Consider the following 72,089-nt stretch of genomic DNA (forward strand, 5'->3'; position numbering starts at 1 on the left):
GAGACTGATCACCTTCCATTAGCCAGGGATACCCAGGGGGGAGGTGTCCAACCTGTTTGAATCTGAAGAGTGCCTGACTGTTGTGAATGTGTCTGTGGCTCCACCGCTTTGACTATGGAGTCTGAGTGGGCTGCACCCTGAGTCTTGCGGGGCGTCATATGGCATAATGGTCATCTACTCCATGGAGTAGCCTGGTCCGGGGTTTCTACGGACAGACCTTAGCTAAGACGCTCCTAAGTTCCCGTGAGGGACAGGAGCAGGACAGCATCTGAAAGATCCCCCTCCCTTTGTCTGCAACATCTTTCATGATGGGAGGGAAACCTAATAAACCCACTATCTTAAGACTGCATGCTTAAAAATAAAAAGACACTGATATAAAAAAGCTGGTTTTCTCTCTGTTTAAAAGGGCAAAGTTTTCTTAGGTTAACTGATCTGTTATGGTTTTCTCTTTGCCTGCCCAGAAAATTCAGTTTCTATGTTTTGTTTTATCAGGTATTTAACATCCCTAATTATGTTTAGGCATGTGTTTTAAAACTTTCTAAGGTTTTAGCAATTGTTAGTAAGATTTAAATTGTAAATGAGATCTCTTTAACTCAGGCCTTTCCTTGATATACTAAGTTACTCAGTACTGCTAAACCAATAATAAACCTTGAGTTGTATTTAGGTAAGTGCTGTAAATACTCTAAGGGTTCTATACATTTCCTAAAGTTTAATGTTTTGATAAGGTCATCACCTGGTAATTTAACCATATCTATTCTGAGTTTTTGTCATTTGTAATTGTTTTAATTATTTTGTAAGATGAAGATTATACAGGAGAAATTACAATTATGGCTACCTTGAAGGAAGGAGTGCTCTCCTTGCAACCTCGAGTCCCCATTGCTCTATTAATTATTATGCCATGAATGGAAATTAATAATCCAGCCATAAAAGGCAAGAGAGGTACTGGAGGTTTTGGCTCCACTGATGTATGTTGGGCCCAACTGATTTCTACAGATAAACCCTATCTAACATTACAGGTTCAGGGCCGAGCTTTCTCAGGGTTAATTGACACTGGAGCAGATGTCTCAGTAATCGCTTCTCAGCATTGGCCTAAAAATTGGCCCCTTATAGACTCTGATACTGCTATTAGGGCATAGGACAAGCCTCTGCTCCTAAACTGAGTGCTAATTTTTTAAACTGGTCAACTACTGAGGGCCACCAGGGAGTATTTCAGCCCTTTGTGTTACCTGTTGATCTCAATCTATGGGGACGGGATGTTTTAACAGATATGGGTGTTTCTTTGATGACTGCCCCCATTCCTAGAGCCAAACAGCCTTCGGTTGCAATGGCCCTTATGGAAAAAATGGGATATGTCCCAGGCAAAGGTTTGGGAAAAGCTTTACAGGGAGAGCCTAGTCCACTCCAGATACAATCACTCCAAGGCTGGTCTGGGTTTTCCTCAGGGCCACTGAAATCTCCAAATGCGCTGCCTATTGAATGGAAATCTAATGACACTGTATGGGTGGATCAGTGGCCCTTGCCTGCAGAGAAATTGGCAGCAGCAGCGACTTTAACGGAAGAACAGCTTCTTTTGGGTCATTTAAAGGAATCTTTTAGCCCTTGGAATACTCCTATGTTTGTAATTAAAAAGAAATCAGGAAAGTGGAGACTTTTACAAGATCTGAGAGCAGTAAATGCCACAATGAAACCTATGGAGGCCCTTCAACCTGGATCACCTACACCATCAGCCATTCCTCTTCAGTACAAACTAATTATATTGGATTTAAAGGATTTTTTTTTACCATTCCGTTAGCCTCCCAAGATTGTGAGGGATTTGCCTTTACCTTCCCCAGTACTAATCATAAGGAACCTGCTAAACGTTATCAATGGCAGGTTCTGCCTCAGGGCATGGCCAATAGTCCTACTCTATGCCAGGAATTTGTTTCTCATGCAATTTCCCCATTTTGGACACAATTTGAGCCGATGGTTTACTGTATACACTATCTGGATGACATTCTTTTAGCGGCTGAAACGGAGGAAATTTCACAAAGGGCCTTTGCCTTTTTAGTTACTCAGTTACAACGATATAATTTAGTAGTTGCCCCTGAGAAAGTGCAGAAAATGGAGCCTTTTGAATATTTGGGATATATTATTGAAAATAAAAGAATTCATCCTCAAAAAATTTCTTTGCGAACACAGTCTTTACATACCTTAAAGGATTTTCAAAAATTATTAGGAGATATTAATTGGATTAGACCCTTTTTACATCTAACGGCTGATGACATGAAGCCCTTATTTGATATCCTAAAAGGGGATAGTTCCCCGTCCTCTCCTCAAACTTTGAATGAGAGCGCTAAAGCAGCGTTACAACTAGTTAATGATAAACTATCACAAGCACAGCTCTGTCAGTATGATCCTGCCATGCCAATATATCTAATCTTATTAATGCCATCCAGGTTACCTTTAGCAGTTATGTGGCAAGTTCATGGGCCTTTGGAGTGGATTCACTTAGCTTTACGCCAACTACATGTCATCACTGGGCAGGTAGAGTTATTAACACAACAGATTACCCGGCATCATCAGAGGATTATTCATATTACAGGTAAGGAGCCTGAATTCTTGGTCCTACCAATGCTAACTACTCAGCGTGTGCAAACGTTATTTAGCTTTAATCTTGACTGGCAAATAGCTCTTTCTTTTTTTTTTTTTTATTTATTTGACAGAGAGAGATCACAAGTAGACAGAGAGGCAGGCAGAGAGAGAGAGAGAGAGGGAAGCAGGCTCCCCGCTGAGCAGAGAACCTGATGCGGGACTCGATCCCAGGACCCTGAGATCATGACCCGAGCCGAAGGCAGCGGCTCAACCCACTGAGCCACCCAGGTGCCCCCAAATAGCTCTTTCTAATTATCTAGGGCAGCTTAAGTATCACTTGCCAGCAGATAAATTATTACAATTTCTTTCCACTACTTCTACTATGGCGAATAATCCTGTTCAGACATGTCCCCTCACTTCTGCTATTAATGTCTTCATGGATGCAGATAAAAGGGGACATATTGGCATTCATAAATCTTCCCGCTCTGGTCATGAGTCCTTTCAAGCATTCTATGCTACTAAGTCCGTTCAGAGGGCTGAGTTAAAAAGGAGTACTGCTGGCCTTGGAAATTTTTTCTGAATCGTGTAATTTATATAGTGACAGTCATTACGTATCACACACTGTCCCAATGTTGCCTACTGCTTATATCCTTACTAATGATGAAGAGCCCCTTTACCTCTTCACAAATATTCAACAATTATTAAATAAGAGAACTAATCCCATAAACATTTCACACATCAGGGCACATACTAAACTGCCCAGGCCTTTAGCTGAAGGCAATGCTATTGCAGATGCTTTAACCCATATACAATTTGCAGTGATCACTAAACTTGATCAGGCTACTCAAAGTCATGCCCGATTTCATCAAAATGCAGCTGCCCTGAGCAAGCAATTCCGGTTGACCAGGGAAGAAGCTCGGCAAATAGTTAAAAATTGTTCTACTTGCCTTATTCATCATCCTCAGCCAACTTACGCTGTAAATCCTCGAGGCCTAATGCCTAATCATTTATGGCAAATGGATGTAACTATCTTTCCCCCGTTTGGAAAACTTAAATACCTCCATGTTTCTTTTGATACCTTTTCTGGATTTGTGCATGCTACAGCACATTCTGGAGAATCTTTCACTGATGTTCAAAATCATTTACTTTCAGCATTTGCCATCCTAGGCATGCCAAAGGCCATCAAAACAGATAATGGGTCTGCTTATACGTCCCAAGCTTTTCAAACTTTCTGTGCTATTTTTCAAATAGCACATTCCACAGGGATTCCATATAATTCTCGTGGAGAATTAATAAGCCATCGTGGAGCGTGCAAACAGCACCCTTAAATCCTACCTTAAAAAATTAAAAGAGGGGGAGATACTACAGGGAAAATTGAAATACTCCCCACATATGCATTGAAATTTAACTTTATATGTTTTACCTTTTTTGAATGTTGATGATATAGGCTGGACAGCTGCCGAGTGATTTTGGCATCCTGACTTTTCTCCACTTCCATACGCCCGGTGGAAGGATCCCCTGACCGGAGTATGGAAAGGCCCAGATCCAGTGCTCCATAAAGGGCTAGGGTTTGTTTGTATTTTTCCACAGGATGAGGACACCCCACACTGGCTCTCAGAAAGATGGTGCTGACTCCTCGCCCCTGTGACAATGAATTGTGATGCTGGCCTTGAGTTGGAGAAATCAGCGGAGACGGAGGAGACGCCTGCCCCCCTTTCATCAAGAACAGATGAGAAATATCATTCGACAGGCCCTTGAGATTGCTGTGCAAACCCCATCTAATAGTGCCTTGATATCTGTTCTTTATGCTTTACTTGCTTTAATTTCCACACCAGGGGTGCAGGCCTCTCATTATTGGGCTTATTTGCCTGACCCCCCAATGGTGCATCCTGTTACCTGGGATGATCCTACTCCCCGGGTTCATACTAATATTCCAGATCGATTTGGAGGCATTGGCTCTGAGGGAATAGAACATGCTGAGCATTATATGAATTGGTCTGGGACCTTGGCACAGGTCCCCATCTGTTTTCAGACCCCTTCTCATGAGCAGATCTTGATGAATGGCTGTATGATGGTCAAACAGGTCCCTCATATAGTCTCTTACCTTAGAGAGATACCTCAGACTGGAGCTATTACCAAGAGAATGGAGGAATGGGATCTCTTTGAGATTATCGGTGATGAGGCACCCACCTTTTCTGGCTTAGGAATGATTCCCCCAGGTCATTCCCCTTGTCCTAGAGAACTTAATTTTCCTATTCCAGGTCCTATATGGAGTGAATGTATACAAGAGGTGCCATGGCTTATAATGCCCCCCGGAATCCCTGGGTTCACTATCACTGACTGGTCAAAGAAGCCTAAGTATTCATTCCGAAGACGCAGCCTTTGTCCAGGAGGACCTCATACACCTTGTCTACAGTTTCACAATGTGACTATCCCAGGAGGACTTTTCACCACAAAAGGCATGGTCCATTCTGAACTATGGAAGTTAGTGACATCTTTGGGCCCGAATTCTGTTAAGACAGGGGATCATAATCTTGACCAAGCTACTCGGGTGGACTTTTCTATAAAAGCCTGTGTTCCTCATCCTTTCCTCCTGATTGTGGGCCCCGGCATTGTTTCACCACAGGTATTTAAGGGGCCCAAAGGGCGGTATCTCACCTATTGTATTGTATGTAATGGATGTGTGTTAACTAATTGTTTACCTATTTCTTCTTCACTTCATGGAAATTTCCCTACTATGATTTTTCTGGTATGCAACCCCCTTATGTGCTCCTTCCAGTGGAAGTGGAAGATCCTTGGTATGCCAATTACGGATATCAATTGGCCTTGGAGCTACAGGCAAGTCAGTAGGGTTAACCCTACAAGTCAGTAGGGTTAAACACTTTTTAAGGTTGTTTTTTTGCTGGAATAGCTGTATTGGTTTCCTTGATTGCTACCGTTTCTGCTGTGGCTCTTTCGCAATCTGTGCAGACTGCCACACATGTTAATTCTTTGGCAAGAAATATCTCTCATGCTTTAGCTACCCAAGAGCATATAGATCAGAAGATTTTAAGCCACTTGGAGGGGTTAGAAGAAGCAGTTGAGTATTTAGGAAGGCAATTATCTATATTAAGGACACAGATGTCTCTAGTATGCCATGGAGGGTTTCAACATATCTGTGTCACCCCTTTAAAGGCCTTAAATTATTCCTGGGATGCCGTAAAGCATCATTTACAGGGAGTGTCGTTTCATAATAATGTAAGCCTGGATCTTGCAGAGTTGCAAAGGGAAATTCCTAGTATAGGGCATGCGCAGTTAGATGTAGAAAATCCTGCTACTGTAGTATCTCAAATCTTGAATGACCTTCGTGGGTTCAATCCTGGCAATATGATGAAGTATTCCTTTTGGATTTTTATTGTAATTTTTATAATATTAACTATACTACTTGTTGGCTAGAGTGTTTCCTTGTTTCATGCGGGACAAAAATGACTACTTGCCCAAGCACAAATACATTTGCTTGACTTATTTAAAAAGGAAGGGGGAGATGTGGGAAGCCGCGATAAGGCTTGAGACGAGGACCAAACCAGGCCCTGACTTGTGTCTCCTTTAAAGTCCCAATGGCCTAACAAAAGGCTTAGGATGGAAAAGTTGAGTAGCACTGAGAAAGGGTCTGTGCTCTGTGTTGTGCGCTCGCCAACGTGACTTCCCACATGTTTACTAGTTAGATGAGAGCAATTTGGTTGGGGTCATAAACTCTTCACTGGTCCTTGCTGTTCCAGCACGGCTCATAGATCACTCTCAGGTTTGTTGTTACTTTTTGTATCAATACGGGACAATTGTACTAACATCAGCCATTGCCTGCAGGTGCACCTTGTTCGTTTCTCACTAGTTCTCACAGGAAACCAGAGGGCCTGCAATTAGACCTTGAGAAGTAGGTAATGGGGAAGTCCAGAGGTTTTTTGTGCATGTAGCAAATTCTTTTGTAACCAGTTGAAAATAGTTACTTTGGCTATATAATGCCTCACTGCCCTGAATAAAGTCGGCTCTGTTGGACATCCTCCTCAGTGCTCCTCCTGCCTCCATCTCTTTGTCTCTCAAGTCTTTTTCTTTCACCATCCTCTTACCCTCAGGTTCCTGGTCAATTTGCTGCGCTGACCGTGACAATCCCATGAACCTGGACCAGAGAAAAAGGGTGGACCCAGAGCTACTGGGGGGATTAGCCTCAAGTCATAGGGTTGAGGAAAGAAGGAAGCCAGTCCAGAGAGTGTCAAGGAAAAGCCAGGAAGGAGAAGTGCTGAGCAGAGAATTTACCATAGTTTAATTGCCAAAGAGCCACAATAGCACTGACCCAGATATTTCCCTGTACCCAAACCATGTTAACACCCAGAATATTCTCAGTAGAATGTTTCCCCAACTTATGCGCAGATATTCTTCCAGAAACTCTTGGCATCATCCATTCCATTTTCAAAGTTCCACCTCACTGTCCATCTTCTTGCTCTCACGTGTATGTCCCAGCTGCATCTTGGGGTCTTCCCTGCAATGGTGCCGAGCTTGAAAGAGCAGCACCCCAAGAACCATCAGGATCAGGGCAGAGATCCCCAACCGGATGAGATTCTCCACTGTGTAATCTTGGCTGTTTGACGCTAGAGACCATGGACAAAAGGATTGTGGTGGTCAGAGCGTGTTGAAATGACCCTGTCATCCTACATGTTCACCTTCCTGCATTTATTGACAGGATGTGTCCCTGTGAGCCCATCAAATAACTCAGAATTTCTCCTTGTTCATCCATTCTGGAGGCTGACTTGTTTTGTGGTTCTCTGAGGGCACCAGCTACACCTGAGAGGCAAAATATAGAGCCTGTGATTGGGGAGACATAGAAATACTTAAGTAATCTCTTTTCTCCTCTCCAGGGAGTCCCTGGAACTTGCTAATACCATCTCGATCCCTTAAGTGAGCATCTCTAGCGTCTCACCTTCCATCTAATTAGGAGGCAATAATAAACATGGGGAGCTTCATTTTTATCCTGAGGACCAGGAACATGGAGGAGTGAAAAGCAGGGTCCACCTTTTCATTCCTGTACCTCTGCCAGATCTTTCTGGTCCCTGAGTTGGGATTATATATTTCTACATCACTTTCCATCTTTATCTATACATGTGTTCTTTTTTGAAAATAACATGTGATCTGACAAACACTGGCTGTTATCCACAACAAATAAATCATTGAACAATACACCAAACACTAATAATGTTCTTATATGTTGGCTAACTGAACTCAATAAAAATAAATGTTAGATTACATAGCACACATCAGGCATTTTTCTATGAGCAAGGATTTCCATAATTCACATCACTGCTAATCATTCACTCAATGTGTTGTCTAGATATGAAGGCGGATGAGAAACAGGCAAAAAAAAAAAAAAAGAAAATAAAAAACAATATACCTAATCAAAGATAAAAGAAGATGGACACTGAGATGGGCACATGGACGGACATGCAGAGACCTGTCTTGGAATATCAAGTAATACCAGGTAACTCTAGGATTGTGGAGGGAACACTAGACTTGGATTCTAATGGAAGATGTTTTGGAGTTTGTCCTGATCTGGCTGATACCTTGGTGCTCATGGAAATTGGGCAGAAATCCAGCCTTTCTCTCTTTCCTTGCACATCGTGCCAAGAGTTACTGATGGAGAAAGGGCATGTTTAGAGTACAGAAGTTCCAAGAAAGAGGAATTCCTGAAACATCTTCCAGAGAACTTACTAATTTTCGAATCTGGTTTAGTCTTTTGAAATTGAGGATAGATTCAACCTTTGGTAACAGGGAGAACAGTCTCAGATATGAATGGAATTTTGTCAGTGTCTCAGTCAAGAGTGGTCGATCCAGCTCAGCTCGAGATATGACTTCCAGGGACTCCCCGGCCTCCCGACCTGAAGATGAGGGTCACCCTTTACTGTACTCTACCTACGGTGGGCCTGGTTCCACAGGTGCCCTGATAGTCTGACTTTCTTCATATCAGCACCAAGGACAGAAACAGCCAAGTCGTCTCTGCACCTGAACTGGGCTTCCTCATGCTTTTCCTCTCCCACTACCACCCAGTGCGCCCCCATAATCTCAATATTTTTTTGTGTGTGTGAATTTTTTTAAATTTTATTTATTTTTTTTAATTTGTTTATTTACAGCATAACAGTGTTCATTGTTTTGGCATCACACCCAGTGCTCCATGCAGTACGTGCCCTCCCTGTTACCCACCACCTGGTTCCTCAACCTCCCACCCCCCCCGCCCCTTCAAAACCCTCTGGTTGTTTTTCAGAGTCCATAGTCTCTCATGGTTCATCTCCCCTTCCAGTTTCCCTTAACTCCCTCTCCTCTCCATCTCCTCATGTCCTCCATGTTATTTGTTATGCTCCACAAATAAGTGAGACCATATGATACTTGACTCTCTCTGCTTGACTTATTTCGCTCAGCATAATCTCTTCCAGTCCAATATTTTTGGAGACACAGGGCTACTCTCCTCAAATTCCCCCAACGCCATCTCCTGGTCCGTGGGAACAACCCCTCTGTAAATACTTGAAGTGTGGAGGATCAACTTAGTTCATCCCTAGACTGGAGAGGCTGTGTATGCTTTAGGCTAAGAGGACACTGTTCCCATGAATCAAAGACATGAAGATTGTCTTTGGGGTGAGGGCGTGTAGACTCCAAATGCTGCTTGGAAGAAGGGAGTGCTGAGGGGCTGTGCTGGGTCTTCTGTCCTACTCAGCCCTACTGCTCCTTGCCACTGCTTGTCTTTTATACTCTTTTGTCTCATCCCTGCACTCACCTAGTCCTGCCTCTGTCCCTCTGGTCAGGGTAAGACATGGAGAGGGCATGGCACTCTCTGTCTTTTCATCCTCCATAGAGAGGGGTAACCCAGTGCCTGAGCTCCTTGTTTCCTCCTTCCCCTCCCAGCCCAGAGCTCTCCAGGCACAGGACTGTGACTCAAGCATGACAGCCCTCAATGGACATGGATGTGGGCTCCTCACCTGAGACCAGGAGCTCCAGTGGGTCACTGGGCTGTGACAACAGGTAGGGGGAGTTGCTGCGTGAGCCATAGCACCGGTAGGTCCCCTCCTGGTCTGAAGTCATGGGATTCAGTGTAAAGTTGACCTGATAAGGTATTGCTGCTCCCTGCAGACGAAGGACTTGGGGAGGAGTGAGGGACCCCTCCTTGGACAGGTGGAAGGTATCAAACCAGATCTCTGAGTAACACTGCAGGGTCACGTTCTCTCCCCAGGACACTGAAGCCCCCATCTGGGCCGAGAGGGATGGTTTCGTATATATTCCTGGGGGAGAGGAAGGTCGTGACATGTAGAGAGCCACCCCACATGCCCTTAACCCTAGGCTGGGGGGGCCACCATCCTCTCTTCAGGGACTCTGTGTGGGACCCCCTCTCAGCACCTCCTGTCTCTGAGTGGGTCCTTTATATCCATGGCCCTCACTGTCCCTTTTCTCAATTCCTGTATCTAGACCACATCCCCACCTCAGCCTGTGATCCTGGCTCTTTCCCTGGACCCCATCACCCAGGGACAACCATGGTCCCCGGCCCTGAGCAGACAGTTAGGACATGGGTCAGGGGCTCCTCACCTGTGATCAGGACACCCAGAGAGGCACTGGGGGCCGACCAGGTGGAGGAGTTCTTGTGTCCACAGTAGCATTGGTACCGGCCCCCATGGGTGTGGCTCACAGGGCCCAGGGGGAAGTTGGGGCTGGGTTGCCCTTCTAGACTCTGGGGAGCTCTGAGCTCCTCATCCTTGGTCAGAGTGAACCTGTCAAAGCCAGTCTCTGAGCAACATTGGAGGGTCAGGTTGTCTCCAGACTGCACCAGGGAGCCAGCTGGGCTGAGAGGGAGGGCTCCCTGTAGACACCTAGACAGCAGGGGACAGTGGTACTGGGGACGCACTCCCCACATTGGTCCAGGGCCTGCAGTGAGGATCTCATGGGCCCCTCCCAAGTTCTCCCACCTGTGGTTTTGGCCCCGGGACGACAGTGTCACTCACCCCCCATCAACCCTAGGGTTCCACTGTGCATACGGCTTAGGTCAGTCATCTGGGCCCAGGAGGTGGATGGGGTGAGGCAGGGACCCTCACCTGTTACCTGAAGGTACAGAGGGTCACTGGGCTGTGACCACAAATACGGGTACGACTCAGGAGAAACGTAGCATCTGTAGGTCCCTGCATGAGAGGTGTTTGCGGGGCCCATGTGGAAGAGCTCCTGCCCCCTCTCAGGACGGGACGTCCACTCCAGGTGTTGGGGCGCATCAGCCCCCCACTCCTTCAGCAGATGGAATGACCCCCGTGGCCACGATGAGCTACAGGAGAGGGATATGTTCCCTCCCAAGGCCACCACAGGGCCTGGGTTGGCTGAGAGGGAGGGTGCGTCATACTGTCCTGAGGGAGAAGGAGGGAACTGGTTACAGGGACGATCACCCCACGGACCCCAGGGACCCCATGTAATGTGGGCTGTGAACAGGGGTCCCCTGAAGCCATGGTCCATTCCCTGCTGCCTGGAGGAGGGGCCCAGGGGGAGGAGACAAGCTCCTGCCCTTACCTGTCATCACCAGGGTTAGGTCATCACTCAGCTGTGACCAGCTCTCCCTGCTCTGATAGGCACACCGGTATCGCCCTACATTGTGTGAGCTCATGGATTTAATGGAGAAACCGGCCTTGTTGCTGGAATCCCATGAGGTCTCCAAGGGCTCCAAGGACTCAGAGACTTTCTCTTTATACAGATAGTAGCCGTCAGCCTGCAGAGATGCCTGGCACCAGATGGTCACATGGCTCCCCTTGGTGACCATGTGGCTGGGATCAGCCCAGATGGAGGGTTTGGGGAGGGTCCCTGGAGGGGAATCAGATGGGGAGTTGCAAGGGGGCCCTTCTCCTCTCAGCTTCCCACCTGTCACCCCAAGGCTCCTCCCACACAAGTCACTATCAGCCATGACCCTCTGTGCCCCCCGGCTGCTTAGGGGGTGGTTGGTGGATAAAGGAGATCTGGGGAAGACTTACCTGTCTGCTCCTGGTCCCACAGGCCCCAACACAGCCCTGGAAGAGAGTTCTTGTGAGTGCCTCCCACACCCACACCCACACGTAGCTGTTCCAGTTCTGGTCAGGGCCCCTGGGTGCTGGGGTCACATCTGGGGCTGAGCACACTCCTCCCCGCAAGAACTTCTGCCCCTACTGATCCTTCCCAGTCCTGAGGTCTCCCAAGGACCAGGACCTGCGGCAAGAAGGAGGGCAACCCCATCCCTCCTCTTTTCCAGAAAGCTCACTGAGGCAGAGAAGAGCAGTGAGGGTCAGGGTCCGGGTGCTTCCTCCCATGGTCCCCAGCGGTGCAGACAGCTTGTAAAGTCCTCAGCGTGTGCTGGATGGACAGATGCACAGGGTGTGGGACAACCCAGGCCCCGTGTTCCTCATCACGGGTCCTAGAGGGATGGCCTCACAGGAAGGGGAAGAGCCCTTGCTAGGGCCTCTCTCTGCTTTCCCTGAAGGGTGACCCAAGAGCAGCAGGTGCTGGGACCTTTTAGACCAGACTGAGTCTCCCCGGACCCCACTCTCTCTGCTTCCTCTCCAGCAAGCCCAAGTCTAGAGAGCAACACTGGTTTCAGGACTCAAGCTGGGGGAGGTAGGACAGGGCCAGGGAATCAGCCCAATTTCATTTCCACTTCTGCCCCGCCTCACACAGAGCCTTGAATCCTGGGCTGAGACAGTTCCCTTTCCTGAGTTTCTGTCAATGCAAATTTTTGTCCTTCCTCCCACCATGCTGGCAATCAGCCCCTGTTTAGTGAGCAGAGGCCACATCTGGTCATGGTGCCAGACACTGGGGACTCATTGGTGAGGGACAGTTTCATTCCTTCCCTGGATGCATGGGGCTGTGACAGTGACTGCAGACAATACAAACCCTTGACAAAGGGAAATCAGCCCATAGTTTTGGTAAACCATAGAGGAGGAGAGAAACCGAGGACAGAGAGGCTCAGAGCCAGGTGACATCTCGCAAGCTTAGTCACAGATGATGGAGACCCTCTGGGATAGAGAGTCCAAGATGGGGAGAGTGCAAGTGTGCTGAGTGGTGTCATCCTTGCCCAAGATGCTGAACTCTCCTGGAACTGTGTCCTCAGGGAGTGGGGGACACGCTTCCACACAGGCTCTTTCTGCCCAACATGTGTTCCTGGATTTTACCTTCAGGAGCAGGAAAATCTTCAGCAAGCTAATGTGGTAACAGATTGCTGTTTGAGGAGATCACTACTAAGGAGGCCATGTTCTGCGGAGGAGAGTGTGGTACCCAGCAGCAATGACACCCTCATCTTCATCCACTGGATGCCTGATGAGCTGACTGGCATTCTAAGTGGTGTTTGTGGTTTCTTGTGAGCTGCTTACAGAATCCCAGGAACATAAATACACACACAGATGGTAAGAAGAGTCAGCGATGGTTCTTTTTTTGTTTTCATGGCCTAGGAGGTTTGGAAGGAGTCTGCTCAGTTGAGATCATCTCCGCCATCACATCCCAGGAAGACACGCACGTGGTTATGACTGTGTGTGTGTGTGTGTGTGTGTGTGTGTAGAGGGGAGGTAGTGAACTGGGATGAGCTTGCTTGTGGGGAATAGCATGCCCTGCTGGGGCTGGAGAGGGTAGCTCAGCCTGGTTGTCAGCCCGTGGAGGGTCAGGTGTAGAGACTGGGTGTCACTGGAGTAAGGTAGAGACAGGTGGGCAGGTTTTGTGCAGGGAGGGGCAGTGATGAATAGGTATGGAGCCATGAGAGTAAGACAGTTGTAAGACAGTTCCTCAGGGAGTGAGGGCCTGAAGGAGAAGCAAGAGGAAGGCTGATGGGGTGGCTCCAACAGGACGTCTCCAGTCTCCACTGACCTGACTGCGGTGTGGACGGGTAATCGAAGGAGGGCTCAGGGAAAGAACTTGTGGAGACGTCATCATGTGTTTATTTGACTGGAAGATGTTGGGGCTATCCAGGATGGGTGACCCCAGAGAAGGATCGGAAACATGTTTCTAGACTAAACTGACTCACCAAGGGAACCACCACTTGGCTCTGGACTTGGGTTTGTGTTTGTTTTCTTCACACACTATCTCTCTATCACGTTCTCTTTTTCTGGGAAGCACTACCTTCTCTTTAGCAAAACCCGAGTCATTCCTGCCTTCGCACCACCTCTTGTCCCCCAGGCATTAGCTCTTCTAGATTCTGTCTCCATGTTTTGTGCAAACTACTAGCTGGACACAGTTAATTCTTGTTAATCCATCGTCAGCTGGTGGACATTTGATTGCCACCACCTTCTGTCCCTTGTGAGTCCTTGTATGAACTCACTTGCATAATGTCTCCTCAATTACATGGATGCAATTCTCCTTCATGTCTGCTTTTCATTGTGGCAATAAGAGAGCTTAACATGAGATCTACCCTCTTTACAGATTTGTCAGGACCCTCTTGTTCGCTCTAGGCTTGGAGTTGTATTTGGATCTCCAGAAATGTCTATCTTGCAGAACTACAACTTAATGCCCAGAAGTGGAATTTCTTGGTGACACATGCTTCTGGGTTCAAGTTTTTCAGGATCTGGAATCTCTCAATTTCATGGGCCTGTGCGCTCCTGGCCCGCTCATGACTGGTAGCACACCATAACTATTAACCTCCCATTTGGAGTCCTGGACACTCAGTCTTGTGAGTTCGCTGAAACTGGGCCTAGAGAAATAGAAATAATCATTTCACATAAAATGCAAGGAAACCTGGGTAAACTTTAGTGCTCTCAGAGTGGCATTAATGGGTTCTATGTTGATTTGTACTGTTTTGTCACATCAGTTCTGCGTGTTCCTCACCATCAAGGACCTTACAGTGGGAACCTGAAGTTGCCTATGAAGGGAGGAGTTTCACCAGAGATACTGGCCAACACCACGAGCCAGCATTTTGCACATGGGTTTCTCAGAGGCAGCACAGACAGGCCATTTGGTGGATGTGAGGGAAGCACAGAGGGTGTGTGGGCATCTACTGGATTATCCCTTTCAGGCTGCATCTTTTGATGCCAATTTGTGATTCATTCAAACAGTCTCCATTATTTGAACTGAAAGGAGACCCTCATGTTCCTCAATGTTTATGGTGATTGCAAGGGAGGAAAATGGAAAAATGTGTTAACTGAAATTGGAACCAGAGCATGGCAGTGTATGGAGATGTGGACTGACGTCTGCCATGTGGGTGTCAGCTGGTTGGGGGAAGATGAGAACCAGTGAAGACAACTCACCAGTGGTTGGGAAGGGGAGTCCATAGTTTAATTGCAAAAGAGGACATACTTTGTCCCTGCACTGGGAGCCATGATTCCTCTTCCTCCTCACAATGACCTGCAGGCAGTTCATAAGACACATACCACACATGCTCTTCCAGAACCTTCTGGGCACACAAGATGTACTTCCCAGGCTTTGTCATTCTGATCATTGCATTGTTCTCTCTTGTGTATGCCTCCTGGCTGCATCTTGGGCTCTTCTCTCTCTGTACCAAGGCTGAAAGAGGAGAATCCCAAGGACCACTAGGATCACAGCAGCCATGTCAATGCGGATGATATTCTTCACTGTGCAATCTGGGGTGTGGGAGGCTCGGAATTAAGGTAGAGAGCTCACAGAGGTCAGAGCAGATGAAAATCACCCAGGATCCTGGATGTCCACCCAGGGCACCTGCCTCCCCTTGACAGGGCTTAGCCATCCAATGCATCCCCATACCATCCACTGCTCCCCAGTGTTGGTGTCTGCCTTGTTTTTTGATGGGCTGATGGTATCCGTTGCTCATGAGAACCATAAAAGTATGGGGTGAAATGAGGTGCTGAAGGGACTCAAACTTGTCCCTTGGGCTCTGTGGTCTTGGACCTGCCCCATTTCTTGTGATATAACTAATACAGAGTCCCTAATGGACACTTTCTCTGCTATGGAAGGATCACCTCTGTTCTCATTGGATTCATTCTGTCTCTCTTGTTTTATGAATTGAGACTTTGCTTCTGAGTCCCATTGGGGCAGAGTCTTCCTGTGTCCCCCTAGCTCAGAAATTCAGTGTGTAAAATCATCTCTCATTATAGAAATACTTGAGCTATTCAATTTCTGTGTTCATTCTGAGCATGCAAGCTACCTCTCATGGATAGGAGAACTTGCTTTTTCAACAATTCAGGATCCAGTGTTCATGAATGTATATTCATATTTATGTATACATGAATTAATATATATGAATATAGATATAAATATATTGAGAGAGAATGAGAGAATTCAATGCGTACCATATAAGTGTGTTAGTTATTTGAAGTATCCTAGGTAGGATATTACCATCACCACCATCATTACTATCACCATCATCACCATCACCATCACTATCATCATTATCGTCACCATCAACATCACCACCACTACCATCATCTTCACCACCACCACCACCACCATCCTCATCATCATCATTACCATCACCATCATCGTTATCACCACCATCATCGCCATCCTCATCATCACCATCATCATCATCATCACTGTCCTCCTCCTCCTCATCTCTCTCAATCTCTGTCTGTCAGTCACAAAGAACTCTGGAAACTGCCAAAAGATTTCAAGGAAGAACACCAGTCTTTGATTTTTATCTTCAAAGACATCCCCTCTCACCTCAAACCCTTAAGGAACAGAGAAAATCAGTGTTGTTGTAAAACTGGTGAACACAAAATTAGATAATCCTGCAAACCTATTTTAACCTGTTTTCATAAAAAAACAAAAAAGTGTAGATCAATTCTAACTATTAATCTCCCAATGAAAATTTCAAATAAGCTTATACAATTCAGAACGTATGAATGAAGAATAGGCATCATTTGGTCGGTTAATATCCAAATGTTTAATACCAAGAAGGCTTTTAAATGTATCTCACTAGGGCTATAAAATTTGAAGAATAAGTCAGGAAATATACAAGCCCTGGAAATGTTATATTCCTAATTTGTATTAAGAAAAGCATAATTCTTTTTCCTAATAAATCTTGAATGTAACAGAGAAATGACCTGAAATAGACAGGTCAGTATTGCTATATACATAAAAATACAGATTTTTAGCATGTGTTTTATGAACAATAATTAAAGCATTTGGGCTATTAATTAAGTTGTTTTCCTAAAGCAACACTTAGATTCATGTTAACATCATACTTTGTCATCATTATCATAAGGCATTAGCTGCGAATAACACCAGTACACAATCTGGAAATAAAGAAGTATATTTCATTTTTTTTTTGAGATTGATATAATGATTATCAGTAAATCAAGGAGAACGATTGTAAAGCACTGAAGGTGGAGTATCTGTACTGTTAATAGATTATAAAATTAATATAACCAAACCAGTATCACTGTTATATGTATTTAGCTATTATTTAGAAAGTATAAATAAATAGGGGAGGATCAAGATGGTGCAGGAGTAGGAGATCTAAATATTGGGTCCCAGGAGTCAAGCCAGATAGCTATCGAACCAGTCTGAACACCTACAAACTCAACAGTAGATCAAAGAGAAGAAGAGCAGCAATTCTAGGAACAATAAAATGACCACTTTCAGGAAGGTAGGAAGGGCCAGGAAGTGAATCAGAGGCGACAGGAAGATAGACCGTGGGGAACGGAGCAGCAGAGCACAAAATCCAAACTTGTAGACGTCTGCTCCACTGAGGGACGTTGCTCCAAGGCTAAATGGGGTGTGGGGTGGGTGGAGTCCATGCGAGGACACTGTGGCTCAGGACCCGTGGGGTCACAGAAAGACCTGTGGTGTCTGAGTGTGGCAGAGCCCCCAGGTATTGGAGGGGAGAAGCCTGTGGCAGAGACCAAGCTGAGGAGGGGCTCTCAGCTTGTGGTTACCTTCAATCATAATCTTCAAGCAGGGACCCCACAAGTGGCAGATCCAGGGAGACCCCTCCTTCCTCTGGGAGGAGCGGCACAGGAGTGCATAGCAGGGATCAGCTGGGTTTCGAGATGGTACAGGGCCATGCACCAGAGATAGAAATGCTTGGTCACAGACTGGGTGAGCTTGGAGCCTGGCCAGGCTGGAGACCAGGGAGATGGGAGGGATTGATGGCTTTTCTCCATGGGCATATTGAGGAGAGGGGCCAACTCTCGCCTCCTCTGGGCTGGAGACTGGGAGGCCGCCATTTTCATTCCTCTCCTCCACAGCTCTCCGGAAAGCATTCAGAGAACAAATGCTCTGAAAAATGAACCCAAGCAGATTGCTTAGCCTGCCTGCTGGCAAGGGTGGTGCTACTCTGCCTCGGGCAAAGACATTTGAGAATCACCACAACAGGCCCCTTCCCCAGAAGATCAGGAAGAACATGCAGCCAAGACTGAGTTCACTGATGAATAAGAACTGTGGAACTCCGAAACTAGGGGAAAGCAACAAAGAATTCATGGCTTTTCCCCCTTGAATCTTTAGTCTTTCAAAGTTAAATTTTTGTAATTTTATTTTTTTCTTATTCTATTTAAAAAAAATTTCCTCCTTCTTATTTTAACTATTTTATTTTATAATAGCTCTTTTAAAATTTTTTTAAAAATTTCATTGTTAAAGTACAGCATCCCTTCCTGATCAAAACTCTTCAAAGTGTAGGGATAGAGGGCACATACCTCAATATTATCAAAGCCATCCATGAAAAACCCACCACAAATATCATTCTCAATGGAGAAAAACTGAAAGCTTTTCCGTTAAGGTCAGGAACACAGCAGGGATGTCCATTATCACCACTGCTATTCAACATAGTACTAGAAGTTCTAGCCCCAGCAATCAGACAACAAAAAGGAATTAAAGGCATCCAAATTGGCAAAGAAGAAGTCAAGCTATCACTCTTTACAGATGATATGATACTATATGTGGAAAACCCAAAAGACTCCACTCCAAAACTGCTAGAACTTGCACAGGAATTCAGTAAAGTGTCAGGATATAAAATCAATGCACAGAAATCAGTTGCATTTCTGTACACCAACAACAAGACAGAAGAAAGAGAAATTAAGGAGTCAATCCCATTTACAATTGCACCCAAAACTATAAGATACCTAGGAATAAACCTAACCAAAGAGGCTAAGAATCTATACTCAGAAAACTATAAAGTACTCATGAAAGAAATTGAGGAAGACACAAAGAAATGGAAAAATATTCCATGCTCCTGGATTGGAAGAATAAATATTGTGAAAATGTCTATGCTACCTAAAGCAATCTACACATTTAATGCAATCCCTATCAAAATACCCTCCATTTTTTCAAAGAAATGGAACAAATAATCCTAAAATTTATATGGAACCAGAAAAGACCTCGAATAGCCAAAGGAATATTGAAGAACAAAGCCAAAGTTGGTGACATCACAATTCCGGACTTCAAGCTCTATTACAAAGCTGTCATCATCAAGACAGCATGGTACTGGCACAAAAACAGACACATAGATCAGTGGAACAGAATAGAGAGCCCAGAAATCGACCCTCAACTCTATGGTCAACTCATCTTCAACAAAGCAGGAAAGAATGTCCAATGGAAAAAAGACAGCCTCTTCAATAAATGGTGCTGGGAAAATTGGACAGCCACATGCAGAAAAATGAAATTGGACCACTTTCTTACACCACACACGAAAATAGACTAAAAATGGATAAAGGACCTCTATGTGAGAAAGGAATCCATCAAAATCCTTGAGGAGAACACAGGCAGCAACCTCTTCGACCTCAGCCATAGCAACATCTTCCTAGGAACAACGGCAAAGGCAAGGGAAGCAAGGACAAAAATGAACTATTGGGATTTCATCAAGATCAAAAGCTTTTGCATAGGAAAGGAAACAGTTAACAAAACCAAAAGACAACTGAGAGAATGGGAGAAGATATTTGCAAACGACATATCAGATAAAGAGCTAGTGTCCAAAATCTATAAGGAACTTAGCAAACTCAACACCCAAAGAACAAAGAATCCAATCAAGAAATGGGCAGAGGACATGAACAGACATTTCTGCAAAGAAGACATCCAGATGGCCAACAGACACATGAAAAAGGGCTCCATGTCACTCGGCATCAGGGAAATACAAATTAAAACCACAATGAGATATCACCTCACACCAGTCAGAATGGCTACAATTAACAAGTCAGGAAATGAGAGATGCTGGCGAGAATGCAGAGAAATGGGAACGCTCCTCCACTGTTGGTGGGAATGCAAGCTGGTGCAACCACTCTGGAAAACAGCATGGAGGTTCCTCAAAATGTTGAAAATAGAACTACCCTATGACCCAGCAATTGCACTACTGGGTATTTACCCTAAAGATACAAACATAGTGATCCGAAGGGGCACGTGTACCCGAATGTTTATAGCAGCCATGTCTACAATAGCCAAACTATGGAAAGAACCTAGATGTCCATCAACAGATGAATGGATAAAGAAGATGTGGTATATATACACAATGGAATACTATGCAGCCATCAAAAGAAATGAAATCTTGCCATTTGTGACGACGTGGATGGAACTAGAGGGTATCATGCTTAGAGAAATAAGTCAATCCGAGAAAGACAACTCTCATATGATCTCCCTGATATGAGGACATGGAGATGCAACATGGGAGGTTAGGGGGATAGGAGAAGAATAAATGAAACAAGATGGGATTGGGAGGGAGACAAACCATAAGTGACTCTTAATCTCACAAAACAAACCGGGGGTTGCTGGGGGGAGGTGGGGTTGGGAGAGGGGAAGGGGGTTATGGACATTGGGGAGGGTATGTGCCATTGTGAGTGCTGTGAAGTGTGTAAACCTGGCGATTCACAGACCTGTACCCCTGGGGATAAAAATACATTATATGTTTATAAAAAAATAAATAAAACATTGTTGATAAAAAATTTCATTGTTATAGTCATGTTCTATCCCTTCATTGTATTTATTTTTTGTATACACATAGATTTATCTTTCTTTAAAATTTTGGGATAGAGTTTCTTCCAACAGATCAAAATATACCCTAAATTTAGCACATGGTTTTGTTGTAGCCTCGTCTCTTTCCTCTTTTTTCCCCCTTTTTTCCAATCAATTTCTTATCTTAGCAATTCCTTTTTTAGACTCTTTTAAAATTTTCATCTTTCCAGTCATATTCCATCCCTTCATTGTGTTTACACTTATTTTTGTATATGTGTAAGTTTTTTTTTTCTTTAAAATTCTGGGAAGCAGTTTCTTCTAACAGACCAAAATACACCGAAAATCAAGTGTGTGGTTCTATTCACCAGTCTACACACACACACACACACGTTTTTTCCCCCTCCTTTCCTCTCCCCCTGGCTTTTGAGTCTCTTCTGATTTGGTTAGTGGGTGTTTTTCTGGGGTGGTTGCTACCCTTTTAGTATTTTGTTCTCTCATTCATCTATTCCTCTCTGGATAAAATGACAAATGGGAAAAAGTCATCTCAAAAAAAAAAAAAAAGAACAAGACACAGTACCAATGGCTAGGGAACTAATCCATACAGACAGTAGTAAGATGTTAGAACTAGAGCTCAGAATAATGATTATCAAGGTGCTAGCTGCTTGAAAAAGCATGGAAGATACTAGAGAATTCCTTTCTGGAGATATGAAATCTCTTTCTGGAGAAATAAAAGAACTAATATATAACCACATTGAAATTTAAAAAGCTATTAATGAGATGTAATAAAAAATGGAGGCTCTTAATGCTAGGATAAATGAAGCAGAAGAGAGAATTAGTCATATAGAAAACCAAATGATGGAGAATAAAGAAGCTGAGAAAAGGAGAGATAAACAACTACTGGACCACGAGGGGAGAATTCGAGGGATAAGCAATACCATAAAATGAAACAATATTAGAATAGTTGGGATCAAAGAAGAAGAAGAGAGAAGGGCAGAAGGTATATTGGAGCAAATTATAGCAGAGTATTTCCCTAATTTGGCGAAGGGAACAAGCATCAAAATCTAGAAGGCACAGAGAACCCCCTCAAAATCAATAAAAATAGGTTAACACCCCATCATCTAATAGTAAAGCTTACAAGTCTCAGCGACAAAGAGAAAATCCTGAAAGCAGTTCTGAACAAGAGGTCTGTAACATACAATGATAGAAATATTAGATTGGCAGCACACCTACCCACAGAGACCAGACAGGTCAGAAAGGACTGGCATGATATAATCAGAGCAGTATACAAGAAAATAAGCAGCCAAGAATACTATATCCAGCTAGATTTTCACTGAAAATAGGAGAAGAGATAAAAACCTTCCAGGACAAACAAAAACTAAAAGAATTTGCAAACACCAACCAGCCCTACAGGAAATATTAAAAGGGGTCCTTTAAGCAAAGAGAGAGCCTAAAAGTAACAGACCACAAAGGAACAGAGACAATATACAGTAGCAGTCATCATACAGGCAAAAAAATGGCACGAAATTCATGTCTTTCAGTAGTTACCTTGAATGTAAATGGGCTAAATGCCCCAATCAAAAGACACAGGGTATCAGAATGGATTTTTAAAAAGACCCTCAAGTCTGCCCAACAAGAAGATCTAACAATTTTAAATATCTATGCCCCTAACGCGGGAGCAGCCAACTATATCAACCAATTAATAACAAAATCAAAGAAACACATCAATAATAATACAATAATAGTAGGGGACTTTAACACTCCCCTCACTGAAATGGACAGATCATCCAAGCCAAAGATCAACAAGGAAATAAAGGCCTTAAATGACACACTGGACCAGATGGACATCACAGATATATTCAGAACATTTCATCCCAAAGCAACAGAATACACATTCTTCTCTAGTGCACATGGAACCTTCTCCAGAATAGATCACATCCTGGGTCACAAATCAGGTCTCAACCGGTATCAAAAGATTAGGATCATTCCCTGCATATTTTCAGACCACAATGCTCTGAAGCTAGAACTCAATCACAAGAGGAAAGCTGGAAAGAACCCAAATACATGGAGACTAAACAGCATCCTTCTAAAGAATGAATGGGTTAACCAGGATATTAAAGAAGAATTGAAAAAATTCATGGAAACAAATGATAATGAAAACACAACAGTTCAAAATCTGTGGGACACAGCAAAGGCAGTCCTGAGAGGAAAATATATAGCGGTACAAGCCTTTCTCAAGAAACAAGAAAGGTCTCAAGTACACGACCTAACCCTACACGTAAAGGAGCTGGAGAAAGAACAAGAAAGAAACCCTAAACCCAGCAGGAGAAGAGAAATCATAAAGATCAGAGCAGAAATCAATGAAATAGAAACCAAAAAAAAAAAAAAAATAGAAAAAATCAATGAAACTAGGAGCTGGTTCTTTGTTTTTTTTTTTTTTTTTTTTTTGTTGTTGTTGTTGTTTTCCATTTTATTTATTTTTTCAGCGTAACAGTATTCATTCTTTTTGCACAACACCCCGTGCTCCATGCAAAACGTGCCCTCCCCATTACCCACCACCTGTTCCCCCAACCTCCCACCCTTGACCCTTCAAAACCCTCAGGTTGCCCCAACCTCCCACCCCTGACCCTTCAAAACCCTCAGGTTGTTTTTCAGAGTCCATAGTCTCTTATGCTTCGCCTCCCCTCCCCAATGTCCATAGCCCGCTCCCCCTCTCCCAATCCTACCTCCCCCCAGCAACGCCCAGTTTGTTTTGTGAGATTAAGAGTCATTTATGGTTTGTCTCCCTCCCAATCCCATCTTGTTTCATTTATTCTTCTCCTATCCCCCTACCCCCCCATGTTGCTTCGCTCGAGAGTGGTTCTTTGAAAGAATCAATAAGATTGATAAACCCCTGGCCAGACTCATCAAAAAGAAAAGAGAAAGGACCCAAATCAATAAAATCATGAATGAAAGAGGAGAGATCACAACTAACACCAAAGAAATACAGACAATTATAAGAACATACTATGAGCAACTCTACGCCAACAAATTGGACAATCTGGAAGAAATGGATGCATTCCTAGAGACATATAAACTACCACAACTGAACCAGGAAGAAATAGAAAACCTGAACAGGCCCATAACCAGTAAGGAGATTGAAACAGTCATCCAAAATCTCCAAACAAACAAAAGCCCAGGGCCAGACAGCTTCCCAGGGGAATTCTACCAAACATTTAAAGAAGAACTCATTCCTATTCTCCTGAAACGGTTCCAAAAAATAGAAATGGAAGGAAAACTTCCAAACTCATTTTATGAGGCCAGCATCACCTTGATCCCAAAACCAGACAAGGATCCCACCCAAAAAGAGAACTACAGACCAATATCCTTGATGAACACAGACGCAAAAATTCTCGCCAAAATACTAGCCAATAGGATTCAACAGTACATTAAAAGGATTATTCACCACGATCAAGTGGGATTTATTCCAGGGCTGCAGGGTTGGTTCAACATCCGCAAATCAATCAATGTGATAGAACACATTAATAAAAGAAAGAACAAGAACCATATGATACTCTCAATAGATGCTGAAAAAGCATTTGACAAAGTACAGCATCCCTTCCTGATCAAAACTCTTCAAAGTGTAGGGATAGAGGGCACATACCCCAATATTATCAAAGCCATCTATGAAAAACCCACCGCAAATATCATTCTCAATGGAGAAAAACTGAAAGCTTTTCCGTTAAGGTCAGGAACACGGCAGGGATGTCCATTATCACCACTGCTATTCAACATAGTACTAGAAGTCCTAGCCTCAGCAATCAGACAACAAAAAGAAACTAAAGGCATCCAAATTGGTAAAGAAGAAGTCAAACTATTACTCTTCGCAGATGATATGATACTATATGTGGAAAACCCAAAAGACTCCACTCCAAAACTGCTAGAACTTGCACAGGAATTCAGTAAAGTGTCAGGATATAAAATCAATGCACAGAAATCAGTTGCATTTCTGTACACCAACAACAAGACAGAAGAAAGAGAAATTAAGGAGTCAATCCCACTTACAATTGTACCCAAAACTATAAGATACCTAGGAATAAACCTAACCAAAGAGACTAAGAATCTATACACAGAAAATTATAAAGTACTCATGAAAGAAATTGAGGAAGACACAAAAAAATGGAAAAATGTTCCATGCTCCTGGATTGGAAGAATAAATATTGTGAAAATGTCTATGCTACCTAAAGCAATCTACACATTTAATGCAATCCCTATCAAAATACCATCCATTTTTTTCAAAGAAATGGAACAAATAATCCTAAAATTTATATGGAACCAGAAAAGACCTCGAATAGCCAAAGGAATATTGAAGAACAAAGCCAAAGTTGGTGGCATCACAATTCCGGACTTCAAGCTCTATTACAAAGCTGTCATCATCAAGACAGCATGGTACTGGCACAAAAACAGACACATAGATCAGTGGAACAGAATAGAGAGCCCAGAAATCGACCCTCAACTCTATGGTCAACTCATCTTCGACAAAGCAGGAAAGAATGTCCAATGGAAAAAAGACAGCCTCTTCAATAAATGGTGCTGGGAAAATTGGACAGCCACATGCAGAAAAATGAAATTGGACCACTTCCTTACACCACACACGAAAATAGACTCCAAATGGATGAAGGACCTCAGTGTGAGAAAGGAATCCATCAAAATCCTTGAGGAGAATGCAGGCAGCAACCTCTTCGACCTCAGCTGCAGCAACATCTTCCTAGGAACAACGGCAAAGGCAAGGGAAGCAAGGGCAAAAATGAACTATTGGGATTTCATCAAGATCAAAAGCTTTTGCACAGCAAAGGAAACAGTTAACAAAACCAAAAGACAACTGACAGAATGGGAGAAGATATTTGCAAACGACATATCAGATAAAGGGCTAGTATCCAAAATCTATAAGGAACTTAGCAAACTCAACACCCAAAGAACAAAGAATCCAATCAAGAAATGGGCAGAGGACATGAACAGACATTTCTGCAAAGAAGACATCCAGATGGCCAACAGACACATGAAAAAGTGCTCCACGTCACTCGGCATCAGGGAAATACAAATCAAAACCACAATGAGATATCACCTCACACCAGTCAGAATGGCTAAAATTAACAAGTCAGGAAATGACAGATGCTGGCGAGGATGTGGAGAAAGGGGAACCCTCCTCCACTGTTGGTGGGAATGCAAGCTGGTGCAACCACTCTGGAAAACAGCATGGAGGTTCCTCAAAATGTTGAAAATAGAACTACCCTATGACCCAGCAATTGCACTACTGGGTATTTACCCTAAAGATACAAACATAGTGATCCGAAGGGGCACGTGTACCCGAATGTTTATAGCAGCAACGTCTACAATAGCCAAACTATGGAAAGAACCTAGATGTCCATCAACAGATGAATGGATAAAGAAGATGTGGTATATATACACAATGGAATACTATGCAGCCATCAAAAGAAATGAAATCATGCCATTTGCGACGACATGGATGGAACTAGAGCGTATCATGCTTAGTGAAATAAGTCAATCGGAGAAAGACAACTATCATATGATCTCCCTGATATGAGGACATGGAGAAGCAACATGGGGGGGTAGGGGAATAGGAGAAGATTAAATGAAACAAGATGGGATTGGGAGGGAGACAAACCATAAGTGACTCTTAATCTCACAAAACAAACTGGGGGTTGCTGGGGGGAGGTGGGATTGGGAGAGGGGGAGGGGGCTATGGACATTGGGGAGGGGAGGTGAACCATAAGAGACTATGGACTCTGAAAAACAACCTGAGGGTTTTGAAGGGTCAGGGGTGGGAGGTTGGGGGAACAGGTGGTGGGTAATGGGGAGGGCACGTTTTGCATGGAGCACTGGGTGTTGTGCAAAAAGAATGAATACTGTTACGCTGAAAAAATAAATAAAATGGGGGGGAAAAAAGACCCTCAATATGCTGTCTGTAAGAAATTCAGTTTAGACCCAAAGACACCTCCAGATTTAAAGTGAGGGGTTGGGAAACAATTTACCATGCTAATGGACATCAAAAGAAAGCTGGGTTGGCAATCCTTACATCAGATAAATTAGATTTTTAAGCAAAAGAGTATAATAAGAAAGGACACTGCATCATATGTAAAGGGTCTGTCCAACAAGAAGAACTAACAATTTTAAATATCTATGCCCCTAACTTCGGAGCAGCCAATTATATAAACCAATTTTAGCAAAATCAAAGAAACACAACAACAATAATACAATAAGAGTAGGGGACTTTAAAACCCCCTCACTGAAATGGACAGATCATCCAAGCAAAAGATCAACAAGGAAATAAAGGCTTTAAATGACACACTGGACCAGATGGATAACACAGATATGTTTAGAACATTCCATCTCAGAGCAACAGAATACACATTCTTCTCTAGTGCACATGGAACATTCTCCAGAATAGATCATATCCTGGATTACAAATCATGTCTGAACTGGTACCAAAAGATTGGGATCATTCCCTGCATATTTTCAGACCACAATGCTTTGAAACTAGAACTCAGTCACAAGAGAAAAGTTGGAACGAACTCAAATACATAGAGAGTAAAGAGCATCCTACTAAAGAATGAATGGGTCAACCAGGAAATTAAGGAAGAATTTAAAAAATTCATGGAAACAAATGAAAAGGAAAACACAGCTTTTCAAAATCTTTGGGACACAGCAAAGGTGGTCCTGAGAAGAAAGTGTATAGCAATGAAAGCCTTTCTCAAAAAACAAGAAAGGTCTCAAGTGGACAACCTAACCCCATACCTAAAGGAGCTGGGGACAGAACAGCAATGAGAGCCTATATCCAGCAGGAGAAGAAAAATAATAAATATCAGAGGAGAAATCAATGAAAAATTAACTACAAGAATAGTAGAACAATTCAACAAAACTAGGAGTTCTTTCTTTGAAAGAATTAATAAGATTGATAAATCTCTGGCCAGACTTATCAAAAAGAAAAGAGAAAGGACCCAGATTAATAAAATCATGAATGAAAGGGAGAGATCACAACCAACACCAAGGAAATACAAACAATTATAAGAGCATATTATGAGCACCTATACGCCAGCAAATTTGACAATCTGGAAGAAATGAATGCATTCCTAGTTTATATAAACTCCCAAACCTGAACCAGGAAGAAATAGAAAACTTGATCAGACCCATAACCAGTAAGGAGATTGAAGCAGTCATCAAAAGTCTCCCAAGAAACAAGAGCCTAGGGCCAGACACTTCCCAGGGGAATTCTACCAAACACTTTAAGAAGAATTAGTACATATTCTCCTGAAACTGTTCCAAAAAATAGAAATGGAAGGTAAACTTCCAACCTCATTTTAAAAGGCCAGGATTACCTTGATCCCAAAACCAGACAAAGACCCCATCAAAAAGGAGAATTACAGAACAATATTCTTGATGAACATGAATGCAAAAATTCTCACCAAAATAGTAGCCAATAAGATCCAACAACACATTAAAAGGATTATTCACCTTGACAAAGGGGGATTTATTCCTGGGCTGTAGGGTTGGTTCAACATCCACAAATTAATCAATGTGATACAATACATTAATAAAAGAAAGGACAAGAACCATATGATACTCCCAATAGATGCCAAAAAAGCATCTGACAATGTACAGCATCCTTTCTTGTTAAAAACTCTTCCCAGTGTAGGGATAGAGGGTACATACCTCAATCTCATCAAAGCCATCTATGAAAAACCACAGAGAATATCATTCTCAGTGGGAAAAAACTGAGAGCTTTCCCCCTAAGTTCAGGAACACAGCGCGGCTGTCCACTGTCACTGCTGCTATTCAACATAGTACTAGAAGTCCTAGCCTCAGCAATCAGACAACAAAAAGAAATTAAAGGCATCCAAATCGGCAAAGAAGAAGTCAAGCTATCACTCTTTGCAGATGATATGATATTTTATGAAGAAAACCCAAAAGACTTCATTCTAAAACTGCCAGAACTCATACATGAATTCAGTAAAGTGTCAGGATATAAAATCAATGCACAGAAATCAGTTGCATTTCTATACACCAACAGCAAGACAAAAGAAAGAGAAATTAAGGAGTTGATGACATTTATAATTGCACCCCAAACAGTAAGATACCTAGGAATAAACCTGAGCAAAGAGTCAAAACTCTATACTCAGAATACTATAAAGGACTCAGGAAAGAAACTGAGGTAGATGCAAAAAATGGAAAAAAGTTCCATGCTCATGCATTGGAAGAAGAAATATTGTGAAAATATCTATGCTACTTAAAGTAATCTACACATTTAATGCAATCCCTATCAAAACCATCATTTTTTTTTCAAAGAAATGGATCAAATAATCCTAAAATTTATATGGAACCAGAAAGGACCCCAAGTAGCCAGAGAATGTTGAAAAAGAAAACCGAAGTTGGCAGCATCACAATTCCACATCGGGCTCCCTCTCTGTGCCCGCCTCTCTGCCTACTTGTGATCTGTCAAATGAATAAATAAAATCTTTAAAAAAATTTCTCTCTGCAATGAATGTATACATTTCATCAAATCCCGAAGAAATGGGAGAATTATTTTAGTCATACATCCTCATAACATAAATGTGTAATTTATATCTGCAAGGATCCCTTTAGAAGTTCCGAGAAGCAGGCACAGGGACACTGGGCAGGTTTCCACACGCAATGCAGAGTGAACCCGGATTGCACACGGAAACCCGGTGCAGCATCTCTGGGGAACCCACCTGGGTCTCAAGAGTGCACCCAGGGGCATGCAAGCCCCCAGGTGAGTGCAGGGGGCAGTAGAGAGGTGCCCACTGGCCGGCAACCTTCTCTCTAGGACAGTGTCTGGAATGAGTTCCACCTGCGCCCTCAGAAAACGGTCTGAGTCGCTCCAGGCCTGGGGTGACAGCACTCAGCGACTCCTTAGTGGGGGGGGGGGGGTGGAGGGGGCAAGGCTCCCAGCCTCTCCCTCGGCCCTGACCATGCCAGCCCTCCTCCGTGGACCTTGGAGCCCCTGGAGCCCATGATGGCCCTGCCATGACTCATCCAACTCCCCGCCCTCCTCCTGAGAGACTGGGCGAAACTATACCCCCTGCACAGAACCCCGTGACTCCGCAGCTGTGGGCCCGGGGCCCGGAAAGGGGGGTGGTGGCCGAAGGCTGGGTCTCTAGAGGATCCTGGACAGTAGCTGGGCGGGCGCTGGAGCTTCTCCCAGAGACCCTGTCTCTGCTCCCGCTCTGTTCCCTGTGGCCCAGCCGCAGAGACGTGTGGCCCAGGTGTCTCTGCTGGGCTCTCAGTCCCCCTGAGACACAAGACTGTTCCTGAGTATTTGAGGGTGCATTAGATCCTATGAGGAGTTCTCAGAACGGACATGGGGTGGTGTGTGCTCCTTCTGAGCAAACAGACCCCCGGGCCCCCTGATGTTGAGCGGTCCTGTGGATGGGGGGTGGGGCTGATCCACGAGTCCCCATCTCACTAGACTTCTCCTATACCTGCCCTGTGGACTCCCCAAGACCTTCTGGCTACCCGCCTGGCACCTTTAGACCCAGAAGAGGGATAAAAAGTGAGCAGGAGTGCAGGGCCTCTGTTGGCCTCCATTTTGCTGAGGGGCACATCTCCCTTTGAGTGACACTCCTTGGAGTCCCAGCCTCCCATCCCAGCCCAGGTAACAGAGCCCTGAAAATATCATCAGGACACAGAATGGACAGGATTGGGCTCCTTACCCGAGACAGCAACCACAGGGGGTCACTGGGGTCCGACCACACCTGGGGGGTGTTGCTGTAATAGCCATAACATCTGAACGTCCACCTGAGGCTGGAGGTCACGGAGCCCACAGGGAAAAGGGCCTGGGTCCCCCCCCCCCCCCGGGGTCTCTCTGGGAGACAGGGTCCAGGAAGTCTGTCGCTCTCTTTCCTTCATCAGGACGAACCTGTCAAATCCTAACCATGAGCCACACTGGAAGGTCACGTTCCCTCCTGGGGTCACGACATGACTTGGCAAAGTGAGAGCTGGGGTTTGTTCTGCAATCCTAGGAGAGGAGGAGGGGGTGGTGTTAATTGGAGTTCAGACCCCCCACATTATCCCCAGGCTGGGCTGTGAGAGGGAGACACCTGAGAGCTGACCCCCTTCCTGCGGGCAGAGCTTCAGTCTGGGACTCTGAGTGGGCTCGCACCTGTCACCACCAGCTCAAGGGTGTCACTGAGCTCTGAACAGCCAGTGGAATTGAGAGAGTGACAGCGGTATCTTCCTGTATGTGTAACTCTATGTATCTGATGAAGAACTTGGCCTTGTCCCCAGGCTCCAGTGGCTTCTGTCTGTCCCAGGCCTGTATCTTTCCTTCTTTATGTAGGTGGTACTCCTGGGTCTCCAGGGCCCCCTGACAACAGATGGTCAGAGATGTCCACCAGGGGATTGCAAAGCCTGGTTCAGCCCAGATGATGGGTTTGAGGAGGGTTCCTGGAAGGACACAGAGGCTGGGACACAGACTTTCCCCACCCCCAGGACCCAGCTCTGCCCCAAACCCTCAGACATCCCGCTCGGTCAGCCCGGAACTTCTCTTCTCCCTCCCCTGCTGCCTGGTGGGTGACCCCTGTCTCCAGTTTGGAGATAGGACTGGGACCCCTGGGGACAGACACACCTGCCTGCACTCTGATCCTGGGGCTCACACTCAGCCTTGGAAGAGAGTCCCTGTGAGAGGTTTGTCCCAAATCCTAGCAGATCCCCTCCTCCCCATCAGCCTCCTGAGCCTGGAGTCTCCAACAGGGATAAAATTACAACCTTGAATGATTTGCAAAAATTATTGGGAGACATTAATTGGATAAGACCAGAAATTGGAATTCCTACTTATGCTTTGCAACATCTATTTGCCTCTTTAAAGGGAGATCCTAATTTAAACAGCCCAAGGACCCTATCAAAAGAGGCCCTTAAAAGAATTACAATTTGTTGAAAGCCAGATTCAATCAATGCAAATGGATAGAGTCCAACCTGAGATACCATTAGATCTTCTCATTTCTTATACCCCACATATAGCCACTGGATTAATTATTCAGGAAAAATTAATTATAGAATGGATTTCTCTCCAAAATAATACTGTTAAAACACTCACTACCTATACAGACCATATTGACAGTATTATGCAATTTGGAAGAAAAAGAACTCGCCAAATACAGGGATATGACCCGCAGGTTATTGTTCTGCCTTTGAATAAGACACAAATTGAAACAGCATTCCAAAATAATTTAAATTGGCAAATTGCCCTTATTGGCTTTCCTGGAAACTCTTCTTCTCATTATCCCTCTTTACCTGTTGTTTCCTTTTTAAAACATACTGCTTTTGTCCTTCCTACAATTACTTCTAAAAATCCAATAACAGATGACCCTACTTACTTTTCTGATGGCTCTGTCAAAGGCAAGCCCTGTTATAATGGTCTTACCTCTAAGGTCATATCTACTACTGGTCTCTCAGCACAGAAATCAGAATTAATGGCGGATATTACATTGTTTCAAGATGTTTCTTCTGCATTTAATCTGTTATCTTATTCTTTATATACAGTGTATGTTTTACAGCATATTGAAACTGCTACTATTTCTCCATCTGATGTCTCCCTCCACTCATTATTTCATCATTTACAATCCCTCATTCATCAGGGCTCTGCCCCTTTCTATGCTACTCATATCCAAAGTCATACCGGCCTTCCTGGGCCGTTAACCAAAGGTAATGAAATAGGTGATTCTCTTGTTTTCTCAGCTTTTCAGGAAGCTTCCGATTTTCACTCTCTTACACATGTAAACCAAAAAGGACTTCAACACAAATTCCCTATCACTTAGGAACAAGCAAATTCTATTGTCCACTCCTGCCCTTCTTGTGCTGCCATCAATCTGCCTACACAGCCAGCAGGCATCAACCCGCGAGGCATAACAGCCAATGAAATATGGCAGATGGATGTTACTGACATCCCTTCATTTGGGAAACAATCTTTTGTTCATGTTACTATAGATAAACATCTCGCTTCATATGGGCTACAGCTCAAACAGGAGAAACTGCTGCACATGATATCAGGCACCTCCAAGCTGCCTTTGCAGTCATGGGAATGCCCAAAGCTATAAAAACTGATAATGCACCTGCTTATGTTTCCAGTAAGCTTCAATCCTTCTGTAATTTATGGAATATTAAATATTTCACTGACATATAATCCTCAAGGACAAGGAATTGTAGAACTGGCTAATCAAATATTAAAATTATAGCTTCATAAACAAAAAGAGAAAATACAAATCCTCCTCAGGAAATATTAGCACAGCTTTTATTTACTCTTAATTTTTTGAATCATGATGATAAAAACACTGCAGCAATAGAAAGACATATTAGTAAATAAATACAAGACAAAACCTATCTTCCAATCTGGTGGAAAAACATTACTTCTAATCAATGGCTCCCTGGTAACTTAGTTACCTGGGGAAAGGGAAATGCACGTGTATTACCCGATGAGGCCGTCGAGTCCATGTGGGTGCCCTCTCATTTCATAAAGTTTCGTCATGAGTAAGAGGAAAAGATTCAGATTTGAACCGGTCCCACTGATCATCAGCTTCGAGGGTCTCACCTTAAAGAGCACTCGAATCACGATACCTGGGACAGATGGAGCAAAGATTCCAACTTGGAGCAAGATAAAGAAGCTGACCAAGAAAGCAGAGGAAGTTCTGGAGAATGAGCAGCGTCCTTTCACCCCTAACGACATGGTGGTAACTATGATGGCATTCATCATGGTAGCCGTAAGTCTTCCTGGATGTTATGCACAAATAAATAACTTTACTTATTGGGCTTATATACACAATCCTCCCCTGCTCCTTCCAGTAGAGTGGGGAGAAGATATAATACCAATTTATTTGAGTGCCTCAAAATGGGTACCTGGAATTTTGGATCCTAGATTGCCCCTATTGCCACTAGAGGAGGGCACAAATATTAATCTTACCTTAAGATAGCAGAATAGACCAATATGTATCAACAATCATTCCAGTTGTCTTATCCCTGATGATCAAAGATGGTTGGTGGTCTTTCCTACTGGTAATTATCTGACTGAAGCTCAGTTACATTTACTCTCCACTAAAGGATTCTTAGCCAATGAATATTGGGGTCCTAGCTATAGCACAGCAACACCCCCTATTCCTGAATGCACACTGACACAAATGTGGTCTGATGAGGGAATTCACCCTTTATGGGAGGATTGTCAAGCTCCTCACCCCAGTATTGTTATTAATGATTCCTATGGAATTGTATGGGACTGGTCCCCTAAGGGGGTGGCAGTCAACAATTGCATGGGGAGACCCTGCTCCTCTCATTGAAATTTAAAATGGCAAGTTTTTGAAGATCTCATTTTACCACAAACCTTAACCCTGGGAGATGCACCTCTGGCTGGCTTGGGCAAGGACTTTCGGTGCCATCCCCTTTTGTTAATTATCATAAAAGACAAAAGAATTTATGGAAGGTCACCATCGCTTTAAATCACATAAGAGTTTGGAAGGGCTTTTACATTTATCAGTCTAATCACTATGCATTCTCCTTTTTCCTAATGAAAGAAGAATGGGTAAAAGCTTGTGTTAGAGATCCCTATGTTTTTGTTATTGAAAAAATGACTATTGATCATAACAATAGAGAAATAAACTGTCCCAGATGTAAAATGTTCACCTGTGTGGATGAGAATGTTTATATAGACAAGTCTATCATTCTCAGAGATAGAAGAAGAATAGGCATCTGGTTACTGGTGAAACACCACCGTGTTTGGGAAAGCTCTCCAGATGTGTGTGTACTTTTAACTGGGTCCATAGAACAAAAAGATTTCTTGGGTTGCTTATAACAGCTATTTTAGGAATTATAGCCATTACTGCTACAGCTACCACCACAGGAATAGCCTTGCATCAAACTGTACAAACCACATAATTTGTACAAAAGTGGCATGAGAATGCTAGCAAAACTTGGAATCAACAAACGATCATAGATCAAAAATTAGATGAAAGTATCTCTGATTTAGAAGCAGCCATGATCATCAGAGAAATGCAAATCAAAATCACAATGAGATATCACCTCACACTAGTCAGAATGGCTAAAATTAACAAGTCAGGAAATGACAGATGCTGGCGAGGATGTGGAGAAAGCGGAACCCTCCTCCACTGTTGGTGGGAATGCAAGCTGGTGCAACCACTCTGGAAAACAGCATGGAGGTTCCTCAAAGTGTTGAAAATAGAACTTCCCTATGACCCAGCAATTGCACTACTGGGTATTTACCCTAAAGATACAAACGTAATTATCTGAAGGAGCACGGGCACCCAAATGTTTATAGCAGCAATGTCCACAATAGCCAAAGTATGGAAAGAACCTAGATGTCCATCAACAGATGAATGGATAAAGAAGATGTGGTATATATACACAATGGAAGATTATGCAGCCATCAAAAGAAACGAAATGTTGCCATTTGCGACGACGTGGATGGAACTAGAGGGTATTATGTTTAGTGAAATAAGTCAATCGGAAAAAGACAACTATCATATGATCTCCCTGATATGAGAAAGTGGAGATGCAACATGGGGGGTTAGGGGGATAGGAGAAGAATAAATGAAATGAGATGGGATTGGGAGGGAGACAAACCATAAGTGACTCTTAATCTCACAAAACAAACTGAGGGTTGCTGGGGTGAGGTGGGGTTGGGAGAGGGGAAATGGGGAGTGTATGTGCTATGGTGAGTGCTATGAAGTGTGTAAACCTGGTGATTCACAGACCTGTACCCCTGGGGATAAAAATACATTATATGTTTATAAAAAAATAAGAAATAAATAAAAATTTTAAAAGAAAGAAGCTGCCATAATATATATAGGAGATGGTCTTCAAAATATAAAGCTTCGACTTCACACTTTATGTGACTGGAATGTTTATTTCTTCTGTTTTTCTCCCCATGCCTATAATAAATCAGAAATATCATGGAGCAAGATTCGCTGTCGTATTATTAATCATTGTGGTGATATCTAGCTTTAGATATTAAATGACTTCAAGATACTACTCAAGGCATTACTCACTCATCATTAACAATCAGTTCCAGGAGTGAGTGTTGCACAAAGGATTAACGATATTCTGTCTAATTTAAACCCTTTACTTGGATCAAACAAACTGGTCTTGGTGTTATAGATGGGATGATTATTTTTTATTGCTATAATCTTTTTATGCTTAGTCCTCAGACCCACCCAAAAATCCCTCCAACGACTGATGGATCAAGAAGTTGCAAAATCAACTTTTCTACTTCTGCACAAACAAAAAGGGGGAAATGTAACTGTCCCTCAGAACAATGTATTACTTAAAATATAAGCGATGGGTGGTTTTTCTAGTTACCAAGCACATTTAGATACAGCCTCAAGAAAAACGCATACTGGCAACAGGCCTCTGGGGGAGAGGACAATATATGGCCTTGAAGCTGAGCAGCTGGGGATGCCCAGCTAGCTCAGGGCTGAACACAGCCTGCTTCATTTTTCCGTTATCTCCCCTTTCCCCCTGGAGAGCACCTGTGGCTTATTAGATAAGTCCTTTGAATGTGCTTGGTCAACTATAAACTTTATACTGCTTGACCAGACATATTCTGCCTTCCTTCTTGTTTATCTACAAGATATGTGACTAGTGTTTGGCCTTCTTCAGCTCTTCTGTTGATTACTGTCTATATCTAATAAAAGTGGGACTGAGGAGTTGTTCAGGGCAACAGTCTTTTCTACTGTTGTCCCCTGCTCCCTTTCTCTTGCAGCTGACTTGTTCGTGCCTCATTTTTCTCCAGTGCACCATCAGGAAGTGGTAAGAAGGGATTCAGGGTTGAATCCCTTAACACCCAGAGGGGGATTCCTCTCCTAGCACTGGAATCTTACACTCACACAAAGGGACGTGGATGCCAAAGGCAGAAACCGCTGCAGGCATGCCCACCTCGCCATGCCTAAGTCCCAGCGCAGCTATCAGAGGAACCTGTCTGGAAAATCAGGTGAGTGGAAATTCAGCCTTCCAACAAGGGTCACCACAAGAAGGAATCCTAACAACAAGAAAGAGTGCTACAAAAGACAACCATCATGCTCATTAAGAATGCTCTCACTGTATGCCTGAAAGTACAATGCTAGGAAGATACAGACTTATCTTAAGTGAAGGCTGTGTTTAAATGTCTGAGAGAAAAAGGAGGACCTTGACTTTTTGAGACAAGAGGCAATTGTAAAATGAATTAGAAATCCTAATGGTGGGGCACCTGGCTGGCTCAGTGAGTTAAAGCCTCTGCCTTCAGCTCAGGTCATGATCCCAGGGTCCTGGGATCGAGCCCCACATCAGGCTCCCTGTTCAGCAGGGAGTCTGCTTCCCTCTCTCTCTCTGCCTTCCTCTCTGCCTACTTGTGATTTCTGACTGTCAAATAAATAAATAAAATCTTTAAAAAAAAGAAACAACTGAAAAGCTAAACAGGAAGCTAGAACAAAATATTGAGGAATTTTTCCAGAAGGTGGAATATCTAGACCAGAAAAGGAAATTTCAGGCACTTAAGAGTAGAATGAGGAAGACCAAGGTCACAGGTAGCGAGTCAGAAAGAAAGACCTGATAATGTTGTCTGCCAACAGCCTAAGAGGTAAGTAGTTGAGCATTTTCCGCAGATGAGGAAAGATCATTTAAATGGTAATGGACACACATTTAAAAATAAAACCCATATCTTGATACTTCATAGTAAAATGCAGAAATCCAGGGTACATTAGCTTTCAAAATTCTACATTTTATCATACATTTCAACATGGTTCATGTTATTTGTGAATTTCACCTCAACTGGATAATATGCAATGAGGGCTGGTCTGGTCCACAAAAACTTCCTGAAACTCCTTCCGCGGAAAATGCAAATATCATTCATAAAATGAGATGCTCACTCAAAGGCAGAAACAGGTGTCAGAAGATACTGAAAAACATCACCAAGGAATTCATTATAGGGAGAATATTTTACACTGATCCAGGTTACTAGTGAGGGCGAACATGAGAACACTGGCAGGGACAGATTCCTTTGTTCTGGGACCAGGAGACATATCTGTCCTGTTGGGACTTCGGTGCCTTCACTCAAGTTACCATGTCAGGCTGTGCCTTCAGGAGAGATGGGGAGAAGCTGTGTGTTAGATCCTCAACCACTAGATGGCTTTTCTTCCAAACAGTTAGGTCTTGTCTTTCCCTCGGTGTGAAGATGTTAAGAAATATCTAGATAAAGAAAGACAACCATATCTGCCAGAGGAAATCCTAGCGGCGAATTCCAAAGTCTTCCATATCACTCAGTCCCTTCCAAACTTCATATAATTGAAAAAAAGTTTTTAAGTGTAATGTCTATTTTGAAAACTTGGTTTTACTAATAGAATGTACTTTTTAAAATTCAAATTCAATCAGCCAACATGCAGTACATCATTCATTTCAGATGTAGAGATTAGCTATTTATCAGTTGCATAGAACACCCAGTGTTCACTTAAAAAAATCATCAGGCTAGTTTGTTCTGGTGTGTAGAACAGGATATGACACTCCTGAGATCTGGGTTTTTTTTTTTTTTTTACTGTGTTAGGTTAGTGACCATACAGTACATTATTAGTGTTTAATGCAGTGTTCCAAGATTCATTGTTTGCGTATAACACCCAGTGCTTCATGCACTCTGTGACCTCCTGAATACCCATCACTGGGCCCACACATCCCCCACCCCCCAAAACCCTCAGTTTGTTTCTCAGAGTCTATAGTCTCTCATGGTTCATCTCCCCCTCTGATACCCCCCTTCACTTTTTCCTTTCCTTCTCCTGATGTCCTCCATGTTATTCCTTATGTTCCACAAATAAGCGAAACTATATGATAATTGGCTCTCTCTGCTTGACTTTTTTCACTCAGCATAATCTCCTCCAGTCCTGTCCATGTTGATGCAAAAGTTGTGTATTCATCCTTTCTGATGGCTGAGTGATTTCCATTGTATATATGGACCACATGTTTTTATTCATTTGTCTTTTGAAGGGCATCTCAGCTCTTTCCACAGTTTGGCTATTGTGGATATTGCTGCTATGAACATTGGGGATGCATATGGTCCTCCTTTTCACATCTTTTCACATTCTTTTACATCTGTATCTTTGGGGTCAATACCCAGTAGTGCCATTGCTGGATCATAAGGTAGCTCTATTTTTAATTTTTTGAGGAACATCCACACTGTTTCCTAAAGTGGCTATACAAGTTTGCCTTTCCACCAACAGTGTAGGAGGGTTCCTCTTTCTGTACAACTTCTCCAACATTTGTTGTTTCTTGCCTTGTGGATTTTTGCCATTCTAACTGGTGTAAGGTGGTATCTCAATGTGGTTTTGATTTGAATCTCCCTGATGGCTAATGATGATGAACATTTTTTCATGTGTATATTAGTCATTGGTATGTCTTCTTTGGAGTAGTGTCTGTCATTGTCTTCTGCCCATTTTTTGACTTGATTATCTGTTTTTTGGTGTTGAGTGTGAGAAGTTCTTTACAGATATTGGATATCAGCCTTTTTTCTGTAGTGTCATTGTGAATATCTTCTCCCATTCCATGGGCTGCCTCTTTGTTTTGTTGACTGTTTCCTTTGCTGTGCAGAAGCTTTTTACCTTGATGAAGTCCTAAAATTTTGTTTTTACTTTTATTTCCCTTGCTTTTGGAGACATGTCTTGAATGAAGTTGTTGTGGCCAATGTCAAAGAGCTTACTGTCTATAGTCTGCTAGATGTTCCATCTGTGTCACTTCTGAGTATGAATGAAAAGAAAGGAAACAGGATCTTGTAGAGGTGTCCACACTCCTATCTTCATACAGCTTTATTCACAATAGCCGAGATATGGAAACAACCATATCCAGCAATGGCCAACGATGGATGAATGGATAATGAATATGTTGAATATATACATATGAGCATTATTCAGTCATGAGAAAGAAGGAAGTCCTGCTGTTTGCAACAACAAGGATGGACCTCGAGGGCATTATACTAAATGAAATAAATCAGACAGAGGAAGACAAATACGGGATGATTTAATTATGGGTGGAATCTACAAAAGTCATCCTCGTAGAAGCAGACACAAAGAATGGTAGAATGGTGATGAGCAGGGGCAGCGTGGTGTGGGAAGCGGGGTAATGGTGGCCAAAGGCTACCAATTTCCAGGTATAAGATGACTATTTTCTGAGATGTCATGCACAGCGTTGTGATGATAGTTAATAATACTGTATTAAGTCTGAGAAAGGTGCTTATAGAACAGATCTTCAGTGTTCTCACCACAAAAAAAGGTAATTTTGTGATGTGAGGGAGTGTTAGTTAAAGACATGGTGGTAATCACCTTGCAGTATCTGTCAATCAATACCTTACACTTTAAATTTACGTGTTCATAAGGTGTGTTTTCAGTCCACAGCACCTCCCTTCCATTTCTTCCAGGCCTGGGTCTTCCAACTGAAGTGAGTGTTGTAGGCAGCAAACGGTTGGGTATTGCTTTTTTTTAATCCACTCAGATACCCTTATGTGTTTTGGTAATCCATTTACACTGAAAGTGGATATTGTTACGTGAAGACTCACCATTGCCCTCTGATTTGTTGTTTTCTAGCTTCTTTGTTTCTTTCTGACTCTTGTGAGGGGGGATTGGGATAGAGAGAAGAGATTCACAGGATGCCATATATGAGGAATTTGATGTAGAAATTCTACAGGAAAGGGGAGCCACTCCTTCCTCATGAGCTTTCTCCAATTGTCCCTCATTGGGGACGAATATGAGGCCTAATGGGATTGAATCCTACCTCTGAAGTGGCCAACACATCTTTATGGATGACCTTCAGCTCAGATCAGATTCATGGGAAACGACGAGGTCTGAAAGTCACATGAACCGATTTTAAATCCTTAATTGCATACCCTGTGTTCTTTAAGTGTTTGTTGAGAGACCCACCTTCTCACTTGAGACATGGCTCATTCTTTGGTCAGACTCGGGTGAGGGTGAGTAGATGGGGAACATATTTTGAGAGGACATCAATGCCAACATGTTAAGTATTTGCTACGTTTATTCAAGAATGACTTTGGTTGATACTCAAGATCTAGAGAAATTTGAGGCTCGCTCCATCCCACTTGAGGTGGAAGTGACCAGAATCTCAAAGATGGAAAGACACACACACACACACACACACACACACACACACACACACATCTGTGGGTATTCTCAGCAGGTGTGCTGTGGTTTGGCTCCTCCTCACATGGGAGGGACGACTGTAATCATGACTTCCTAACTTTGCATTCAGTGAATTCCCACAGGTGGCTTCAAGTTGGCCACAGAGCGAGTATTTTCACCAAAGAAATCAATAAAGGCCTTAAATCAGGAATTTTGCAAAAATGGCATTTTCTTAAAGCCAGTTGACCCACAGCTTGTGGTTCTCACTACACACACCGGATGCTAATCCCAAGTGATGATACCACTGGAGAAAGTGTATCATTTATCATGTGATGAAGAGGCAATGTCTTGTGGGTCCAGATTCTTTTTTTTTTCCATTTTATTTATTTTTTCAGCGTAACAGTATTCATTCTTTTTGCACAACACCCAGTGCTCCATACAAAACGTGCCCTCCCCATTACCCACCACCTGTTCCCCCAACCTCCCACCCCTGACCCTTCAAAACCCTCAGGTTGCCCCAACCTCCCACCCCTGACCCTTCAAAACCCTCAGGTTGTTTTTCAGAGTCCATAGTCTCTTATGGTTCACCTCGCCTCCCCAATGTCCATAGCCCGCTCCCCCTCTCCCAATCCCACCTCCCCCCAGCAAACCCCAGTTTGTTTTGTGAGATTAAGAGTCATTTATGGTTTGTCTCCCTCCCAATCCCATCTTGTTTCATTTATTCTTCTCCTATCCCCCTACCCCCCCATGTTGCTTCTCCATGTCCTCATATCAGGGAGATCATATGATAGTTGTCTTTCTCCGATTGACTTATTTCACTAAGCATGATACGCTCTAGCTCCATCCACGTCGTCGCAAATGGCAAGATTTCATTTCTTTTGATGGCTGCATAGTATTCCATTGTGTATATATACCACATCTTCTTTATCCATTCATCTGTTGATGGACATCTAGGCTCTTTCCATAGTCTGGCTATTGTAGACATTGCTGCTATAAACATTCGGGTACACGTGCCCCTTCGGATCACTATGTTTGTATCTTTAGGGTAAATACCCAGTAGTGCAATTGCTGGGTCATAGGGTAGTTCTATTTTCAACATTTTGAGGAACCTCCATGCTGTTTTCCAGAGTGGTTGCACCAGCTTGCATTCCCACCAACAGTGGAGGAGGGTTCCCCTTTCTCCACATCCTCGCCAGCATCTGTCATTTCCTGACTTGTTAATTTTAGCCATTCTGACTGGTGTGAGGTGATATCTCATTGTGGTTTTGATTTGTATTTCCCTGATGCCGAGTGACGTGGAGCACTTTTTCATGTGTCTGTTGGCCATCTGGATGTCTTCTTTGCAGAAATGTCTGTTCATGTCCTCTGCCCATTTCTTGATTGGATTCTTTGTTCTTTGGGTGTTGAGTTTGCTAAGTTCCTTATAGATTTTGGATACTAGCCCTTTATCTGATATGTCGTTTGCAAATATCTTCTCCCATTCTGTCAGTTGTCTTTTGGTTTTGTTAACTGTTTCCTTTGCTGTGCAAAAGCTTTTGATCTTGATGAAATCCCAATAGTTCGTTTTTGCCCTTGCTTCCCTTGCCTTTGCCGTTGTTCCTAGGAAGATGTTGCTACGGCTGAGGTCGAAGAGGTTGCTGCCTGCATTCTCCTCAAGGATTTTGATGGATTCCTTTCTCACACTGAGGTCCTTCATCCATTCGGAGTCTATTTTCGTGTGTGGTGTAAGGAAGTGGTCCAATTTCATTTTTCTGCATGTGGCTGTCCAATTTTCCCAGCACCATTTATTGAAGAGGCTGTCTTTTTTCCATTGGACATTCTTTCCTGCTTTGTCGAAGATTAGTTGACCATAGAGTTGAGGGTCGATTTCTGGGCTCTCTATTCTGTTCCACTGATCTATGTGTCTGTTTTTGTGCCAATACCATGCTGTCTTGATGATGACAGCTTTGTAATAGAGCTTGAAGTCCGGAATTGTGATGCCACCAACTTTGGCTTTGTTCTTCAATATTCCTTTGGCTATTCGAGGTCTTTTCTGGTTCCATATAAATTTTAGGATTATTTGTTCCATTTCTTTGGGAAAAAATGGATGGTATTTTGATAGGGATTGCATTAAATGTGTAGATTGCTTTAGGTAGCATAGACATTTTCACAATATTTATTCTTCCAATCCAGGAGCATGGAACATTTTTCCATTTTTTTGTGTCTTCCTCAATTTCTTTCATGAGTACTTTATAATTTTCTGTGTATAGATTCTTAGTCTCTTTGGTTAGGTTTATTCCTAGGTATCTTATAGTTTTGGGTACAATTGTAAATGGGATTGACTCCTTAATTTCTCTTTCTTCAGTCGTGTTGTTGGTGTACAGAAATGCAACTGATTTCTGTGCATTGATTTTATATCCTGACACTTTACTGAATTCCTGTACAAGTTCTAGCAGTTTTGGAGTGGAGTCTTTTGGGTTTTCCACATATAGTATCATATCATCTGCGAAGAGTGATAGTTTGACTTCTTCTTTACCAATTTGGATGCCTTTAATTTCTTTTTGTTGTCTTATTGCTGAGGCTAGGACTTCTAGTACTATGTTGAATAGCAGTGGTGATAATGGACATCCCTGCCGTGTTCCTGACCTTAACAGAAAAGCTTTCAGTTTTTCTCCATTGAGAATGATATTTGCGGTGGGTTTTTCATAGATGGCTTTGATAATATTGAGGTATGTGCCCTCTATCCCCACACTTTGAAGAGTTTTGATCAGGAAGGGATGCTGTACTTTGTCAAATGCTTTTTCAGCATCTATTGAGAGTATCATATGGTTCTTGTTCTTTCCTTTATTAATGTGTTCTATCACATTGATTGATTTGCGGATGTTGAACCAACCCTGCAGCCCTGGAATAAATCCCACTTGATCGTGGTGAATAATCCTTTTAATGTACTGTTGAATCCTATTGGCTAGTATTTTGGCGAGAATTTTTGCGTCTGTGTTCATCAAGGATATTGGTCTGTAGTTCTCTTTTTGGGTGGGATCCTTGTCTGGTTTTGGGATCAAGGTGATGCTGGCCTCATAAAATGAGTTTGGAAGTTTTCCTTCCATTTCTATTTTTTGGAACAGTTTCAGGAGAATAGGAATTAGTTCTTCTTTAAATGTTTGGTAGAATTCCCCTGGGAAGCCGTCTGGCCCAGGGCTTTTGTTTGTTTGGAGACTTTTGATGATTGTTTCAATCTCCTTACTGGTTATGGGCCTGTTCAGGTTTTCTATTTCTTCCTGGTTCAGTTGTGGTAGTTTATATGTCTCTAGGAATGCATCCATTTCTTCCAGATTGTCCAATTTGTTGGCGTAGAGTTGCTCATAGTATGTTCTTATAATTGTCTGTATTTCTTTGGTGTTAGTTGTGATCTCTCCTCTTTCATTCATGATTTTATTGATTTGGGTCCTTTCTCTTTTCTTTTTGATGAGTCTGGCCAGGGGTTTATCAATCTTATTGATTCTTTCAAAGAACCAGCTCCTAGTTTCATTGATTTTTTCTATTGTTTTTTTGGTTTCTATTTCATTGATTTCTGCTCTGATCTTTATGATTTCTCTTCTCCTGCTGGGTTTAGGGTTTCTTTCTTGTTCTTTCTCCAGCTCCTTTACGCGTAGGGTTAGGTTGTGTACTTGAGACCTTTCTTGTTTCTTGAGAAAGGCTTGTACCGCTATATATTTTCCTCTCAGGACTGCCTTTGCTGTGTCCCACAGATTTTGAACTGTTGTGTTTTCATTATCATTTGTTTCCATGAATTTTTTCAATTCTTCTTTAATTTCCTGGTTAACCCATTCATTCTTTAGAAGGATGCTGTTTAGTCTCCATGTATTTGGGTTCTTTCCAGCTTTCCTCTTGTGATTGAGTTCTAGCTTCAGAGCATTGTGGTCTGAAAATATGCAGGGAATGAGTCTAATCTTTTGATACCGGTTGAGACCTGATTTGTGACCCAGGATGTGATCTATTCTGGAGAAGGTTCCATGTGCACTAGAGAAGAATGTGTATTCTGTTGCTTTGGGATGAAATGTTCTGAATATATCTGTGATGTCCATCTGGTCCAGTGTGTCATTTAAGGCCTTTATTTCCTTGTTGATCTTTGGCTTGGATGATCTGTCCATTTCAGTGAGGGGAGTGTTAAAGTCCCCTACTATTATTGTATTATTATTGATGTGTTTCTTTGATTTTGTTATTAATTGGTTGATATAGTTGGCTGCTCCCGCGTTAGGGGCATAGATATTTAAAATTGTTAGATCTTCTTGTTGGACAGACCCTTTGAGTAGGATATAGTGTCCTTCCTCATCTCTTATTATAGTCTTTGGCTTGAAATCTAATTGATCTGATATAAGGATTGCCACCCCAGCTTTCTTCTGATGCCCATTAGCATGGTAAATTGTTTTCCACCCCCTCACTTTAAATCTGGAGGTGTCTTCGCGTCTAAAATGAGTTTCTTGTAGGCAACATACTGATGGGTTTTGTTTTTTTATCCATTCTGATACCCTGTGTCTTTTGATTGGGGCATTTAGCCCATTAACATTCAGGGTAACTATTGAGAGATATGAATTTAGTGCCATTATTAGCCTGTAAGGTGACTGTTACTGTATATTGTCTCTGTACCTTTCTGATCTACTACATTTAGGCTCTCTCTTTGCTTAGAGGACCCCTTTCAATATTTCCCGTAGAGCTGGTTTGGTGTTTGCAAATTCTTTCAGTTTTTGTTTGTCCTGGAAGCTTTTGATCTCTCCTTCTATTTTCAATGATAGCCTAGCTGGATAGAGTATTCTTGGCTGCATGTTTTTCTCGTTGAGTGCTCTGAATATATCATGCCAGCTCTTTCTGGCCTGCCAGGTCTCTGTGGATAAGTCTGCCGCCAATCTAATATTTTTACCATTGTATGTTACAGACTTCTTTTCTCGGGCTGCTTTCAGGATTTTCTCTTTGTCACTAAGACTTGTAAATTTTACTATTAGGTGACGGGGTGTGGACCCATTCTTGTTGACTTTGAGGGGGGTTCTCTGCATCTCCTGGATTTTGATGCTTGTTCCCTTTGCCATATTAGGGAAATTCTCTCCAATGATTCTCTCCAATAGACCTTCTGCTCCCCTCTCTCTTTCTTCTTCTTCTGGAATCCCAATTATTCTAATGTTGTTTCGTCTTATGGTGTCACTTATCTCTCGAATTCTCCCCTCATGGTCCAGTAGCTGTTTGTCCCTCTTTTGCTCGGCTTCCTTATTCTCTGTCATTTGGTCTTCTATATCACTAATTCTTTCTTCTGCCTCATTTATCCTAGCAGTGAGAGCCTCCATTTTTGATTGCACCTCATTAATAGCTTTTTTGATTTCAACTTGGTTAGATTTTAGTTCTTTAATTTCTCCAGAAAGGGCTTTAATATCTCCAGAGAGGGTTTCTCTAATATCTTCCATGCCTTTTTCGAGCCCGGCTAGAATGTTCAGAATCGTCATTCTGAACTCTTGATCTGACATATTACCCATGTCTGTGTTGATTAGGTCCCTAGCCTTCGGTACTGTCTCTTGTTCTTTTGTTTGTGGTGATTTTTTCCACCTTGTCATTTTGTCCAGATAAGAGGATATGAAGGAGCAAATAAACTACTAAAAGGGTGGCAAAGACCCCGGAAAAATGCGCTGTAACCAAATCAGAAGAGACCCCAAATTGTGGGGGGGGAGAAAGGGGATAAAAACAGGTTCTGAAAAAAAAAGAAAAAAAAGAAAGAAAAAAATTTAAAAAATAAAACAAATAAAAAATATAAAAAAGAAAGAAAAAAATATATATTTAGATGAACTAGTCAAAAAACGTTAAAAAAGAAAAGGGTACAAGTTTTAAAAAATTTAGCAGAAGAAGAAAAAAGAAAAAAGAAAAAAAAATTGAAAAAAGAAAAGAAAATTGAAGTAGCCGCAAGATTAAAGAATCATGGGGAGAAAGCCATGAGTTCCGTGCTTTGCTTTCTCCTCCTCTGGAATTGCTCTGCTGCCTTAGGAATTGAATTTGCTTTCTCCTTGATAGATGAACTTCGTCCTGGCTGGATATTTTGTTGATCTTCTGGGGGAGGGGCCTGTTGTAGTGACTCTCAAGTGTCTTTGCCCGAGGCGGGATTGCACCGCCCTTACCGGCGGCCGGACTAAGTAATCGGCTCGGGTTCGCTTTTGGGAGCTTCTGTTCCCTGAACGCTTTCCGTAGAGTTCCGGAGGACGGGAATGAAAATGGCGGCCTCCCAGTCTCCGGCCCCGAGGAGCCGAGAGCCTGGGGCCCCACTCCTCAGTGCGCCCCCAGAGGACAGCACCCAATCACTCCCGTATCCCCAGCCTCTAGCCGCGCTCCGAGCTCACCCAGCCCGTGACCAGTTCAAGGTAACCCCGAGCTGAGAGTTCAGTCCTCGGCTCTGTCTGTGCAGCCGGCTTCTCCGTTCTAATACCTGCGAGCTCTCCGACACTCCGACACCCCCGATCCTTCTGTGACCCTGCGGGGCCTGGGGCCACGCTGGCCCCGCGTGGGCTTCACCCCGGTTTAGCCCCTGGAGCAATGTCCCTCAGTGGAACAGACTTTTAAAAGTCCTGATTTTGTGCTCCGTTCCTCCACCGCTTGCCGGGAGCCGGCCCCTCCCCCCGCGGTCTATCTTCCTGTCGTTTTAGATTCACTTCTCCGCCAGTCCTACCTTTCAGAAAGTGGTTGATTTTCTGTTTCTAGAGTTGCTGTTCTTCTTCTCTTTGCTCTCCCGTTGGATTTGTAGGTGTTTGCAATGTTTAGATAAGCTATCGAGCTGATCTCCTGCTACCTGATGTAGTCTCAGGCTGCTACTTCTCCGCCATCTTGACTCCTCCCCCTTGGTCCAGATTCTTTTTTTACAGAATGATTTTCAATGTATTTTTTCCAAACTGGACTAGCTGTGCATCCATCTCTTAAGTATTTAAAACAGAATCTCTGTTCTGAGCTGAAAAGTACACACACCGGGGAATAGAGGAAAAAGCATTCCATGAACCTGGATCAGAGAAAAAGGGTGGAGCCAGAGCTACTGGGGGATGAGCCTCATGTCATAGGGTTGAGGAAAGAAGGAAGCCAGTCCAGAAAGCGTCAAGGAAAAGCCACGCCAGAAAGTGATGGGGAGAGAAATTACTAAAATTTAATTGCTGAAGAGACACCATAGCATCGACCCAGACATTTTCCTGCCCCCAAACCATGTTAACACCCAGAATATTCTCAGTAGAATGTTTCCCCAACTTATGCGCAGATATTCTTCCAGAAACTCTTGGTATCATCCATTCCATTTTCAAAGTTCTACCTCACTGTCCATCTTCTCGCTCTCACGTGCATGTTCCGGCTGAATCTTGGGGTCTTCTCTGGCTGTGGTGAGCTTGAAAGAGCATCACCCCAAGAACCATCAGGATCAAGGCAGAGATCCCCAACCAGATGAGATTCTCCACTGTGTAATCTTCACTGTTTGATCCTAGAGATCGTGGACAAAGAGATTGTGGTGGTCAGAGCATGTTGACATGATCCTGCCATCCTACATGTCCACCTTCCTGCATTTATTGACAGGATGTGTCCCTGTGAGCCCCTCACATAACTCAGAATTTCTCCTTATTCATCCATTCTGGAGGCTGACTTGTTTTGTGGTTATCTGAGGGCACCAGCTACACCTGAGAGGCAAAACCAGAGCCTGTGGTTGAGGAGACATAGGAATACTTAAGAAATCTCTTTTTTCCTCTCCAGGGAGTTCCTGAAACTTGCTAATACCTTCTCAGTCCTTTAAGGTGAGCATCTCTAGGGTGTCACCCTCCATCTAATTAGGAGGCAATAATAAATATGGGAAGCTTCATTTTTATCCTGAGGACCAGGAACATGGGGGAGTGAAAAGCAGGGTCCACCTTTTCATTCCTGTACATCCGCCAGATCCTTCTGGTCCCTGAGTTAGGATTATATATTTCTGCATCACTTTCCATCTTTATCTATACATGTGTTCTTTTTTGAAAATAACATGTGGGGGGGAGGAGTCAAGATGGTGGAGAAGTGGCAGGCTGAGACTACATCAGGTAACAGGAGATCAGTTAGATATCTTATCAAACCATTGCAAACACCTAAAAATCCAATGGGAGGTTGAAATGAAGAAGAACAGCAATTGTCGAAAGAGAAAATCGACCGCTTTCTGAAAGGTAGGACCGACAGAGAAGTGAATCCAAAGCAATGGGAAGATAGACCGCGGGGGGAGGGGCTGGCTCCCGGCAAGCGGCGGAGCAACAGAGCACTAAATCAGGACTTTTAAAAGTCTGCTCCATTGAGGGACATCGGTCCAGAGGCTAAACCGGGGTGAAGCCCACATGGGGTCAGCATGGCCCCAGGTCCCGCAGGGTAACAGAAGGATCGGGGGTGTCGGAGTGTCACAGAGCTCACAGGTATTAGACTAGGGAAGCCAGCTACAGAGACAGAGCCAAGGAGTGAGCTCTCAGCTTGGGGTTACCTTGAAACGGTCGCAGGCTGGGTGAGCTCGGAGCACGGCCAGAGGCCAGGGAGATGGGAGTGATTGGGCGCTTTTCTCTGAAGGCACACTGAGGAGTGGGGCCCTGAGCAGTCGGCTCCTCCAGGCCTGAGATTGGGAGGTTGCTATTTTCATTCCTGTCCTCTGGAACTCTATGGAAAGCATTCAGGGAACAAAAGCTCCCGAAAGTGAACCCGAGCAGATTACTTAGCCCGGCCCCTGGTAGGAGCTGTGCAATTCCGCCTCAGGCAAAGACACTTTAGAATCACTACAACAGGCCCCTCCCCCAGAAGATCAACAAGAAATCCAGCCAAGACCATGTTCATCTACCAAGGAGAGCAGAGGAATTCCGGAGGAGGAGAAAGCAAAGCTTTCTTAGTCTTGCGGTTAATTTAAAATTTTTTTAATTTTATTTTTTCTTCTGCTAATTTTTTAACTTTTACCCTTTTCTTTGTTAATGTTTTTAACTAGTTTATCTAATATATATATATGTACATATATATTTCTCTTTTTTATATTTTTTCTTTATTTGTTTTCTTTTTTTTATTTTTTTTTTTCTGAACTTCTTTTTATCCTCTTTCTCCCCTCAACTATTTGGGGTCTCTTCTGATTTGGTTAAAGCGCATTTTCCTGGGGTCTTTGCCACCCTTTTAGTATTTTATTTGCTCCTTCATATACTCTTATCTGGACAAAATGACAAGGCAGAAAAACGCACCACAACAAAAGGAACAAGAGGCAATTCCAAAGGCTAGGGACCTAATTAATACAGACATTGGTAATATGTCAGATCTAGAGTTCAGAGTGACGGTTCTCAAGGTTATAGCTGGCTCAAAAAAGGCATGGAAGATATTAGAGAAACCTTCTCTGGAGAGATAAAAGACCTTTCTGGAGAAATAAAAGAACTATAATCTAACCAAGTTGAAATAAAAAAAACATTAATGAGGTGCAGTAAAAAATGGAGGCTCTCACTGCTAGGATAAATGAGGCAGAAGAAAGAATTAGCAATATAGAAGACCAAATGACAGAGAATAAAGAAGCTGAGCAAAAGAGGGACAAACAGCTACTGGATCAGGAGGGGAGAATTCGAGAGATAAGTGACACCATAAGATGAATCAATATTAGAATAATTGGGATTCCAGAAAATGAAGAAAGAAAGGGGAACAGAAGGTATATTGGAGAGAATTATTGGAGAGAATTTCCCTAATATTGCAAAGGGAACAAGCATCAAAATCCAGGAGGTGCAGAACACCCCCCTCAAAGTCAACAAGAATGGGTCCACACCCTGTCACCTAATAGTAAAATTTACAAGTCTTAGTGACAAAGAGAAAATCCTGAAAGCAGCCCGGGAAAAGAAGTCTGTAACATACAATGGTAAAAATATTAGATTGGCAGCAGACTTATCCAAAGAGACCTGGCAGGCCAGAAAGAACTGGCATGAGATATTCAGAGCACTAAGCGAGAAAAACATGCAGCCATGAATATTATATCCAGCTAGACTATCATTGAAAATAGGAGAGATAAAAAGCTTCCAGGACAAACAAAAACTGAAAGAATTTGCAAACACCAAACCAGCTCTACAGGAAATATTGAAAGGGGTCCTCTAAACAAAAAGAGAGCCTAAAAGCAGTAGATCAGAAAGGAACAGAGAAAATATACAGTAACAGTCACCTTACAGGCAATACAATGGCACTAAATTCATATCTCCAATAGTTTCCCTGAATATTAATGGGCTAAATGCCCCAATCAAAAGACACAGGGTATCAGAATGGATAAAAAGAACAAAACCCATTAATATGTTGCCTACAAGAAACTCATTTTAAACCCAAAGACACCTTCAGATTTAAGGTGAGGGGGTGGAAAACAATTTACCATGCTAATGGACATCAGAAAAAAGCTGGGGTGGCAATCCTTATATCAGATCAATTAGATTTTAAGCCAAAGACTATAATAAGAGATGAGGAAGGACACTATATCATACTCAAAGGGTCTGTCCAACAAGAAGACCTAACAATTTTAAATATCTATGCCCCTAACATGGGAGCAGAGAACTATACAAACCAATTAATAACAAAATCAAAGAAACACATCAACAATAATAAAATGAGAGTAGGGGACTTTGACATCACCCTCACTGAAATGGACAGATCATCCAAGCAAAAAATCACCAAGGAAATAAAGGCCTTAAATGACACACTGGAACAGATGGACATCACAGATATATTCAGAACATTTCACCCCAAAGCAACAGAATACACATTCTTCTCTAGTGCACATGGAACATTCTAAAGAATAGATTACATCCTGGGTCAAAAATCAGGTCTCGGGGCCCCGAGAAACAAGAAAGGTCTCAAATACACAACTAACCCTACACCTAAAGGAGCTGGAGAAAGAACAAGAAAGAAAGCCTAAACCCAGCAGGAAAAGAGAAATAATAAAAATCAGAGCAGAAATCAATGAAATAGAAACCAAAAAACCAATAGAACAAATCAATGAAACTAGGATCTGGTTCTTTGAAAGAATTAATAAGATTGATAAACCCCTGGCCAGACTCATCAAAAAGAAAAGAGAAAGGACCCAAATCAATAAAATCATGAATGAAAGGGAGAGATCACAACTAACACCAAAGAAATACAAACAATTATAAGAACATACTATAAGCAAATCTACGCCAACAAATTTGACAACCTGGAAGAAATGAATGCACTCCAAGAGACATGTAAACTACCACAACTGAACCAGGAAGAAATAGAAAACCTGTGCAGACCCATAACCAGTAATGAGATTGAAACAATCATCAAAAATCTCCAAACAAACAAAATCCCAGGGCCAGACGGCTTCCCAGGGGAATTCTACCAAATATTTAAAGAAGAACTAATTCCTATCCTCCTGAAACTGTTCCAAAAAATAGAAATGGAAGGAAAACTTCCAAACTCATTTTATGAGGCCAGCATCACCTTGATCCCAAAACCAGACAAGGATCCCACCAAAAAAGAGAATTACAGACCAATGTCCTTGATGAACACAGATGCAAAAATTCTCACCAAAATACTAGCCAATAGGGTCAACAGTACATTAAAAGGATTATTCACCATGACAAAGTGGAATTTATTCCAGGGCTGCAAAGTTGGTTCAACATCCGCAAATCAATCAATGTGATAAACACATTAATAAAAGAAAGAACAAGAACCATATGATACTCTCAATAGATGCTGAAAAAGCATTTGACAAAGTACAGCATCCTTTCCTGATCAAAACTCTTCAAAGTGTGGGGATAGAGGGCACATACCTCAATATTATCAAAGCCATCTATGAAAAACCCACCACAAATATCATTCTCAATGGAGAAAAACTGAAAGCTTTTCCGTTAAGGTCAGGAACATGGCAGGGATGTCCATTATCACCACTGCTATTCAACATAGTACTAGAAGTCCTAGCCTCAGCAATCAGAAAATAAAAAGAAATTAAAGGCATCCAAATCGGCAAAGAAGAAGTCAAACTATCACTCTTCGCAGATGATATGATACTATATGTGGAAAACCCAAAAGACTCCACTCCAAAACTGTTACAACTTGTACAGGAATTTACTAAAGTGTCAGGATATAAAACCAGTGCACAGAAATCAGTTGCATTTCTGTACACCAACAACAAGACAGAAGAAAGAGAAATTAAGGAGTCAATCCCATTTACAATTGCACCCAAAACTATAAGATACCTAGTAATAAACCTAACCAATGAGGCTAAGAATCTATACTCAGAAAACTATAAAGGACTCATGAAAGAAATTGAGGAAGACACAAAGAAATGGAAAAATGTTCCATGCTCCTGGATTGGAAGAATAAATATTGTGAAAATGTCTATGCTACCTAAAGCAATCTACACATTTAATGCAATCCCTATCAAAATCGCACCCATTTTATAAGGAAGATGTGGTCCATATACACTATGGAGTACCTATGCCTCCATCAGAAAGGATGAATACCCAACTTTTGTATCAACATGGATGGGACTGGAAGAGATTATGCTGAGCGAAATAAGTCAAGCAGAGAGAGTCAAGTATCATATGTTTTCACTTATTTTTGGAGCATAACAAATAACATGGAGGACATGGGGAGATGGAGAGAAGGGAGTTGAGGGAAATTGGAAGGGGAGGTCAACCATGAGAGACTATGGACTCTGAAAAACAACCTGAGGGTTTCGAAGGGGCAGGGGGGAGGTTGGGGGAACCAGGTGGTGAGTATTAGGGAGGGCACGTATTGCATGGAGCACTGGGTGTGGTGCAAAAACAATGAATACTGTTATGCTGAAAAGAAAAAAAAAGAAACAGGTTAAAAAGAAATCCCACCCATTTTTTTCATAGAAATGGAACAAATAATCCTAAAATTATATGGAACCAGAAAAGACCTCGAATAGCCAAAGGAATATTGAAAAAGAAAGCCAAAGTTGGTGGCATCACAATTCTGGACTTCAAGCTCTATTACAAAGCTGTCATTATCAAGACAGCATGGTACTGGCACAAAAACAGACACATAGATCAGTGGAACAGAATAGAGAGCCCAGAAATCGACCCTCAACTCTATGGTCAACTAATCTTCGACAAAGCAGGAAAGAATGTCCAATGGAAAAAAGACAGCCTCTTCAATAAATGGTGCTGGGAAAATTGGACAGCCACATGCAGAAAAATGAAATTGGACCACTTCCTTACACCACACACGAAAATAGACTCCAAATGGATGAAGGACCTCAGTGTGAGAAAGGAATCCATCAAAATCCTTGAGGAGAATGCAGGCAGCAACCTCTTCGACCTCAGCTGTAGCAACATCTTCCTAGGAACAATGGCAAAGGCAAGGGAAGCAAGGGCAAAAATGAACTATTGGGATTTCATCAAGATCAAAAGCTTTTGCACAGCAAAGGAAACAGTTAACAAAACCAAAAGACAACTGACAGAATGAGAGAAGATATTTGCAAACGACATATCAGATAAAGGGCTAGTATCCAAAATCTATAAGGAACTTAGCAAACTCAACACCCAAAGAACAAAGAATCCAATCAAGAAATGGGCAGAGGACATGAACAGACATTTCTGCAAAGAAGACATCCAGATGGCCAACAGACACATGAAAAAGTGCTCCACGTCACTCGGCATCAGGGAAATACAAATCAAAACCACAATGAGATATCACCTCACACCAGTCAGAATGGCTAAAATTAACAAGTCAGGAAATGACAGATGCTGGCGAGGATGTGGAGAAAGGGGAACCCTCCTCCACTGTTGGTGGGAATGCAAGCTGGTGCAACCACTCTGGAAAACAGCATGGAGGTTCCTCAAAATGTTGAAAATAGAACTACCCTATGACCCAGAAATTGCACTACTGGGTATTTATCCTAAAGATACAAACATAGTGATCCGAAGGGGCACGTGTACCCGAATGTTTATAGCAGCAATGTCTACAATAGCCAAACTATGGAAAGAACCTAGATGTCCATCAACAGATGAATGGATAAAGAAGATGTGGTATATATACACAATGGAATACTATGTAGCCATCAAAAGAAATGAAATCTTGCCATTTGCGACGACGTGGATGGAACTAGAGCGTATCATGCTTAGTGAAATAAGTCAATCAGAGAAAGACAACTATCATATGATCTCCCTGATATGAGGACATGGAGAAGCAACATGGGGGGTTAGGGGGATAGGAGAAGAATAAATGAAACAAGATGGGATTGGGAGGGAGACAAACCATAAATGACTCTTAATCTCACAAAACAAACTGGGGGTTGCTGGGGGGAGGTGGGATTGGGAGAGGGGGAGGGGGCTATGGACATTGGGGAGGGTATGTGCTATCGTGAGTGCTGTGAAGTGTGTAAACCTGGCGATTCACAGACCTGTACCCCTGGGGATAAAAATACATTATATGTTTATTAAAAAAAAAATTTGGAAGGGGAGGCGAACCATAAGAGACTATGGACTCTGGAAAACAACCTGAGGGTTTTGAAGGGTCAGGGGTGGGAGGTTGGGGGAACAGGTGGTGGGTAATGGGGAGGGAACGTTTTGCATGGAGCACTGGGTGTTGTGCAAAAACAATGAATACTGTTACGCTGAAAAAATAAATAAAATGAAAAAAAAAAAAGAAAGGATGGGGAACCCACGATCCTTGTCCCCCTTAAAGGGTCTGCCTCCCAGGACGCGTGCCCCTAAAGTGTGTACCACCCAGGACCCACAGGCCCTTCAGGGTGTGGGAAGCGTGTGTTTAGGTCACTCTGGTCTTACAGAGGTGACTGTGTTTGAAAGGCCTCCCTACCTGTCTGCACCTGTGCATCGATGTAGCTCCCCCCACCCCATCACTCTCTCCCCGATGCCCTCCCTGGGTCTCTCCCTGGAAGACCCCTTCTCCTGGGGCTCCACACATTGTGTGTGGGGGGGTGGACAGGACAGACCTGGTGCACTTGAAATTTCCCCTTGAGACTAATATCAGCCTTCACTTTCACTCCCTGAGGGGTGGGTTTAAGGCCGGGTCTGTGGACCCAGCGGGGATGATACAGCCCCTCCCTGTGAGCAGTAGGGATGGGTAGTCAACTCCTGGGTCTGGGGCTGCCTGCTCCAGGGACTGGGGGGCTTTCAAGCTCATTACCTCATTTCTTCCCCCCAAGGGGGAGGAGCTGTGCATGTCCCTGTCAGGAGGACACACCTCCCCAGTGCCTGAGTCCCCTCCCCGCTGTTGGTGTGGGAGCTGGGAGGACGCGGGAGCCCCTGCACTTGGCAGAAGTTCTCCCTGAACCACCCAGACCCAGGCTGCCTGCAGACAGGGCAGGGCTGAGGGACCCCACCGCCCACTCCCCCCAGAGCCTCAGGTGGATGGATGCCGCAGCCAGGAGGGGCTCAGTGTGGGGAGAGCCTAGGTCTGCACGGGCTCCTGTGCATAGGCAGAATTGCAGAGCCCGAGCTCCTGGGACTGCCTGTCCCGTCAGCTCGGCCCCCACCTCCCAGAGTGCCCACCATCTAGTCTCTTTCTCTTCATGTGTCCCTTGCTCCTGAGACCACTAGACACCAGGGAAGGGGGGACAGGGAGACATGAGGGCATGGGAGGGCATGTTCTCTGCTTTTCCACAGACAAACACGGTGGAGCTGGAGCCACCTCACCTGGTCACAGGGTTGGGGGCCCTGGACAGTGACCTCACCTGGCAGGGCCACCGTGCCACCCATATTCTCCCCAGGTCAGTGGTGGGGGTGTCAGAGGCCCAGGATAAACTAGGGGGATACTCCCAGGTCTGGATCCTGGGGCCACTGCCTGGATACTGCATCTGGCCCACGGTATGTGGGAGTCACAGCAGAATGAAGAGAAACAGGAAAAAAAACACAGGGCTTTAAGGAAGCGCTCCCCTTCCTTGCCTCCATCCCCAGCCCTCCCTCCTCGTGGGGGTTCCAACTGTCCCCAGGGCACCCTGACTCCAGCATGTCACCAGAGGGGCAGGGATAGCCCATTCCAAGCATGCCCCAAACCACTCCCCGGTGTGGTCAGGAATCCTGTGGACCATGTGACTTGCCCAGTGGAGGATGGACCCCGGGACAGGGCCCCGCAGACCCTGGCCCCATGGAAAGGACTTCATACCATCCTGAGTGAAAAGGCACATGGTCTCTCTCTCTCTCTCTCTCTCTCTCTCTCTCTTTTTAAGATTTTACTTATTTACTTGACAGAGAGAGACATCACAACTAGGCAGAGGCAGGCAGAGAGAAAGAGAGGAAGGAAGCAGGTTCCCTGCTGAGCAGAGAGCCCGATGCGGTGCTCGGTCCCAGGGCCCTGGGATCATGACCAGAGACGAAGGCAGAGGCTTTAACCCACTGAGCCACCCAGGCACCCCAGGCACATGGTCTCTTAAAAGGAGTCTGTTGCACACCCAGTCTCCAGAAGCCCACTCCCCAGCCAGTCCCCAGGGCCAGCTCCATGCCCTCCCCAGACCATCCATGGGGTATACATGAGACCAGGGCTCTGGGCCTACGCTGGGTGGAAGCCAGAGGGACGTGTGTGCAGAGGGAGAGGGAAGCAGAGGGCTTTGAGGGGTGGGGGAGGGTAAGCAGGAGGGCAGGGGAGCCTGGGAGCAGAGGGTACAGTAGGTGGCAGGGTCCAGGGAGCTCGGGGTGGACCTGAGGACCCAGCAGGGACGTCCTTGCCCATCACCTCCAGGTGCAGTTGCACGCTGTGTTCAGACCAGCTGACACCCTTATAATAGATGCAGCGATAGAGCCCGGCAGTGTCTTCACCCGCCATGGGGTGGGGAACCTGGCCTGGGTCTTGGGCAGTGGGTTCCTCACACGTCGATACGAGCATCTTCCCTCCTTCTCCAGGTGGAAGATCTCAACCCCACAGGTCCCAGCACCCGATGGTCACAGGTTGCCCACAGGGGATCACAGGGCCCGGCTCTGCCCAGATGGAGGGTCTGGGCAGGACCCCTGGGAGGGAAACAGAGGGGGCTCTCAGGGTCCGTTCTGAGGAAATAATCTGTCCTTCCCTGTGAGGTGGGAGGGAAGGCATGCAGATGGCTCCTGCCCTACAACATCTGGGCTTTCCATCCTTGCGAAGCAGAGCATCGCTGGCTAGCCTCGGGTACAAAAGACAACCCCTGGAATCCCAGATCTGCTCCGTGCAGGCCTGTGACCATGTCTGTGAAATGACATGGGGGAGCCTCATTGGTGGGATTCCTGGGAGAGCAGCTTAAAGGGTGGCAGTTAAGCCTTTTCCTTATCTCTGCCTTCCACTCTGAAAGCATGTGCAATGGCTGGAGCTCTGGCAGCCCTCCTGCATCAAGAAGTGACCCTAATGCTAGTGGCCGTGCACTGATGCCATGAAGCAGGGAAGGGAGACTGTAGGCCTGGTGACCTGCTGGGGCCACCATGAGACTGCTGGCCAGACTGCACAGAGAATGCATTTCTATGAGAGAGAAACAGACTGCCAAGATGCTCTCTGTCAGGTGCAGCAGCTTAGGGAGGTGACATGGTGTGAGGAGAAAGGCCTTGACACCACACAGACCCATGACAAGGTCCCTGCCCTATACAGAGACCCTTCATTGATGTCAGAAGAGGACAGGATGCCTGAGATGGGAGCAGGAATTACCTCCCCAAGTAGGTAAGGGGGTCTGGTGCTGGAGGTGGAGACCCCACGTGGGCGTGGGTCTTGCTGCAGGGTGTGGCGTGTCTGAGACACAGAAAGAGAACCGGGTGTGAGATAAGAGAGTCGGACAGAGCAGGGCAGGTGTGGCTAGAGATAGATGGGGCCAGATGAGAGACTCTGTTCCAGGATCCCATGGGCCCTGGTTCAGCTCTTGAAGGGGGCAGGCTGGGAGGTAAAACCATCGTGCGTGTGTTTTCTAAATCCACCTGCAGGGAGAGAGTGGAGGACAGGAGAGCCTGCAGGAGGAGACCAGAGATGTGCAGCAGTCCCAGGAGAGCCCCACGCTGCTGGGGAGGCGGGGATGGCAGGGACGGTGGGGATGGGAGGACTATGAAGATGGCGGAGTCTGGCATGGACGGAGCCCACGGGAGGTGTGGGGTGACGTAAGACGTGCGTGCAGGACCCACAGGATCTGAGGGACTGAACGTGGGACAAGCTCAGCGAGAATCAAGGATGACTGTGTTCTGTGGTCCTGGCCGATGGCGCTCAGAGAGCGGGGAGAGGGGAGGCAAGGGATTGGTCAAGCAGGTGAGAATCCCCGTCTGGAGGCTCTGCTGGACTTGAGGCCTTCAGGGATTTGCAGCTGTGAGGGGGGACCGAGGAGAGCATGCATCTGTGTACTTTGGGGGTTTGGATCCCTCCCAGAAGGAACCAGACTCCGTCCAGGGCTGCCCCTGGGGGAGGGGATCAGGAAGCGTGTGCACAGGACTCACCCTCCTGCATGTGGCTCACGTGGCCCAGGCAGAGTGCTTCAAGAGAGGCCCCCGTGAGAAACATGCCGGCCACACGGGGCCCTTCCCGGGGGTAGGGGGTGTCAGTGTGCTGCCAGTCCCCAGTCCACCCTCAGGCGACAGGAACTCCCTGAGAGAGCTTCCCTCCCCGGTAGCTGGTTCCAGACCATGCCCAGGTGACTCCCAGCCAGGCACCTGCTCTGGCCTTGCTCCCATCTGACCCGTCCCAACGTCTGGGATGCATGTCAGAGGCTGTGGTCCCCGCACGATGGGCTTAGGCCCCAGCACAGAGCGTCAGAGCCTGCAGGGAGAGTCCTCCCGGGGGAGCGGCAGGCCTGGATGGAGGCTGCCTGAGGCAGGCCCGGACCCTGCTGGAGTCTTCCACCCGCTGTGCCCCTGCCTTCCCCACTCACCCTGGCCCAGGATCCACGCAGGGTTGCGGGACATGGGCTGCCTCCGGTCTGGTCTGCACTGCCCTCGTCCTGGGGTGGCAGGACAGGGCCCTGCAGGCCAGGTAGTGAGCAGGAAGGACTCTGCGGGCTCGTGTCTGTGGTCTCCCAGGAAGGAAGTGGGGGAGGGGGGCACAGGCCCAGCTCTCCCTTCCTCTATTGGATCACAGAGAGACCTTTGATTTCTGGAAGGCATTTCCAGTGAGATACTACATAACCAGGCTGAACCATGTCCAGATGGAACCCACCTAGCACTAGCTGGTGATTTTAGAGCCAGACAGAGAGAGGAGAGGGAGGGAGAAGTAGAGGTAGATGATACGGGATAAAGTGCACAGATAGTACACACACATATATGCATACACAACGTGGACTGGACACAGATACAGACTCGCTGGGTAGCAGGTGATGAATGGGTAGATACACACACACAGACAGGATGGGACTGGGGATAATGGCAGAAGCATCCCTGGGGGGGGTGGTAAGTAGATATAGGCTGGATACAAAGTTACACTAAGAGATGATAGATACACATAGTTATGCATAGTTACAAGGATACCAGACAGAAGGAGAAAGATACATAGTTACAGAGACAGCTACAGACAGATGGTGTGGAGCACAGAAACGGGCCTTTTCTGGCTAGCTTGTTCTACCGGGCTGACTGTTCTCAAGCTAGACATTCCCCAGATGCAAAAGGAGAATCATGAAATTCTCCGATGACTTCGTGTGGTTCTGGGAGGGGAAGGAGGGTGCACAGAGAGGCAGGTAGTGCCTAGGGAGAACACTCAGGCAGTATCCCTCCTGCTCTCCCAGGCAGGTGGTGCTCTGCTCAGACTTGATACTCCTGTCTCTGCACCTCTCTGCATCCTGCAACTCTGGGCTGTGCTCTGCGCACTCACCCCTGCCTCCCAGCTGGTTGGGTCAGGCTCTCCCTTTAGGGGGCACTGACGGGGCTGTGGGGCTGGAGGAGGCAGGGAGGGAGGACTTTCATGCTGTCAAACATCCCATTCTGGGCGCCTGGCTGGCTCAGTCAGTAGGATACCTGACTATTGATCTTAGGGTCGTAGTTCAAGTCCCAAATAGCTGTGGAGATTACTTAAAAATAAGATCTTTAAAAAAGAAAATCCCCGCGCTAACCAAAAGCCCTGAAGTCTACGGATGCAAAAGCACTCCAGAAAAAATTCTGTTTGTGCAAACATTGGTGGGCAGGGCTTCTTGCACTACTGGGGCTGTGATGGGGGCTCATTCTCATCTGGACCCCCATGGGCCTCCCAGGGTCCGTTTATGGCACTGAACACAGGGACTGTGATGAGAGGATGTGGTTTGGAGCCCCATCCAGGACAACAATACGCAGTCATAGCATCCTCTCCTCCCTGTCTGTTCCCCTCCCTCCCAAGCCTCTAGCAACGAGGGCTTTTGCATGTCCTTGATTTTCAGTAGCTTCTCCAATAGTTCTACTGGCCTTTTCATTTCAGCAAGCCCTATGTTCCTTTCATAGTTTCTACTAGGGCCCAGTTCCTGAAGGGACTGAAAGCAGCCACTGGATTCTGATATGTCCAGTGGCCTCGTCTGGTATTCTGCACCAACTGTTCACCCTGGGAAGGAAGGCTGAGGACCTGAACATGTCATGGGGTTTCTAAGACCCATACTGACTTCACAGGAGGAGGAGGTAGGCAAGGGAAAGGCCTGCGCCTTTCAGGGTCAGAGCCCAGGGGAATGGCTGACTGAGCCACGGACACCTGGTGGGTTCCCTGGCAGAGCTTGAGTCCTGGGGAAGGGACTTCTTCAGGGTCCTGGGATCAGTAAGTCAAGGTCTGATAGGAACAGAGGAGGGGTCTGTGGTATGCTTCTGGGCTGGGGGCAGAGATGCAGGGCTCTCCCCAGACCTGGTGCACAAGCCCAGGGCAGATCCAGCCCCTGTCACCACTGTTTTTCCATGACAAGAGAATCAAAATCTCAGTCTGCCATCCAGGCATCAAGGCCCACGTGCTCTATGGTTCTTGGCCTGAAACCACATGTCTGATGCCCTGACCTCCGTGTTCCCCAGCCTTGAAGAAACAGAAGGTCCAGACCTATGGGCTCTGCCATGGACACAGCCTAGGAAGCAGCCCCATGGGTTCAGAGGCCATGTGGCTCCCACGGAGAGTGCCCCCCACAACACCCCTGCAGCAGGGAACCTGGGGCCCGGGGTCAGGCCCGCTCTCCCCAGAAAGGCACTTCTATTTCTATGTGAAAGCAACCACCCTCGATTCCCGAAGAAGCAGGAGGAAAGGGTGGTGACGCTCTGCTGAAACTCAGCCCTATAGAGATAGGTGTTGGCACTGACCGCCTCCCAGTCAGTGACCCTTGCTTAGGTGACCTTGTCCAGGTGAGAAGGTGATGCCTTCCTGGGAGGGAGCAGGAGGTACTTAGCAGCTGAGCAGGACCTTGGGGACAGGGCAGGGGCTCAGCAGGACGTGCTACAAACCACGAGAGGGTGCCATGGAAGTCCATACATGCAAGCATGCCTTTGGTGGATTTCAGGGAAAAGCCGTTGAAGGAGGGCCTCCGGATGATTGCTCATGCTGGAAGAGAGAAACAAATGACATACATGCTTGAGAACCGTGGGAGCAATGATAACGATAGCACAGACGCTGCATTATTTCATCGAAGAAATGTTAGAAGCCATTCGTTAGGAAATTCGAACCTGGAGAAGTTGCAGAGCGTGCGTGTAAGTGAACGTGGCATCATGGGTGTGTGTGTGTGCGTGTGTGTGACCAAGATGCAGTGGGGTTCAGCAAAAGAAATAAAATGTCTATGTCCGTCAGTGGCCTGGTCTCACTCAGGAGCTACCCCCTCTTAAGGGGGGACACATGCACACCCCCCCACACACACATTTACACACACATGCACAGTCCCTCCCATTGTTGCAAACACTCCTGCACCTTTTGACCATCTCCATGTTCTTTCCCAGGATGGTGTCCCAGGTGGAGGGAGCAGCTCCCTCTGCACCCTCCTGCTGGTCCCTGGGTCAGGGACCAGACCCTGGTCCTTGGGGTGGGGAGTAGGGCGGTAGGGGTTGGGGGGGTGGGGGGTGGTCCTGTGGGGTTTGCTTACCCACAAACCCTGGAGGCTCAGCTGATGTCTGTGCCCCCGGGTCACAGGGCCAGCCTTCCTGTGCTCCCTGGGGAACTGGGGGACCTTCTGGTCATCTCAATGTCCCCTTTGTCCCAGGGGTTCAGTGGATGTGTCTGGACACCTGCTCCTGCCCCACGCAGCCTGGCCCAGGTGGGATCTCTCCTCCCACCATGACAGATCTACTGGGGCCTCCCAGTGTTCCCACCCTGGGCACACCTCAGGGGGACTGGGGGGAGTCCCAGGGCAAGGTGGACCCTCCCTCTGCCTGACCACGCTGAGCCACCAGGAGTGCTAAACGTAGCTCGGCCTCCAGGTGGCGCTCAGGGGCCATGGAGCGTGAGGGACATGCTCCTGTGGGAAAGTCCCTGCACCCTTGGCCTGAGCCTTGACTTCTGTGGTTGACGGTGTTGGAGGGTCAAGAAGGAACGACTAGTCCACAACGTCTGTTTTTCTACCCTCTCCCTCCTTCTCTTCCCACCAAGCCCCCAAGATGGAAGAAATGTGGGGTTTTCAGTTTCCCCTAAACTGTGTCTGCTCCCCAGCGACCTCACTGCCTAGACTCACGGGACTTCTTTTCACTGGAGCAGGTGTCCCACCCGGTCAGCTGTCCCTGCTCTGGATGGGGCAGAGCACTCAGGAGTCCTCTCTCCCGACGCCAGGCTGTCCACCCTTCCCTTGCTGAGAGCCTGGCTCAGGTCAGAGGTGAACGAGCCAGACTAACGTTAAGAGGAACTACGCCATCCTGACTGTGATGGCTATTTGTAGGGGTCACCCCGACCGGGCTAAGGGATGTCCAGAGAGCTGGGAAAACATGACTTCTGGGCGAGTCTGTGAGCGGGTTTCTGAAAGATTAGCTTTTGCTTCAGTCTCTGAGTGAAGAGGTCCAGCCTTCCCATTTGGGCATCCTCCTTCTGCCGAGGGACCGGATAGACAGACAGGGGAAGGAGGGTCAGTTCCCTCTCTCTCTCTCTCCTTGAGCTGGGACACCATCCTCTCCTCCCCTGGACATTGTCACGCCTGGTTCTTGGGCCTGCGGACTGGGACTGAATTATACCACCAGCCCTCCTGGGACTTTGAGTGGCAGGCAGCAGATGGTGGGACTTTCGGCTTCCATAACCCGTGAGCTGATTCCTACAATAAATATATATTTAAATATACATAAAAATACATTTATATATTATATATTATTTATACATACATATAAATGTATTTGTATATTATATATATTATGTCTATATTATGTATGATACATATTTTATATATAAATGTGTTATTTCTGTATTTATGTTTATATACACTCTTTGGTTTTTTTTAAAGATTTTATTTATTTATTTGACAGAGAGATCACAAGTAGGCAGAGAGGCAGGCAGAGAGAGAGGAGGAAGCAGATTCCCTGCTGAGCAGAGAGCCCAATGCAGGACTTGATACCAGGACCCCGAGATCATGACCTGAGCTCAAGGCAGAGGCTTAACCCACTGAGCCACCCAGGGGCCCCTATATATACTCTTTGTAACAGGATCTTTTGGTTGTTTATCTGGAGAACCCTAACTGTTGAAAACTAAAAGACAGAGAGAGAGACAATGTGTCCCTGCATGAAAAAGAAAAATTCAGTACACAACAAAACGAAGAAAACAAAGATACAGAGTATAGGGTAGCAATCAGAGGAAGAACCTTGACTACGATTGGAAATTAACCTTGAGTACAAGAAAACCTTGAGTACAGGGTGCCTGGGTGGCTCAGTGGGTTAAAGTCTCTGCCTTCGGCTCAGGTCATGATCCCAGGGGCCTGGGATCAAGGCCCACATCTGACTCTCTGCTCATCAGGGAGCCTTCTTCCCTTCCTCTGTCTTTGCCTGCCTCTGCCTACTTGTGATCTCTGTCTGTCAAATAAATAAATAAAATCTTTAGAAAAAAAACAAAAAAAAAACAAAAACTTGAGTACAAATGTAAAATCAAAGCTCCATACAAACTAAAATTGGGTTGGAAAGCCAGGCACCCACTGTCTCGGAGTGGGGACAGACCCTCCCAGCTGGTGAGATGGGCCTGTCCTGAGGTCCTCGAGCGGTGCTGACACACGCCCCCTACGGTGCCTGTCACTTAGGGCTGGCCGACCTTGGGCAAGTTAATTTGTGATCAGTCCCTAGTTTCTCCAAGCACGAGAGGAATGGAGAAAAGAATAAGACGTGCTCCACCTGGTTTGTATGAAGATTAAACTGTGTCAATGTTGGGGCACCTGGCTGGCTTAGTCTGTGAACCATGTGACACTTGATCTCGGGGTCTGAGCCCAATGTTGGGTGTAGAGATGACTTAGAAATAGAATCTTTTAAAATATGTGTTAATATTTGCAAAAAAGTAAACTAGCAATTGTACCATAAGAAATTATCTGAGTTTAGATCGAATTTTTCAAAAACGTTCTTTTAATATATAATAAAACTTTTAAGATAAGCCCTATAGCAGGCATGCAGGCTTCTTACCTTTCCCACAGCAATAATAATAAATATATATGATGTGTAATAAATAAATAAATATATAATAAATAATAAATTTATTATTATTATTAAAGACACAAGAATCAATCAGTATGAGCCACTCACACTCCCTAGCAGTTGCCAGGGTAATAATCCATTTTCATCTCAGTGGGGTCCTTGGGGCTGACCCCATAAGTCAGGTACCAGCACAACACGTCCTACCCCCAGTGCTCTCGGGGCTCTCCTGGCAAGTTGTCTTGGACTCCCCACAGCCTCTGGTGGCACAGCTGGTCCTGCTGCGGGGGCGTGGTTGTGCAGATCCCAAGTGTTTGTCGTGGAGGCAGCACGGGGCTGCCTTGTCTGCAAACCCTGTAGCAATCAACAACAGTGCTAAGAAATTGAGCCGGCAATTGTGGACAGAAGCCTATCTGTGTGTAGGGACATTGAGAAATAACAGGGACCGTGAGGAAGGGAGGATAGGATCCCGTTCAAATAACAGATGCATGAGACTACCCTAAGACCGTGTGTGGTCAGGCCTGGGGGGTCAGGGGGAGAGGGGTGTGAGGGCACCTCCCAGTCACGGAATCTGGACACCGTGTGATGTGAAACAGAAGACAGAGAGCGGATCCAGGGAAACATGGCGATCTGCTCTCTGCACACCACAGGGCAGGGGGCTCTCAGGAAACAGCCCCCAAGGCGCCTACACCCCATCCCCATTAGAATATGTGTGATTGGAGCACCTGGGTGGCTCAGTGGGTTAAAGCCTCTGCCTTCGGCTCAGCTCATGATCTCAGGGTCCTGGGATCGAGCCCCACATTGGGCTCTCTGCTCAGCAGGGAGCCTGCTTCACCCTCTCTCTGCCCAGCCCTCTGCCTACTTGTGATCTCTGTCTGTCAAACAAATAAAATCTTAAAAAAAAAAAGAATATGTGTGATTAGGGGAGCATAATGACGCATGAGTGACGGAAGTTAACCTCTCGCAGAAGCAGACAGATTAACGTGATCCCAGCTCAGCAGTAGGGTGATTTAAAAATCCTGTGTATTCGTGGGAACTGTGAGGGACATTCAGAGCACAGAGCAATCACACTATTGGGAGATAGTTTGTTATAGTCCTCAGGAGGAGGGGCGCAGCACGGCTTCAGGGTCAGGCAGCAGCGGATGGGGGCAAGCGGAAATCGTGCACAACAGCTTTGGGTGTGGTTTCTACAGGAAGAATGAGCAAGGCAGGATCAGCAGGCTTAGCACTGGCTGCACTCCACAATTTCCGTGGGGTCTGTGGTGGAGAAGATGACCCTGTTGTCTGTTCCTTGGCCCTGGGGAGATGAGGGCACGTGGAGAGTGGCCCAGAGTGTGACAGCCCCATAAGGAAGGCAGTTGGGTGTGGACACTGGGTCAGCTAGTGTGTGTTTGAAAAGAGCACCCCCAGGAATAGGATTTTGCTCAGGAGAGGGGGGGTCAGTGAGGAAGGCTGGAGGTCAACGCAGTGACTTAGGTCGTGTCCAGGACATACACATAGGACAGATGTCCAGTTTGCAGGCACCTGAAACATGGCCAGTACAAAGGGCACATCAGGTTCTGTTCCGCAGAGTCACTCTGGGGGCACGGAAATTAGACCGTCAGACACCCAGCATTTTGCGGACTAGTGGGAGATGAGCCCGTTTGCATGCTGCCTTACACATTACTTCACGTGGCAAACGTGACTTTAGTCAAACTAAAGTCAGTGACTTTAGGATTTGGAGAGGGGAGATGCTTCCGGATTGTCCAGTGGTCCCAATGTGAGCACCAGGGTCTTTATGAGAGGGAGGCAAGGGGGTCAGAGGAAGGGGAAGGAGGCATCGCAAAAGCAGGAGTCCTAACCAGAGCAGGAATTAAAGATGCCACAGAGCTCCTGGAGGATGGAGAAAGGAGCCACAGACCAAGGGAGGCGGGAGACTCTGGAAGCTGGAAATGTCACCAAATGGATTCTCCCCTTGAGCCTCCAGAAGGAACGTGGCTATGTGGACACCTTGATTTTAGGCCCAGAGAAACCGATTTCAGACTTCAGACACGCAGAATGTAAGATAATAAACTGTGTTGTCCAAAGCCACTGAGAGTATAGTCATCTGTTGCAGCAGCCGTGGGAGGCCGATATCCTCACTTTACACGGAGGAGCTGTTGCAACACTGTTAGGAAGAATGACGTCCAAACCCAAACTCAAAGGGCATTAGCTGGGTGAGGGAGTGAAGGTCAGATGAAGGACAAGGTCTTAGAGCTGGATGGTGCTGTTGTGTTTGAAGAATGCACAGCATCCAGTGTGGACAAACCTGGAGTAGGGACAGGAAACGGGAAGCAGCCATGTTCCGTGGCGTGGACTGAAAGCCTCAGGGGTCCTCTCTGTGCAGTCACGCCTCACCAGCTCCCTTGTAGGGTCCATATGTATGTCCATTAGCGTGTGTGCACGTGTGTAAGTGCGTGCATCTGTGTGTGCATGGACATATTGTGGATGCATGTGTGTGCGTGTGTGTGTGTGGAATGTAGGGCTGTATTATCTGCACGTTTGCTCAGGCACACGTCCCCTCAGCAGCGGCCTCATGCCTCCCTGGGACACTCAGTTCAGAGAACACTGATGCATCCTTTGTGTTTTTTCCTGCTCTGAGCTTCGAGCAGAGACCAGGACCGACCTCTCTGTGCAGGGCTGCTGCAGGAAGGGCCTACGAGAACTTTTATTGATGAACAAAGAGAAGCATAATCCAGAAAACAGGGTCTCGGCTATCTGCTTCCTAAGTATAGTCCAGGTTCAAGGTCAGCTTCAGAATTCTGGAAGGTCTTTAGAGTCAGCAGAGTGGACAATTTAAACAGAGCTTCTGGGGGCAGTTAGGGATACACAGGACACATCTGGAATCATCTGTGTGACTGCGGGACCATAGCGGGTCTCCGGAAACAGTCAAGTGACTATACCTGGGTCTCTGGAAACAGCCAGGAGTCTGTAGCTGGGTCTTTGGAAATAAGTGCTACACATTCTCTCGAGGATCTAGTTGATTTTCGGGGGGACCACACGGCTCCCGAGTCTCCTAGATGTTGACTGGGGGCCTCCTGACTCCAGCGCTTGCTTCCAGGAAATCTGACTGTGTGGCTTTCTGGGAAGGGATGATCCCACGTGGAGGCCCTCCAAATGGCCACTCCACGCTTCTGTGGGAATGGCTTCCTGTGTGTCAAGGGGCAGAGGTCAGCTGGGCCTGGAGTCAGCGCCTGGCGAGGGCTGCATATGTGCTGAAGTCAGCCGTGGGCTCCATGGACCGTGGGGGTGCGGCTCGGGCTGTCCTCTGTGCGAGGATCCGCTGGTCCAGCTGAGCATAGGTCACATCCGGGGGGCCTCCTGCTGTCGGGGTCTGAGAGAGAGAGACCCAGGTGAGTCAGACTGAAGAGAAGGTAGGGGACTGTGGGAAGGGGAGGCTCGCAGCCGACCTCCAAGTGGCCCCTGTGATCCCACCTTCTGGAATCACCACTGTGTCGTTCCCTGCCACCTAGCATCAGGGCTGGCCTGGGTGACCAGTAGAGTATGGGGCATGGTCAGGAGATAATGTGGCTTCTGGCCCTCCCTCTCTGTGGCCTCGGGGGGAGGCTAGCTGCCATGGAGAAGCCCGGGAGGGACTGAGGGCCCTGCCACGTCGCGGGGGGCAGGTGGCATCCTAGAAGTGGTCCACGTCTTTACAGCCACCTCCCAAAAGTCCCCGAGCCAGAAACAATCCACTGATCTGCTTCCAAACCGCCGAGCAAAGAAACAGAGATCATTTCGTGAGGCCGCATTGGTCAGGAGCAATGGGTGACGGGATCAAGGACCTACCGGGGCGCGCATTTCCCCATCCTTTTCAGGAAGTCTGTCGACTGTGGCCAGATCTAGAGGGGACAGGACAAGGGGTCAGGTCTCTGGGGTGGGTCTTGGGAGGCAAATTTGCCTGAAAACTCACAGCCTCAGGTTTCGACCTTGCACTTCATTGGGAACATACTAGAATGTTCCCAAATGTTCCCCTCTCCCTGGCCGGTCCCTCCTTTTACCTGGTGTCCTCTCTAGCATGTCAACGGATGGGCTGACCCTGAGGAGAAAGAACAGTGAGCACTGAGGCCCCCACCCCCTGAATACAGAGGACTGGGAGGGGCCCGGGCTTAGTCTCAGGGACCTCACCTCTCCTGGGGCCTCTGCTCCTCACCTTCGCAGCTGGGGGGCCCTGAGGACAGTCAGGGGTGAGGATTAAGAAGAGAAGCCTCCTTCCCAGCACCCCACCCCTCCCTGAGACCTACTGTGTTTTTTCTGGTGCCGACAATAGAGGAAGATGAGGGCCAGGAGGAGGACACAAAGGAACAAGGCCACGGAGACCCCAGTGAGGATAAAAACATGCTCTGTCGTCAGACCTGGGGGAACAGGGATGATGGAAGCAGACTGTCAGGGGTATGCATTTATTGGCCACCTACTGCATACCGTGTATATGCTGGGTGCTGGTCATGCACACACCTAGGTAGAAGATCTCTGGAATGCATAACAGTCCTGTGACATGGGAAAGCGTTACTCCAAAACCAGGGTCCTGAGAGCTGAACTCTGCTGTCCAGGGGGCACTGGCAGAGCTGGAATGGGACCAGCCCCAAAGCCCAGTCTTCCCCCTCCCCCAAGAAGCACAGCCCGGTCCTCTGCGCCCCTCACTCACCTAGACTGCTACCGTCGTCCTCCTGCATCTGTGGGAGGTCTTCTAGGAGGGAGGAATTGAGAGCACTGTCAGCGGCCTGAGCTGGACAGAGAAGGCTGAGTCTTCCTGACGCCGCCCCACCACCCCCTGCCCACAAAGGGGGGCTTCTCTAACAGACCCACGGAACTTTCCCAGAGAATGGAGCTCTAGCCTGGTGTCCAGTACACTAACCTCACCGGACGATTTCCACTGAAACGCAGTCAAATACATTTCAAAGTCAGATCGTCAGCCGCATGGGCCACCTCTTCTGGGCTCAGTGGCCACACCTGGCTAATGACCTGGAGCAGGATGAGGCAGATAGACAGCCAGCCCTTCCTGCAGGAGGCTCTGAGGGACAGCGCCGCCCTCCACTCTCCCCTTGCTCACCTGCTTCCCGATTCCCACCCCAGGCGTAAAAATCCCCATCGCAGATGCCTTTGGTCTTTCTCAGCAGCCCCTGAGGGGGATGAACCTCCTCTTCTGTGAGCGCAGAAGCCGAGATTCGACACCATCTGGAGGCCTGAAGCCCCATGGCTGAAGCCAGTCATCCCAGCACCAGCTCGGCCCGGGGCTCCGTGCATGCCCTGCGCGCCCATTTCACAGGTGGTCAAACCGAGTCCTGCTGGGCTCCTCCGCTCGCAGGGTCGAGCCCCCATGGCGCCTCTTCCAGAGGGAGAGCCTCCCTCCCGCCGCCCCAGGGAGGCTGAGTCCCCAATGTCCTTTGAGAAAGGCAGAAAACTTCACCTCCTGGAACTTCCCTCCCTCAACACCTTGTCTTTGCTCCATGATGCAGGACCCCACCCACTGTAATATATAATAAATATAAATATACATTTTTAAGTTCTGTGTTTTAACTTATGTAGGTATAATTTAATTTACATACATAATTTTAATGATGCATAAAATTACTTGTAATGCATAAGCTATGTGTCTCAATTGTGTCTCTGTTATGTATATTCACTATTATAAGGTATGTATTTACATATGTAAATTATAGCAATACGTGACACATAATACAATGTGTCACGTCATGTAATATATAATACTGTACACTATAATCACATGTAATAACATATAGATATATTTATTATGTTAATTCTATTACTCTGTATTTAATATGTAATGTAAGCATACACTCTAATATATTTAATCATAGATCTGAAATTTTATAAGTTAATGTTTATAGATAAATACATTCTATTTAAATGCATACAAATATATATGAGCATTTCTATTCCTCATTCTGACTAATTTTCCTTTAACGTCTGGATGCACAAGGCCCCTCTGTCCTCATTCCCCGCGTGCATCCAGCGCTCGGCAGGCGGGTGTCTTGAGCGTACGAAGAAAAGGTGAGAAGAAAGGGTCCGCGCTGGCACGACCAGCACTTCTTCAGGCTATGACACTCAGCAGGCAGGCACCTGAGCGCAGTGACTGCGTGAACCACTCCGGCTTCCCTGAAGCCACGCCCCCGGGTCAGGACACTTATCGCCCCTGTTGCCCATGAGGAAACCAGGGCGCCCACGGTTTTGGTGATTCACCGCCGGCCAGAGCTTGGAGCAAGATTAGAATCTCCACCCTGACCCCCCCCGCAGGAAGGCGCCGGGGCTTCTCTGAACTTCAGTCTTCACAGCAAGAGACGGGGGAGGAGGCATCTCTGTGCGCCCTCCCACCCAGCGGGTTCAGGATTCTCCCTCAGGCGCTCTCTTCCTCTAGGCGACCTAAGGCCACCGTTGGGACATAACCGTCAGGAGCCCCATGCTCTCCCAAGTGTCTGAGTTAGGATCATGAGCTGTCAATCTCGCTGTCCCTCTGTCCCTTGCAGAGCTGCCAAGAGCAGGACCCGCCCCTCCCTCCCTCGGGCTGCTTCCATCCCTTCACAGCCTTGTGTCTTTGGGCTTGAAACTTGCATCCCTTTGCACATTAGAGTGGGCCCTCCCCCAAGGTCAGAGCAGTGCCTCCCACATTCAGTGGCAGTTAGCTTTGTTTTCATAGCACCAGAGAGTGTCCTTGTGCATCCCCCCCCCGCCCCGCCCAGGTGGCAGCCTCTCACTGTGGTTTTACCAGTCCCTAATCCAAGCTGAAGGCAGGCAGCTGGGCCTGGAGCCCGATCCCCAGCACAGAGCCCTCCAGCAACGTCCCCAGGCTGAGGTCTGTTACTCACCAGCTGAGGAGTAGGTGTGTATGGGGGGGGGGGGGGTGTCTCTGTGACCAAGGCAGAAGGACCAATGCTCCGTGGGGGCCCCCAGGGTCTGCCCCACTCAGCCTGGCCCCTCTGTACCTGGAGTGTCCGCTGGAACCCTGAGCGTCCGCCAGGGGACAGCATGTGGCCATCACCCCGTCCCAGAGACACCTGGGGTCCCGCAGAGGCGTCCTCACCTGTCACCTCCAGCT

The 72,089-nt window shown here is 45.6% G+C and overlaps 2 protein-coding genes and 1 pseudogene across 10 annotated transcripts in view; all 3 read right to left on the reverse strand.

Annotated features, from left to right (window-relative positions):
- Positions 1-7,048: 7,048 nt before the first annotated feature.
- On the reverse strand, positions 7,049-12,214 carry LOC123931224 (leukocyte immunoglobulin-like receptor subfamily A member 6). The gene is given in 9 exon segments (XM_045988118.1): positions 7,049-7,087; positions 7,090-7,193; positions 9,567-9,866; positions 10,168-10,416; positions 10,419-10,448; positions 10,671-10,970; positions 11,131-11,418; positions 11,586-11,621; positions 11,849-12,214. Coding segments are annotated over 9 exon segments (1,395 nt in total). The 5' UTR covers positions 11,898-12,214.
- A 17,728-nt stretch (positions 12,215-29,942) lies between these two features.
- On the reverse strand, positions 29,943-36,374 carry LOC123930612 (annotated as a pseudogene).
- A 30,615-nt stretch (positions 36,375-66,989) lies between these two features.
- The window catches only part of LAIR1 (leukocyte associated immunoglobulin like receptor 1), a 7,700-nt gene continuing 2,600 nt past the window's right edge, over positions 66,990-72,089 (reverse strand). For 2 of the 9 annotated variants that reach the window (XM_045989458.1, XM_045989459.1), the window contains 7 exons: positions 72,075-72,089; positions 69,681-69,761; positions 69,280-69,390; positions 69,164-69,206; positions 69,037-69,074; positions 68,825-68,877; positions 67,109-68,369 (listed from right to left, as the gene is read on the reverse strand). The exon at positions 72,075-72,089 is cut by the window's right edge and continues 153 nt beyond it. In XM_045989458.1, coding sequence (XP_045845414.1) covers positions 68,223-68,369; positions 68,825-68,877; positions 69,037-69,074; positions 69,164-69,206; positions 69,280-69,390; positions 69,681-69,761; positions 72,075-72,089 — 488 coding nt within the window. In that variant the 3' untranslated portion in view covers positions 67,109-68,222. Of the gene's footprint in view, positions 68,370-68,824; positions 68,878-69,036; positions 69,075-69,163; positions 69,207-69,279; positions 69,391-69,680; positions 69,762-72,074 lie in introns of all 9 variants that reach the window. The other 7 variants (XM_045989457.1, XM_045989451.1, XM_045989455.1 and 4 more) reach the window with 7 other exon arrangements.

This window comes from Meles meles, chromosome 19 (genome assembly GCF_922984935.1).
Source record: "Meles meles chromosome 19, mMelMel3.1 paternal haplotype, whole genome shotgun sequence".
Taxonomy (NCBI): Eukaryota; Metazoa; Chordata; class Mammalia; order Carnivora; family Mustelidae; genus Meles; species Meles meles.